The 72,089-nt window shown below is 32.2% G+C and overlaps 1 protein-coding gene and 1 long non-coding RNA gene across 3 annotated transcripts; one reads left to right on the top strand and one right to left on the bottom strand.

Annotated features, from left to right (window-relative positions):
• Positions 1–43,015: 43,015 nt before the first annotated feature.
• On the top strand, positions 43,016–48,213 carry LOC107921039 (AT-hook motif nuclear-localized protein 1). The gene is made up of 5 exons (XM_016850891.2): positions 43,016–43,598; positions 44,834–44,901; positions 45,462–45,593; positions 46,187–46,348; positions 47,649–48,213. Exons 1-5 carry the CDS (start codon positions 43,214–43,216, stop codon positions 48,000–48,002), a joined length of 1,101 nt encoding a protein of 366 aa, XP_016706380.1. The 5' UTR covers positions 43,016–43,213; the 3' UTR covers positions 48,003–48,213.
• Positions 48,214–49,719: 1,506 nt separating this feature from the next.
• LOC107920902 (uncharacterized) lies at positions 49,720–53,767 on the bottom strand. 2 transcript variants are annotated; one of them, XR_001690818.2, is made up of 5 exons: positions 53,529–53,767; positions 53,039–53,076; positions 51,618–51,689; positions 50,146–50,226; positions 49,720–50,044 (listed from the first exon to the last, which is right to left on the bottom strand). It is a non-coding gene; the product is annotated as an uncharacterized lncRNA (long non-coding RNA). The 2 variants fall into 2 exon arrangements; XR_001690819.2 differs by having other exon boundaries at positions 50,146–50,223.
• Positions 53,768–72,089: the final 18,322 nt, after the last annotated feature.

Raw genomic sequence — 72,089 nt, 5'->3', positions numbered from 1 at the left:
ACAAACTTGACAATGGAGAAATCTATGGTGTTTTTTGGTGTTCTTCTTGGAATTCTATGGAGATTTATGGCTTTGGGAATGATAGAAATCTAAGAAATTAAGTTTGGGAATCAAAATTGAATAAGAAGATCTAGGGAGATGCAACAGACGGCAAAAAAAAATATAAAGAAGACTAACAAGGGTTTTGTGAATATAAAGGGTGAAAATTAAAATTTGGTTTAATTGCCTTTTAAAAACTCATAATTTAGACCTTTTTACAAATCAGCCCTTATTTTAAAATTAAAGATCTTTTCAACTTTATTTTCAGAAATTGTTTTAATTTTCTAAAAGCCATAGACAAAAAAGGTACATAAGTCTACATAATGGAATATGTTAATTTTGGTGTGTTGAATTATGGTAACATGAAAGACAAAAAGGAATTGGCATATTAGCATGTGGGCAATTGGAATGTTTGGTTTGAATAGTGTCGATGACTTGTAAAGCTTTATGTGATCTTTATGTTTGTGGTGCCAATTGTGGAATATTGGTTGGATGAATATTTAGACATGTTTTGGAATGTTTTTGTATAGGTTTAAATGGCCTTAAATGCACCATTTGAGCCTTTGGTTTGTCTTGACACAAAATGGGCACTTAATGGTATATTTTGTACCACATGGCCTTATGTCTACTAGATAATAGGAAGAATTAGGAGCACACAATTCTCGTTTGTCACATGAGCTGGCTATACGCCTATGTAAGCACTGTAGATTTGGATTTTCACACAGCCTCAGTTTGTTACATGGCCCAACCACAAGATTGTGTGGATTTTAATGAAATTTTTCAATTTGATCCACACAGCTTCAAAGAGTTACAAGGCTTGGACACATAGCCTTGTGACCCTTGTTCTACATGATTATCTTTATCTTTTAAAAATGTTTCAATTTCAATCTTGTTTGTTTCCAGGTCAATTTTAGAGCTTTCATAAGCTTGACTTAAACTCCTTTTTTTGTTATGCATGATATATGTAACTATTGCATGTTAGTTGGTATTATTGAATTTCGTTTTACATGTAAATGTTTCGTTAATTACTGTAGCATCTTATAGCTTTGGACCAGTGACCGGACCGGGTAAGAGGTATTACACTACAACTAACACTATGATAGATCCTATTACTTGCCATATTTGAAGTTGGCAATATTTGTAGCAAAATATTTGGCCTTTGAATGGTGTTGATGTTGTGGAAGTATGAAAGCTTGTCTATAAAGATCAATTCATTTGAAGCAACTTATCTTAAAGATTGGATTGGATCAGATCAAACAAGCATATCATTACATTGTGGAGACTGGATTGGGATAGCATTGAAGACATATCTCCAACAGTCTACTTTACACTAGTCTTTATTATTATATTATATCTTGATATTTTAGTTGTTGTTTAATAAGGTATTTGATTGTAATTTATCACTATGTTAGCAAGTCACGAAACTCTTATATATTTGAAAAACTTGTTTTGGTTTTGTACTGAGAAATGAGAGCCATCTTTAGGGGCCACTACAGCCATCACTTTGATTCAAACACTTTGTTTTATAAGCAACTAACAACTATTAGTTTAAATAATTAGTATCAAAACCTCCAACTTAACATAATAGTGATGTTTCCTAGTGTTGATCTAAGTTGAGTGATCTCATACCTAAATTTTTTAGTGGGTACTTGAAAGGGATGTAAAAAAAGGAGAATTATCATAATTTGTCACATATCCAAACTACTGCACCTCTCAAGTTGTTACACATGTGTTTCATTAGATCTATGCAAGTCAAGAGCATTGGAGGAAAACACTATGTCTTGGTGTGTATAGATGACTTCTCAAGGTACACATAGGTGAGGTTTTTTAGAGAAAATTTTGACACATTTGAAGAACTTAAAAAACTACACAAGATACTTATGAATGAAAAGGGCAGCTCATTAGGATGATCAGAAGAATTAGAAGTGATCATGGACGTGAATTCAAGAAAAATGACTTCATCAATTTCTATATTGAAGAAAGGATCAAACATGAGTTATCTACTGCCAAAACGCCACAACATAATGGATTTTTGGAATGCAAGAACCACACTATACAAGAGATGACACGAGTGATGTTCAAAAGCAAAGAAGTTGTTAATAGGTTTTGGGAAACTACAACCTATGTGATCAACATGGTTCTTATCAAACCAAAGACTCATAAGATACCATACGAGATGTGGAAAGGGAGGAAGTCAAATGTCAAGTATTTCCATGTGTTTGAAAATACCTGCTACATCTTGAAGGATCCAAAATATCATGGCAAGTTCAGTTCAAAGACTAATGAAGTGGTATTTCTAGGATAGTCACGTAATAAAATGGCCTTTTGAGTGTACAATAGAAGAACTCAAAAGGTTAAAATTCCTTCAATGTGGTTGTGAATGATGATGGAGCAAGAGAATACAGAAAAGATGAAGATGTTAAAGAGCCACTCGTAATTGCTACTAAAATGAAAACTACTTTTGGCATTAAGAATGTTCCTAATAAACATGTTACTATAACATATGAAGCTAAAATTGTTAATCTTGTAAATGATCAAAATAGATATGTTGAACTGCCTCAACACTCTTTCAAGTTAAAAACAAATCATTCAGTTATTGACATGATTAGATATATCAATAATAAAGTTTGAACTAGAGGAAAACCATTGCAAAACTATCGAGATATGGTTAAACTTTTCTACTATACTTCTCATTGAATCTTAATGTGTTGAAGATGCCTTGAAGGATGCAAATATGACTCAAGCTATGCAAAAATAGCTTTAATAATTTGAAACAAATGAAGATTGTGAAGTTGTGCCAAGGCCTACTTATTGCAACTTAATTGGTACAAAGTGGATTTTCAAGAATAAAATTGATGAACATAGGTATATTGTTACAAACACAAGAAGACATCAAAATGAAACTTAGGGACACATTCAAGTTGAAGGGATAGATTTTGAATAGTCTTTTGCACATGTTACAAGTCTTAAAGACATCGGTATGCTACTTGTTGTGACCATTTTTCTTAACATCAAGTTGTATAATATGAAAGTTAAGAGTGTCTTTCTCAATGGTTTTCTGAATAAGGTATATATGACTCAACCAAAAGGATTTGAAGACCCCAATTATTCAAACTAAGAAAAACTTTGTATGGTATTAAACAAGCCCCTCAAGCTTGGTATAAGAGGGTTATATTTAGTTCTAATTGGTCATAGGTTTTAAAGAGGGTTTGTTGAAAAGACATTATTAATTAAAAGACACAAACGTACAACAAATCCAACTTAAATTCATGTTTATAACATAATCTTTTATGCTACTTTAGTTGGAGCAAAAGGCAGTTTTGTGAAGATGATACATAGTGAATTTGAGATGAGTATGGTGGGTGAATTGTTACATTTTCTTATATTCTAGATTAAGCAATTGGAGGATGCTACATGTCTTACAAGAAAAGTACATTAATACTTTAGAGAAGAAGTTTTGTCTGAAAAATGCTAAGTTAGCCAAAACTCCAATGTCAATAAGTAAGAAGATAGGCATAGATGTAGCAAGAGTGCCCATCGTAGATAGCACTTACAGAAGCATGATTGGAAGTCTGTTATATAACTCACTACAAGTCAACCAGGTTTTGGCTTCAATATCAGTGTAAAAGTAATCAAAAGGATCATCAGGTATGTGCATGGAATAGTTTATTTGGGAATTTAGGTTTCTAAATATAGCGTTTTGAGCTCGTAGTATCTATGATCTTGATTGGGCTAGAAACATTGATGATCATAAGAGTACATTAGTTGGATGTTTCTACTTATGATTAAATATTGTGTCATATTACAAAAAGAAACAATCATCCATTTCACTTTCAATAGCAAAGGTAGAGTACATAATTGCTAAGAGCTAATATGTTCACTTGCGTTTGATGAAGTAAATGATAGAGGATTTCAGATTGACATTACCATTGGACACTTTATACAGTAACAACATGAGTTCTATCAACATTACCAAGAATCTGGTGATGCACTCAAGAACTATACATATTGGTAGCATGTATCATTTAATTCAAGAATTGATTGAGAATGCTACAGTTGAGCTAAATTTTATGCCCACATAAAGTCAACTGAATAACTTGTTTATAAAGGCATTGGACTCAGCTAGGTTTGAAATATTGAGGAATTCAGTTGGAGTATGTCAAGCTTGAAGACTCGGTAGTTGAATGATGGCATCCAAATTCCCATGCTTAATGTCATTTTGATTAATTTCAGTATTTCAAAATTTTGAAAAAAAATATTTTTATTTTTTGAGGGTACATTTTCAAGAGTTTCTCTCTCCATATCTTAAAAGGAAATTTATTAAAAAGGTTGGTTACTCCTTGAGGTATAAATACCCATGTTCTATTAGCACTTCGTACAATAACTTCAAGTAACCCAAGTAGAAAACCCTTACAGAATAGTTTCTTTATTGATTTCTTTCTTACAAAGCTTTAGACTTCCTTAAGAACTTTTTTTTTTATTCTCACAATGGCTCATGTTAAGATCATTTCCCAAGAATAATACAAAAAATCTCAACAAGAGAAGCAAACAATGTAAGGCAAATCCTTTGGTTCTCCAACTGAAGAATAGGTGATACACATAGTGGCAGTTGTAATGGCGACTATTATGAGCACAATGGAGGAGGTTGTTTCCTACAAAGCCTCTACTACTCTTGTCCCTTACACCTCCTTAGAGAAGTCTATCCTTGTAATGGCTACTAAAGCAATGGGAGAAATTTCATCAAAGGCCATGGATATTTGGATTACAGAGGTTCAACCTTCTAAAAATATTTAGCAAATAGTTGTTGAAACTGATACTTACTAAGCAATCCACTTATGTCTAAGCACATTTATATTCTTGAGGAGAATATTGATGCCCTAGTCCAAGTCGTCACCATATAAGGCAATTTGTTTTTCAACTATTGATGAAACCTTGGTTGGTGTTGCTACCAATATATATTCTATTACATCTGAAAGTCATGTTGATACATTTTCCTTTACCACAAATATTTTTGAGCTTCAAATTATATTTAAGAAATTTGAAAATGATACAATGTAAGATATCGATGCCTCAGAAAATCCTAATCCCAATATCTCTTTGAATGATGTTAAACCTGATGCGTTTGAAGAGGTGGTTTAAGATACTGCAGTTACACTTGCAATGCCCACTACCACAAGTACTATTAGGAAGAGAGAAGAATAACATGCTCTATTATTGCTAAGGAAATTGAGGCTCCCACCTCAACCAAGAAGACTAGAAATGGGAAGGCTTCTATCAAACCCAGTGCCTTTATAAGGTTAATGATGTAAGATGTAGAAAGTTCATCTAATTTTTCTGATGAATCAAAGATTGAAACTGATCAAATTTTTTATAAAGATGTACCCTTGAAGGAGGTATTTGGAGGTAAAGCTAGAACGAAGCATTAAAATGTTCCCATGGTTGCTCAACAAAGGAACAAGAAGATGAAGCACGCTGGTACATTGGCAGTGATTGGCTTGTACAATGATTTGCTCACTCACCTCGAACAATGATACATTGGAATCTCTTTCAAACAAAAAGGGGGAGTAGTAGGAAGTTGGAGAACCTAGAAGAAAACTAGAGGTGTTGATGTTGTGATGATGGTGTTGCTTGATTCTAATTCATTTCTTTTTACTTTGCTAAAGGGAGTTTTATTTTAATTTTTACTTTGTTGTTACAGACTTTTTAGTTGTTCTCGTTTACAAGTTTTGTAATAATTGAACCTTGAGAATTTTATTGGTGATTGAAAGGTTTACTTTGTTACGCATACTTTTATCCTTATCTTACATAGATATAATTATAGTATTTTAATTGTTGATGCAATTAGTCATAAGGCATTGATAGTTAAATCTCTTGATTATGTGTTAAGATAAGTTTGGTGGATTACGGGGGTTGTGCATTAAGTTTCCTCACTTGATTGGTTGTGTTTAAAAGATTTTCAAAAGGGAAGATTGTTTTAGCAAGATTTTTGAAGTGGCTGTCAAAATGCCAACGGTAATGACCATTATGACTAATACTGCAATAGACTCAGTTAATTGTCATATTTGAGGTTGGAAATTTTTGAAACAAAATATTTAGGCTTTGAACGATATTGATATTATGGAAGTATGCAAGCCAATTGAATCCTTTGGGTTGTGGAGATTTGATCGAGGTAGCATTAAGGGTATATCTAATAGTACACTTTATATTTTTCTTTATTATTATATTATATGTTGCTAATTTAGTTACTATTTAATATGGATTGGATTGTATTGAGAACATTTATCTATTCATAGCAGAAAATATTTTGAGAGTGCATTTGTGAGAGTAAACAAGTTTTATTTACTACCTAAGTTCTTGGGGGCAATTTAGAGGTGGGTGATCTAGATCTTTTGGTACAAAAGTGAAGTTTTTATACTAGGGTGTGATAGAACTTGAATCACTTGTTGTATTAAAATTCGATAGTGGATTTACTCAATGAGTCAAGCTTCACAAATATAGGGAAATTGAACTGCATAAACAATTTTGTGTGCCTTGTTTTTGTTGTGTTCATTACAGTGCCATTTTCCGTGACCACTACAGCCACCGCTTCTAATGGAGCACGTTGTTTTAAGCAATTAATTTTTTTTTCATTTCAATAAGCACGTTACTAGGTATGTTATATTACCTATTTGGTTTATTTTGCTAGAATATAACATTTTGTTGTTTAGTTGATGAAATAAAAGATTATCTAAAACTACATTTTACTAAATTATCCTTGTTATAGAATTTCTTTTTTCTTAAATAGTTTAGTTCCTTAAACATTAATTGGAAGATATTTGTATGAAATTTCATAGAGCTCTTCCATTTGAATCCAAAACTTTGTATTCTCATTTTTGTTACAAAAACCTAATTCTTACATTTAACATAGTAGTATATAATTAATATAAAAAGTTTTACTAATAGTAGTATATAATTAATATAAAAAGTTTTACTAACCTTATCTTATTATTTGAAAACACAAATCCCAATTTATTTTATTTTATTGCTATATATTATTTCATTTTTATTAAAAATTATTTTAAATTTGGTTAATATACAATTTTATATTTAATATGATAACTAATAAACTTATATTTTTTTACTAATTTATTAATTTAAAATATTATATTACAATAATATTAAATACATACATAATATATTTACTTAATATATAAAAATGTCATAAAGTGAAGGAATAAAATTAATCAAAATGATAAAAAAGGGTAAAAATGTCATAAAATTGTGATTACCCCTAGAATCTTACATTACCTTAGAGGGCATCAGTATTGGTATTACCTCTTATATGAGTTTAAGTAGGACTCTTTATGTTTAACTTAGTTTAGGATCTTTATTATTTAAATGAATTTTATATTTAAATATTAGAAGTATAATGTTAACAAAACTTCTTAATTATAGATGGTTAGGAGAACTTATTTAACAGTTTTATTTTCATTAAGAGTTTGAAATTTGGTTTTTAATTAGTTCGTTAAGTGGTTTATGTGAGTTAGAACTAGATAGATCTTTGGCCTATAAAAACTTGGTTTGGCCAACCATTGTAAAGGATGGAAATTTGAGTTTAACGGACATGGCTATGAGCCTTTTTTTTCTAAAAGTGCGTTATTCCCCTTGTTTATTTCCCCATTATCATTGTTACCAGGTCTAAGTCAAATAGAGTTGTGATCATTCGATTATCATTGTTTCTGGTCATAAGTTTATTAGAGGTGGCATAATACAAAACTATTTTATTATAATTGTTCTTAGTCTCCAATTTTTTTTTTAGGTAAAAGTTTAATCATTCAAAAGAGGAAACATTACAAACATAAAAATGTACCTTAGAAGTTGTTCCCAAAACAGAAAAGATTGTTGACAAAAACAAATATGAAAAGATGTTCAAAGAACATAACGATAGAACCTGTGGTGTTTCAGTTAGCAATGGTAAAAAACAAGTCATCTTGGGGAGGAACTAAAGCCATAAAGGGTGCAATAGCCATAACAAAAGTTGTGTGATACTTTCATTTCCACTAAGGCCCTAAGATCACCAAGAACCAACCTTAACCACCATGTCCACAAGCTTACAAAAAGAAATAGAAAAAAATACCAATAAACTATAGGGCTTAGCTAGAGATCATGTGGAGCCACTCTTATGATCCAAGATTAACTTGTAGAAAACTTGAGTTCTAAAGGGTTTGAGCCCTCCAACTTCATTCCAAGATTTTTTAACGATTGGATTTCCTATAATGCCTTAGCTCGTGATGGTTCCCTAAGTTATAGTTATAAGATGAAACAAGGTATTCTCATAGTCGAAACCGTAATGCCTAGCAATGAAATCAACACGAATTGTTTCTCTCTTTTCCTTAAACTTTATTTTTTTTATTTGTAGAAGCGTCATTTTTCCTTGGTTTATTCCTTAAAATATTTTCCCCCACACCTAAAAAAAGGTTGAACTTAGTATTAAAGTTCATAGCTGACCGTCTTCAGATCTACTAACGTCTAAAGTTTAAATCATGCAACCAAATATAATCGTTAAGCAGTTTCTACAATTATACAGATAAGGTTACAATATAGATTTATAAAACGAAGTATCAGAGTACTTCGAGGATCATACCCAAGGGAGGCAAAACTAAACTAATTTTAACTCTTACGTTAATAGATCTAATTAGTAATTTAATTAAATTATATTACGATGAATCCTATGGTGGTGAAAAATCATATTTTATAAAAATAATTAAAATGCATGAGAACAAATAAGAGAAAACAATTTGTATAATTTATAGATTCTAAAAATGAAAGACTAACTTGTTTCAGTGGTCATAAGTAACTCCTATTTCAAGTTTTATTCAATCAATTAGTCATTAACCTAACAGGATCTCTCGATTTTCCACTAAACTAATGAGTTGACAAGAACTACTTATTTCTTGACCTTAAGTCCAAATTGGATTGAGGTAAGGTGTTCACAAATATGCAATGCAAATTTTGGGTTCATTCCCACCTAGATGACTTTTTAAGGTTGTCAGCCTAAGGCTTTAAGTTCTTCCTATCCCAACCAACTGATCCGCTAAGAAACCCTACATAAGAGTTAATTATTTCCATGTCCACTAATCCCCCATAAAGAGATTAGTTTCTCATGGATTTAATAAACATCGTAAACATGATTAAAGAAATAAACATAAATAATAGATCAAGAATAAAGTTTAAGAATAATCCTGATATATATTGATAATTGTCTGAAAAAACAATCCACTAAGAGTTGATAAATCCACAAATTGAGTTCCATGACGAATGAAAATAAAAACTATAATAGAATTACAAATGAAAATAAACCTAAGTACAAAATAGCTAAAGAGAAACTGAAAATAAAGTTAATTGAAAACCATAACCTAAAACTTGAAAAAAAGCTTTTGTTTAAAGCTATCTATTTATAGGCTTAGGGTTAGTTGACGTCCATTGGCCTAATTCAACTAACGTTTTTTCATTATGTTGTGTGGACCAAAATGCCCTTGGCTCATTAATTCCCTCATTAAGGCAGTATCGCAACACACTCTAGTCTGTGTCGGCAGTTCCTAATTTTGAGTGCTCTGCTCACTATGTTGCAACATCGACATTCTGTGTTGCAACATCGCGGTCAGTCTCTTATTCTTATGCCTTTGAATGTTGTCCTAGACACTCACCAAATACATTATCCTTCCTTTAGGCCTATTTTGGCCCTTAAGGTCATATAAATAGCACAAATTACACTTCTTATTATTTACGAACTAAAAGTGAAAACTAAGTAAAAGCATAACCAAATTGCTTTTATACACTCCTTAAGTACAAAAAATGATTTAATCTGCTACAACGAATTGAGGCAGATCAAACCCCCCACACTCAAGTCATTGCTCGTCCTCAAGCAAGAAAACATAAAAATGAAAAATATAAAAGATGGTCATTTAGCAAGTATGATACAAAGATGAGTTTTGGAACTTCGTAACTAGGAATAATCATAAATACATGTAATTTTGGCATGATATGTAAATGACTTGCCATTCTAAACTTCAAACATCAGTATATTACAAAGTATATAAGCAACAAGGTCATCAAACATAATAATCCATCGATAAATCATATAGGTAATTTGATTATCCTAACAAAATACAAACATTTATTATTACAATTACTCAGTATAATGTCCATTCACGAATAGATTTACCTTGGTCACATAGGACTTTTTGGCTTGTAATGTTTTGAGGCTTAAGGTTGTTATGAAATTTAAGAATAAGGAGCATTAAAACAATTTCAAGTACAAAACTAGTTTGGCACGTCGTATTGTCCCCTATTCGCCCCTTTAATAACCCTTTCCTCTTCACCACATTATTTTTCCTTCTCTCACCTTTCTTATTTCTCCATGTAGGAAGTCACAACATGATAAAGTAACTACGGCCAACTCATGAGTTTTTGTGCACTAATGATTGAGTTTTCTAAATTTTTTAATTTATTTTTGAGTCACTTTTAATTTTTCAATATGTCTCACTCACAATGCTTTTTTCATTATTCAAGTACTTTTTCTACTCGTTTTAACTTTTTCTGAAATTTTTTTTCTTTTGCACATTTTAGCTAGATTCATAATCAATATATCACACTACTTCTACCTATTTCACTTTGATTTTACAAAGCCATCGTTATGTCTCTACCTATCCCTCAATATGTATGGCCCGACATCTAAGTTCAAGCAATTCAAGGACCAAAGAAAAAGGGTAAGTACAAATTCGCATTTGGGTTTCTAGTTTTGTATGAAGGTTCATCAAGAAGGGTTTTCTGACTCAAATATGGGTACTAAATATTGATGAATAAGGGTGGTTTTTTGGCTCTGGGTTATACAAAACAATGCCTTAGGTCATCCTTAGGTATCTCAATATTCACAAATTTATTTAATCAAGCAATGAAAATTCTAACCATTTATTATTTATACTAGTATGCTCATTTCCCTATATTCTCTCTGACATTTGGTATATCCAATTACTTAATGCCTATTTGCAGTGTAAGATATAGAACTTAGTAATCTAATGATTGAAATTTTAAAATCATTCACTATCATGCCAAATTTACAGTAAATATAATCAACCTATATACATGTTCCTAACCAATCACTTGTATTTCTACAAGCTCAAGCACACTTTTGCCAAGAAAAATAAAAAGTCATAAAAACATAAAAGTCCTAAAAACAAAACATAATTTTCCTATGTTACCACCCACACTTTAGATAACACATTGTCCCTAATGTGTAACCCTCAAATATATAAGGAACGAAGTTACCCGATTGATCGTGACATTATTAATACCTTATGGTGGGTTCCTCCTTCTTTCTTTAGTTCAAGCTCATAAATGTAGAGCTTTCTTCGTGTTAAGGTCCTAAAATTATTATTTAAGAAGAAGTTAGGTTTCAAATCTTCTATCCCCCTCTTGTAATCATTGTTTCCTTCTCTCTTCAATTTGTTTTTTGTGGAGTATGACAAATTGTTTGTATGTCCTATCCCCTATTAATTTTTTAGGAGGTTTCATTCGTCTTTCCCTTGTTTCCATGGGGACATATGCTTCCTTACATAGCTCTATTATTAAATTTGGGAAGAATGTTCCCTATGTTTGATCCTGCACACATACAAGCATATTGTGATAAATCCAAGTGCCAATGCATATTTGTTTCTTTTGTAGTATTGCATATACCAGAGTAGCTTGCAAATGATTGATATTGGAGATGTCTGATGTAGGTAATATTCTTAAGCAAATAAATTGCATCCAAATTTTCGGTATAGGGGTGATTAAACGTCATTGGAAGATTAGTGCACGTCTAATATGTCCATTCTTATCTACCTTCGGTTAGGTATATTATTTCCTCCTCCATATCTATATTTTTGAACTGATGTTAACTACTTTTGAATAGAAAATCACAGAAGCAGTATGATGTGTCATAATATTGAAAAAATATGCCCCAAGGTCACTAAAACATCTACCCCTTTAACCGTAACATGTGTTAGAATCTCATTATATGGCCTTTTTGCCTCTCTTTCTTTTAGCGCTAAATTAAATTCCTACACAACTGGTATTATTGTCAGTTCCTCTAATGTTAAGCAGAAGGTAGTTCATGCGCCTTCTGTTACTATTTCCCATACTCCATTGCATGTTTTCATTAAGGGATCAAAACCCTGTTCTTGGAAAAACGTTTTAGGTTGCAAACGGAGTAGATATTTGTCCACCTCTTCTATCTTGAATTCAACAATGGTATTCAAGATATCAAATAGAGTTGACATTAAAGAAATTTAACCTAATTTATGTGAATATTCCATTTTCTATTGTCGGTTCACTTATGGTTTTATTCTTGAAGATGCACAACGAACTCTAATTCCAATACGTAACACCCCAAACCCAGCATAAACGTTATGGCCGAATCTGGCGATGTCAAATGGTAGTGTTTTTCGAAAAAGTGAGTTGTCGTCAAAAACCTCCTACCTATATAACCTCTTGACAGTCTCTTATGTTAATTCCAAGACGTGTCGTTCCTTTTCAAAACGTAATTAATTCTCAAAACGTCACTTATTGCGGAAGCTTTTTAAAAAAGTTGCTTGTTTGAGTAATTTTTGTTAAAACGTTTGGTTCTTTTTTAAAACTCGATTATCCCTACTACTAGTAGTTATAAATCAAAACAATAAAAATCCAAAATTAAAAATATAAATCTAAAGAGGCCATTATTACAGTAAAATACACCAAAAATAAATTCAAAATTATAATTAAGTACTAAGTCAAATTAAATAGGTCGTGTGGCCACCTTTGAGTCCTCCGTCGCACCGATCCGCCTATGTTTGGGGATTACCTATACAGTCAAATCAGAAGGGTGAGTTTACAAAAACTCAATGTGTAATCCCATATAAAGCAAACAGACAGAAAGCAATCACAGCCTGGGCCAATGCCCTTTTCAATATCAGTGACAATATCAGTTTGGGCTTTAACCCATCTCAGCACAGAAGCAATCATGTGTTTGGGCCTTGGCCCATTACAGTAACAATAATCAGTACAGTAACAGATTATATAGTATACAGGTCCTACCCAACCAGCCTCTACACTCCAAAAGTACCGAATGCGGCACTAGACAGTAGTTTGCAGCTAAGCTGCCAGAAAATTAGGCTCGAGGCTTTTTAGTACACTTCCTCCGATCAAAATAAACCCCCAACCCAATGCAATGTAGTATACAAATATGATAGACTATGACATAATATCATGCATGTAATCAGGGCATACAGTATCAACTCAATGGATCATCATCATGCTTATTCATATCAGTCATACAGTCATTTCAGTCAATTAAGGGTCTTGGTAAGCTTACCAACCCTATAGTTGGTCCACAGTCAACTCGGTCGACCCTTGCAACCTTAGCAGACAATTAGTGAAAATGGGCCTACAGACCCACGTTGCATGCCCATGTAGACCCACACACTCGTGTGGCCCACACATTCCAAAATGGCCTTGGCCATCTAAATCACACGGCCTGGCCCAATAGTCCCACACGCCCGTGTGGTTCACCTGTGTGGGGCCCACACACCCGTGTGGCCCACACGACTCAACTCAACTCGGCCCATGAATCTCACATGGCCACCCTCATTGATCACACGCCTGTGTTATATCACACAGCTCACCATACAGGCGACCACACGCCCGTGTGGCATCGACCTTTACCTATTCTGGCTCCTGTCTAATGCCGCCTTCAGCCGATCTCGAATCAACCTAACTTTATCCTCGGTATCAGAAACTAGTTTAGGGCCCAAAACACGTCGCTCGCCCAACTCAGTCCAACATGAAGGTGTGCCACACCTACAACCATATAGTGCCTCGTAGGGTGCCATCTGCATGCTAGACTGATAGCTGTTGTTATAAGCAAATTCTACTAGCAGCAGGTAATCCTCTCAACTATCCCAGAAGTCAATCACACAACTTCTCAACATATCCTCCAATAACTAAATCACTCTCTGACTGACCGTCAGTCTGAGGATGGAACGCAGTACTAAAGTCCAATCTTGTACCCAGAGCTTCATGTAGCTTCTTCCAGAACTGAGACGTGAAGCGAGGATCCCTATCAGATATTATTGAAACTGGTACCCCATGCAGTCTCACTATCTCAGATACGTACAATTTAGCCAGCTTCTGTAGAGAGTAGTCAGTATGAACCGATATGAAGTGGGTAGATTTGGTCAATCTATCCACGATGACCCATACTTAATCCTTTTTAGTGGGTGTGAAGGGTAACCCATAACGAAATCCATAGTTACACGCTCCCACTTTCAAAGCAGAATCTTGACTAGCTGCAACAATCCCGAAGGTAACTGATGTTTAGCCTTAACCTACTAGCATGTCAGACACTTAGCACCAAATTCAATAACCTCTCGCTTAATACCTGGCCACCAGTATAACTTACAAAGGTCACGGTACATCTTATTTCTGCCCGGATGCATAGCATAAGGGCTACTATGCGCCTCACTCAGTACCGACAACTCAGTATCATTCGGTACACAGATTCTCCCACGGAAATAGAGTACCCCTTCGTTATTCAGTCAAAAATCCACAGTATTCCCACTCTCAATTTGTCGGAAGCGAAGACCCAAAGACTCGTCCTCCAACTATTTACCCTTAATCTGCTCTATCCACGTCAGTTTAACTTAGACTTTGACCAACAGACTACCATCATCAAATAAACTAAGATGAGCAAACATTGCCCTCAGATCAGTCACAGGCCTACGGTTCAGTGCATCAGCCACCATATTAGCCTTACTAGGGTGGTATTCAATCATACAGTCGTAATCCTTAAGCAGCTCAATCCATCTTCGCTGCCTAAGATTTAGCTCCTTCTGAGTGAGGAGATACTTGAGGCTCTTATGATCCGTGCAGATGATACACTTTTCGCCATATAGGTAATGCCTCCAGAGTTTCAATGCGAACACCATTGCGGCCAACTCTAGGTCATGTGTCGGATAATTCGCCTCATGAGTTTTAAGCTGACGAGACACTACCACCTTACCCTCTTGCATCAACACACATCCCAAACTGACATGTGATGTATCGCTGTAGACAGTAAACTCTTTTCCAAACTCTGGCTGTATCAAAATAGGGGCCTTAATCAATACAATTTTGAGCTTCTCAAAGCTCTCTTGCTGCGCATCAGTCCAGTTAAACAGCACACCCTTATGTAGTAGCTTAGTCAAGGGTGCTGCAATTAGTGAAAAACCCTCTACAAATCATCTATAATACCCTGCCACTCCCAGAAAACTGCGAATCTCAAATACAGTATTAGGTTGTTTCCAATCCAACACCGCCTCAATCTTTCAAGGATCGACCCTAATCCCCTCAGTAGAAACCACATAGCTCAAAAATGTTACTTCTTGTAACCTGAACTCACATTTACTGAACTTGGCGTACAATTGTTTCTCTCGTAAAATCTACAGAACCACTTTGAGGTCTTCACCGTGTTCATCCTCAGTCTTCGAGTACACCAGTATGTCATTAATAAAAACCACCATGAATCGATCTAGATAGGGCTGGAACACTCGGTTTGTCAGATCCATGAAAGTTACTGGTGCATTCGTCAGTCCAAATGGCATCACTTGGAACTCGTAATGATTGTATCGAGTCCTAAATGTTGTTTCGTATGCATCAGTCTCCTTAACCCTCAACTGATAATCTCCTGATCGGAGGTCAATCTTGGAGAAAACTGAAGCCCCTTGGAACTAATCGAATAGATCATCTATCCTCGGTAAAGGATTCTTATTCTTGATTGTCAACTTGTTCAATTATCGATAGTCAATACATATACGCATGGATTCATCCTTCTTTTTCACGAATAGAACTGGTGCTCCCCATGGAGACACACTAGGGTAGATGAAATCACGATCTAGTAGCTCTTGGATTGAGCCTTAAGCTCTACAAGCTCTTTCGGTGTCATTCTATAATGAGCGAGGGACAATGGAGCTGTAGTAGGAAGGAGCTCAATCCCGAACTCTACTTCACAATTCAGAGGTAACCCAGGTAGCTCTTTAGGAAAAACATTTGAAAAGTCCTTAACAGTCCTGATATCCTTAACTGAAGAATCCCTAGAATCTGAAACACTGATGTAGGCCAGATACGCCTTATATCCCTTACGAACCAACTTTTCCGCCCTCAATACATAAATCACATTCGTCAAGTAGTTTCGACATTCCCCAATTATGACTACCTCGCTATCCTCCTCAGTTCTCAGTACAACCCTTTTTGTGGCACAATCTAAGCTCACTCGGTGTTTAACCAACCAGTCCATTCCCAATATCAGATCAAACTCTCCAAAAGGCAGTTCCATCAAATCAGTCAGAAAAATAGCCCCTTGAACCTCTAAAGGAACATATCTAAATAACTTATTTACCTTTATTGATTGTCCTAGTTGACTCAATATAGTCACCTCAAACACGCCCCAGTACTTTTCCAACACTCGCCCAAATGGTGTCTACCACAGTCAATACACAGCGATTGTCTAGTAGCAGAAATGGGAGCCCCAACTTTGATCGGCCCATCAACTCTGGCCTTTTTCTAAGGCCTCTGAATGGAACTTGAGGGCTCTGAATCCCTCTTATTCCTACCTCTCTCTGTCACAGTTCTGGCACTCAGTACACTTCACTTCCTCGGCGATCTTCACCTTATCAACCAGTGCAATAAAATCTCGCTCCTTCTGAGGAGCTATCAGAACCCTCAGATTATCCCTAGGGCAATCCTCGAAGCGAACACATTACTCGTACTTAGTCACCACCATACCACGAGCATAGCGGCTCAATCTCAAAAATTCGGCCTCATACTCGGCTACTAATCTGTCCCCCTAAATCAGATTCAAGAACTCTCTCCTACGGGCATCCACATAGCTGGCCCCCACATATTTCCCCTGGAAAGTGGTCTTAAAGAGCTCCCAGGTCAATCGATCGAGCTGAGTGCCCACTTTAACAGTGAGCCACCATTGATAAGCCTCATCACGTAGTAGCGATACAGCACCCTTCTGAAAAAGTTATGGCCGTTGATAAGCCTCATCACGTAGACGTTATGGCCGAATCTGGCGATGTCACATGGTAGTGTTTTTGAAAAAGTGAGTTGTCCTCAAGAACCTCCTACCTATATAACCTCTTGACAGTATCTTATGTAAATTCCAGGACATGTCGTTTCTTTTCAAAATGTAATTAATTCTCAAAATGTTACTTATTTCAGAAGCTTTTTAAAACAGTTGTGTATTTGAGTGAATTTTGTTACAACGTTTGGTCCTTTTTGAAAACTCGATTATCCCTACTACTAGCAATTACAAATCAAAACAATAAAAATCCAAAATTAAAATTATAAATCCAAAGAGGCCATTACTACAGAAAAATACCCCCAAAATAAATTCAAAATTATAATTAAGTACTAAGTCGAATTAAATAGGTCGTGTGGCCACTGTTGAGTCCTCCGTCGCACCGATCCGCCTATGTCTGGGGATTACCTGTACAGTCAAATCAGAAGGGTGGGTTTACAAAAACTTAGTGTGTAATCCCATATAAAGCAAACAGACAGAAAGCAGTCACAGCTGGGCCTATGCCTTTTTCAGTATCAGTGACAATATCAGTTTGGGCTTTAACACATCTCAGCACAGAAGCAATCATGTGTTTGGGCCTTAGCCCATTACAGTAACAATAATCAGTACAGTAATAGATTATATAGTATACAGGTCCTACCTAGCCAGCCTCTACACTCCATCTCCATCCAACCCTACACTTCATGTGGGGATATAATCAACCTACCCATCCCTACACTCCAAAAAGTACTGAATGTAGCACTAGATAGTAGTTTGCAGCTGAACTGTCAAAAAATTAGGCTCGAAGCCTTTCAGTACACTTCCTCCAATCAAAATCAACCCCCAACCCAATGCAATGTAGTATACAAATATGATATACTATAACATAATATCATTCATGTAATCAGGGCATACAGTATCAAATCAATGGATCATCAGCATGCTTATTCATATCAGTCATACAGTTATTTCAGTCAATTGGGGGTCTAGGTAAGCTTGTCAACCCTATAGTAGCTCCACAGTCGACTCTGGCAACTCGTGCAATCTTAGCAGTCAAACAGTAAAAATGGGCTCACAGGCCTATGTTGCATGCCCATATGGGCCCACACACTCGTGTGGCCCACACATCCCAAAATAGCCTTGGTCGTGTGGATCACACGGCCTGGCTCAATATTCCCACACGCCTGTGTCGGGCTCGCACGCCCGTGTGGCCCACACAACCGAATTCAGCTCGGCCTATGAGTTGCACATGGCCAGCCTCGTTGATCACACGCCCATGTTTGATCACACGACTCAACCCACAGGTGACCGCACGCCCGTGTGGCGTCAACCTTCACCTATTCCGGCTCTTGTCGAATTTCAATTTCGGGGTTGTGTTTACGCACCTGGTTTCTATTCACTGAGAAAACTGCCCCAAGTTTTTGAAACCTACACTTGATCGAACAATCACCATTTACCACTTAAACATTTACTCAATCGAATACAAACAAGTTGACCAAGCATGAAACTCACAACAAAATTACCTTCGATCGAGTAAAGAGAGAGGTTTCGCCAACTTAAGACGTCAATCAGAGACCTCCAACCCTTTGGTCAACTTCTAATCAACCGACAGAAAATCCCCTTAAACCACTTAACCAACAAAAAGTTAATCAAGAACTAGAAACATAACTTACTGTACCACGAAAACATATGCTTACTCACGGAACGAATGAACACAAAGAAGCAAATAGGAAAAGAAAATAGGTGAGAGGGGAAAGAACTTTTGATAGAAATATTGGCAGCAATTCGACAGCAAAGAGGATAAATTGAAAATGTCAAAAGATTAGGAGCAACCGAGATTTGGGAAAAGAAACATTTATCATTCGGCTTGGAAGGAAAAAGAAAAAGAATAAAAGATGAAAACAGAGGGAAATACCAAAAGCAGAAATGGCAAAACTATCTGAAAATTGGGGAATGAGAGAGGGTAGTCGAAATTGCCACTACTAGTTTCATTTCTATCCAAACTCCTCCACCTAAAACTCCACAAAACACTCCCTTCAATCCCCAAAACCCCTTAACAACCAAAATTCCCTCAACATCCTCCCTAAAACCGACCACAATATCCTCACACTCTTCAAATACTCATAATTTTACCACATTTCAAACTCCTTCATGGCACATGTACAAAAAAAATCCCCCTTGCACGTATAGAGATTCGAACTCAAGACCCCTAACACTCCAACATACCACTTAACCACCAAACCAGCAGGCCCATTCTAACATATTTTTCCAATATTTATTTCTAAGCCTACTGGCTAGAGATAGGGGTTTATTTAATTAAAAACAAAAACTTGTCCAAGCAAAGGCTTAAAGTTGGGACCTCACAAACACTCCCAGAACACATAACCACTAAAGCTGACAGATATTTGTGTCACAAACATACGAAAAAATATATAAGAGATTTTGGGGCGTTACACAATACCTGCAAATTTCTTGAATTTGATATAGGGTTCTTATAGTTCAAGAATTTTTGAAATAGGTGATATTAAAAGTTTGAAGTTAATAATGTTGGGAATGCTGGTACCCCTATGGCGTAGTGACAATTAATAAAAAAATTATGGCGATCCAACCCATGGATCCATGTGTGAGGAACGAATCGGGATGAAATAATGGTTACGAAATTACCGTAATTTCAATCTAAGTAGACAGCAACGCCTCGGCAATGAGAATTCTAATCTACTATCGAACCAAGACGCCACCTTTCGTGATTCTGACCTCTACGTAATCCACCCGGTTTGATAATGAACGGAAGAAATCCACAAAACTGTTTTGGAGAATTCCTTTCTTAACGGCTACTAGACTTCACAAGCAAAATTTTGGGATTTTATTTCTTAGGGTTTTTTAAAACTCTCACACACTAACCCTCTTATAATTTGTATATATATAATAAATCATAATTCATAAAATTTTTATCCGAACATAATAATCATAATTAAAAATAAATAAATATATAATGTTTTAAATCAAAAATTATAATTACATTAATTATAACAAGGATTTCGGTAAACTATATTTATTTAAATTTATATACGAACCAAAATCATATATTAATAAAACTATGTTCTCATTATGTGAACAATCTTGTACATATAATATGTTCGATATTTGATTACCTAATTAAATTAATTCTATAATTAATTTAATTCATGTGACAACCAAACACAATACCAACTATGTTTTATTCCGTTCATTTCAACCATAGGGTGTGACTCTATAGGTTTTTGTAACGTTAGCAGTAATACAAGAACGATTCTAATGTTACAAACAATGAGAGGCATCTAGCAATGCATCATTGCTACCTAAGTTACAAGAAATCATTATTCGACATAACCTTTTTGCGATTAACCTTTCATGCATTAATCCTTAAGTCCTTTATCTTTGGATTGGACACAAGTAATGGGATAGTCACACTTGCATAGTCCATCCCATGCTCCTTGATATCTTGAGAAGACTATGATATACAAATAAGTATGACATCTCATATAAACTTATTTGAGCATAGCCATGCATTTCTAGTCCCACTCAATCGAGTGGCCTAAGATATTACTCCCATTATGTAGAAGAGACTTATCCTATATTGATCAACCATATCCCTCTACATAGATTGTGGTATATCCAACATTAGTCTTTATACAACAACCAGTTACAATGTACGTTTGACTGTATCAAAATATACAACTCACGATGTTGGGATAATGATGATCTCAAGTGTGAAGATCATATACAAATTAATCACTATGAGTAATATTGTGACAATTACATAATAATCCAAGAAACATACTCATAGCGGGTCAATCCAATATATTTGTTCTCTAACACACATATTCATGCATTGATTTTGACACTCCATATCAATTACAACTCGTTATCATCAATCAACTACATGTTAGTCTTAATGCATTATTGTTGTCCTAGTCAAAAATAATACTTGACTAAGGACCTTTTAAGAATAATCATATTATTCTCAGGACATTATTATAAAACAGTTTATTTATACTCACAGAAAAGAAACTGAAATAATAATGGTAACGCCTTATATTTCCTTATATTAATAAACATGATAAATCAAGTATGTTATTACAACCATCTCATGATTGATCTTTGGCCATACTCTTACAAATAATAAGTTAAGATCTTTTTTTATAATGAAAATATACTATGTTACCTGTTTGAATCCTACTAAAATACCTCTACAGTTACGTCCTAAATTAGTCCAACTGGAATAACAGATTACGGTGAGGTGTCACCACATCCCCAGTCAATTTCGTGACGTCAAGAGAAATTTGCATATATCGGATTTGTTTCAGTTTCGTGACACATAGTGGCGAATCTAAAAGGAGCTAGCATGGGTCCTGGCCCCCTCAAAATATAAAATTGCTATTTAAGCCCCTAAAATTTTTTAAAAATTTTAAATTAGTAAAGGTAAAATTGTACTTTGCCCCCCTAAAATTATAAAAATATTATTTAATCCTTTAAAAATGATAAAGATATAGACTATAAAAAATTAAAATTTTATTCAACCCCCTAAAAGATTGTTCTGGCTTCACCCCTGGTGACACAGTGAATCGATGTTACGACATTCTGAGCAGTTATTGGTTGTTTTGGTTTTTACTAGTCTTTCAGTAGAGCATTTATTTCTTAATTTTAAATTAGTAAAGGTAAAATTGTACTTTGCCCCCCTAAAATTATAAAAATATTATTTAATCCTTTAAAAATGATAAAGATATAGACTATAAAAAATTAAAATTTTATTCAACCCCCCTAAAAGATTGTTCTGGCTTCACCCCTGGTGACACAGTGAATCGATGTTACGACATTCTGAGTAGTTATTGGTTGTTTTGGTTTTTACTAGTCTTTCAGTAGAGCATTTATTTCTTAATTCAATTCTTTCCCAATAGGGAGTAGAATCATCGTCCTTTGATAAAAATTTATTCACCACCCTATTTTCTTCCATGGTTTTCCTTTCTTTATTTTGGTTCTAGATGACTTTGCATTGCAAAGCTTTTGTTTCAATGACCTCTTTAGTTATTCCTCAAAAATAATGTTTTAGCCAATGGTATTGAGAAGAAAAGGTTGTCCCCCATTTCCAATGAGCTCTATCGCACCATAGGGTGAAACCTGATTTATGATGTACGGCCCTGTCCATCTTGATTTTAATTTTCCAAGAAATAATTTTAATCTTGAGTTGAACAAGAGTACATTCTGTCCTGGTAAGAAATTTCTTTTCTTTATCCTTACATCATGCCTGAGTTTACTCCTCTCCTTATATAGTTTCACATTTTCATAGGCCATAAACCGAAATTCTTCTAGTTCTTGTAGCAAAAATAATCTTTCTTGCTTGACTAACTCAGGGTCTATGTTCAATTCTTTTATTGCCTAGTATGCTTTCTTTTCTAATTCAATTGGAAAATGGCATTTTTTTTCCATACATAAGCTTGTAAGGGGACATACCTAAGGGGGTTTTGCATGTTATCCTATATGCCAATAATGTGTCACCTAATCTGAGTGCCCAATCTTTTCTATTTGGATTGATTATTTTCTCTAATATCTATTTGACTTCTCAATCAGGCACCTCTATTTTTCCATTTACTTGAGGATGGTATGTTATCGTTATTCGATGCCTTACACTATATTTGACCAAGGCTACATCAAATTGTTTACTACAAAAGTGAGATCCTTCATTGCTCACTAGAGCTCAGGGGGTTCCAAATCTTGAGAATATGTTTTTCCTTAAAATTTTGACTACTAACCTTGTATCATTCGTGGGAAAGGTTGTTGCCTTAACCGATTTGGAGACGTAATCTACGTCTAACAAAATGTACTGATGCCCAAATGAAGTTGGGAAAGGTCCCATGAAATCAATTCTCATAATCAAAAACTTCTACCTCGAGGATCCCTATTTGAGGTATTTCATCCATTTTTGATATACTTTCAGTTCGTTTATATCTATCGCACCTTTGTACAAATTCAAAAGCATCTTTGTTCATGGTTGGTCAATAAAATCCTGATTGTAGTATTTTTAGGACAGTCCTCTTTCCTCCAATTTGTCTACCACATGGTGAAGTATGGCACCCTTGTAGAATATCATTTATCTCCTCCTCAGCTACACATCTTCGACTAATTGATATGCGCGCCGCTTGAAAACATATAGTTCTTCCCAAATATATCTTTTTATTCGTGTATAATTCTCTTCTTTTGTTGCCAAGAAGAATTTATTGGAAAAAACCCTCTAGCGATGTAATTGACATAGTCAGCGTACCATGGCATTTTATTGTCCTTGTACCCTTTCTGATACACCTCTACCTTAAATAATTACTCATCAATGAAGGTCTCTTTTATCTCTTCAGAATTTTTCATTTATGTTTCATTCTCTATTCTAGATTATCCGTAATTTAATTTTCCGTTCCTTTCGATCTCTTATCCTTAGGTTAAATTCTTGAATTAATAAATCCACCTCATTAATCGAGCTTTTTTTCTTTCTTTTTCATAACATATTTTAAAGGAGAGTATTTTCTATTAAACAGGGGTGAAATTTTTCATATGTGAACACAATGGCAAGCATTTCTTTTTCAATAGCAGTATAGTTGCACTGTGTTGAATTTAATGTCTTACTTGCATAATGAATAGCGCAAAATGTTATGTTCTTTCTCTACCCTTCACCGCACTCCTACAGCATAATCACTAGAATGGAACATAATAACAAAATGTTCTGACCAATCAAGATTAATAATAATAGGTGCGGAGACAAGTTTTTTCTTTACTACCTCAAAAGCTTGGATGCACTCTTGATTAAATATGAACGGTGTTTCCTTTTGTAGAAGTTGATTTAATGGCTTTGAGATGTGAGTAAAGTTGTAACAGCCAATTTTTCAATGGTGTCGAAAATAGTGGTTTTGGGGCCACCGAATCTGACGAGTAAGTTCGTAAATATTATTATTTAATATTTACGAGTCAAATATGATTTTAGAAAGATTTTTGATTTGATAAATTATGTTATATAAGTGATTTATTAAGTTCAACTAGTATGACCCTAAGGTCAAGTGGTTTTAGAAAATGAGGTATCGGGACCTCGTTTCTATAAACCGAGCCGTAAATATTTTTATAAATATTTATAGAGTGTCATTAAGGTGGTATTAAAGTTTCGTTAAAAAATTTTAACGTTTCGATGGCTAATAAATTAAAAAAGACTAAATTGTAAAATATGAAAATTTTGATCGCTATTTGATTTGAGTAATTAAACGGCTTCATGAATGAAGTATATGGACTAATATGGTAAATATACCATATAATATAAGAATGGGCGGTTGGCTTTGTTTTATTATGAAAATATGTATGTTTTATTAATTAATTAAAATACATTAAAAGGTAATAAAATAAGTTAAACATATCATCTTTTACCTTTTATTTTTTAGCCGAGTTTGAGAAGGAAGAAAGCCATTAATAAACCTTCAAGCTTCAACCAAACTTCGTAGGATCCATGTAAATCTATTTTAGCCCCATTTTTTGTAATTTTTATGTCTTTGAGATCGTTGCAACTAAGTCCAACTAACTCGTACCTTCGATTTTGAAGCTGTTATAGATATTGAATGTTTCCACTGATGAATCTTGTGATTTTTTATGTTAAATGATGAATTTGGAATGTTGATTAATAATTCAAAGTATTTTGCTAAGTATTTTTTGATGAATTTATCGATTAGGGATTGAATTGTTAAATTAATAAAAGTACAAGGATTAAATGTGAAATTATTGCATAAATGGGTTGTTTTGCATGCCATGAACATTTGGCTAAGCTAAATTTTGGGTAAAAATGATTAATTTGCATGTTTTGGGCTCAGGGACTAAATTGAATAAAATTAAAATTTTAGGGTTAATTTTGTAAAAATTTCAAAAATGACTAAATTACATCAAACAAATTTTTTTATTGTCTAAATTAATATATTAAATTAAATTATTAATTTAGATCAAGATCGGGTGAAAAATTGAGGACAATGGAAAATTACCAAGATGCCCCTAAAATTTGGTATTTCTGCAATTTAGCCGGGAAGTTCATATGAACTGTATTCTGTATAATTTTGATTAAATTGAATGTTAATATACAATTTATCGTATTATGAAACGATGTAAATCCAACGACGTACGAAGATTACAGAGCCCCGTTTGAACCATAAGAATTCGTAGGATTCAAATGACATGTCATTAGGGTTTACATGACTCAGGTGCTAGTCTTAGACGTCCTACCGATGGCTAAGGGTCCAACATGTGTTGCGGATACTCCACAGCTCGTGTGAGCAGCATCGTGTAGCTACGTTCTGACCTACAACTCGTGTGAGTTAGCCCATTTTCACAGCTCGTGTGAGCATACATGTATAGGAATTGACAGATTACAGTTATATGAGTTAGCACACTATGTGTGAGCTATCCCGGGTATCCAACGGTATTCTAAATGGTTCAATGGGCACTATTCAGATTCGAAACGGTAAGAGAATGATATGAATTATAACATGTTCATGTGTGAACATCCTTGATATGATGATACATGAAAATTATATAGGTTTAGATGAGTTATAAACTCATGAGATACATGTTATGCCTAAATGGATATTTATGTTAATGTGCCTATGAATTATATCTTGTATGCTAACATGTTTGGTGTAAATGCTTAGGCTTTGGCCAAGTTGTGGTTGGATTATGCCATGTTAAAATTATAAGTTATGCAGTGAAATGGTAAGTGTTTAAATGGAAATATGCTTGTGTTCATGAAAGAGTGGTAAGGTTTAAATTATGTAATTCCTTATGAAATGGTTTATCATGTGGTTAGTTCTCAAAAGAGCTATATTTAAATACACTAGCTTGTGGATATAGTTGATGATATGCTTATTTCTTATGTGTTATGCACATGAAACGAGTGTGAAAAGTTAATGAAATAGTAAGTTTATACTTAAAGTGTAAAATGATGAAAAAGGGAATGATGAGTTGAATTGATGTTGTTATTTAAGTTAAAAAAGTAAATACAACGGAAAGTAATGAAATGCAAATAAAAAAAAGAAAATTTGAAAGGGTTTAAAGTTTTATAAAATCCTACTATGCTAGGGATGAAATGTATATGTGATGTTACGGATTTATTCACTTTGTGAGTTGTTGAATATTTTTCATGAATCTTGCGGTATTGGTATACGATTATTCTTGATATGTATAAATTTCATATTTGAAATGGATTAATATGACTAAATTTTATACGACCTTACTAAACATTAATTGATTATGTAGTTGTTTTTCCTTTACTTTTCAGATTATCGAAAGCTCGATCGGGTTGGAAGCTCGTCGGAGATCTATCACACTATTATATCGGTAGATTTTGATGTCTTGGTTAAGGTTATAATCGCATGTATAAGTGAACTTATGTTTGATGATTAGTTGAATGTTAGTTGATGTGTTTGGCATGTATATGTCATTTTAAGTGATGTAGCTTTGGTACATTTGGTGTCTTGTTGATATGTGTTAATTTGATAATGTGTTAAAGCACGTTTGAATAGCCAAAGTGATATATGATGAATTGACCTCAACATGGTCAAGATATGGTATACTTTGGAAAGGTTTTGAACTAGATATGGCATGAATCTAATATGGTGTGGTGATTATATAGCAATTATGTTATGTTTTGGCATGGAAACAAGATAATTGATAATTGGATAAATATGCACATGTATAGGTATTTTTGGTTAATGTTTTATTCATTATGTTTTGGCTTGTAAATTTGGTATTTTGAATGATTGAAAAGTTTGATATGTGGATATATGTATGCAGCCTTTTGATGGATGACTTTATAGTCTTTATGATGTTTATATGATGGAAGTTGAACATGGTCATTTTGGTATTAAAAATGTAGTTGGTATTTATGGCTTTTGATGCTAAATGTTAAATGGTAAATTAGGTACATATGAGTTTGGATTTGATATGTGTACAAAATGGTAAGTTTTGTCTAAACTAAGCATTTAGTTATACACGTTTAATTGTTGTGATTGAGGTGCCTTTTGGGCATATTGGTTGTATGAATATGTACCTATTTAGATAGCTTGTTGTTGTAAGGTTTGGTGTACTTTGAGATGCTTGATTACATGTGGTAAATTGATTATAGGTGTGTGCATGAATCGGTGAGAAAAATGGCTTGGAAATGACCTATTTTTTGTCCACACGGTCAGAGACAGGCGTGCGTCTCAGCTGTGTGTGACACACGGCCAGGCAACACGGTCGTGTGTCCCCTGTAGGTTTTTAAAGGTTGTATTTCGAGAGTTACACGGCCTGGCACACGGGCGTGTGGCTTGGCTGTGTTACCCAAGTTAGAGAGTTACACGGGCACGAACATGGGCTGGGACACAGCCATGAATCCCTACTTCGAATGTTATACGGCCTGAGACACGGGCGTTTCTCTCAGCCGTGTGAGTCACATGGCCAAGTCACACAGCCATGTGACCCTTACAATTTTGAAAATTTTCACATTTTCCTGAAAAGTTCTATATGATTCTGATTTAGTCCCGACTTGTTTCTAATGTGTTTTTAGGGCCTCAAGGCCTTATAAAAGGGACAATATTATGTCACTATTTGACTTTTCATTGATTGATGTTGTGAATTAAATGTTTTAAATTTTGATAGTTTCTAAACATAAACTCTGATAATGCTTCGTAACCCTATTCTGGCGACAGATACAGGTTAGGGGTGTTACAGAAGTCTTTAATAAATTGCCTATAGATTGTTAGCTCAAAAAGCACATTGCTAAAAAGTATTAATTTTTTCATGTTGATTTTCAAAGCCTTTTTATAAATGAATTTTTGTCAAAATAATGTCTTCAGAAAGTACTTTAAAAAGGGGAGTTTAACTTGAAAATAACATTTAATATAAGGGGAGTTTTGCAAAGCAATTTTTCAAAAAGTTTTGTTATATCAAAAGGGGAAGATTGTTAGCTTTGATTTTCAATTGTTTTTATATAACAAACTTAATTAATCCTTTAATCAAATTTTCATAAATTATTTCTATCTTATTCAAATAATTTTTCAAGTATTACAAACTCAAAAAACAAAGTTTCTAAATGACTCAAACTTTCTACAAAGTTTTTAAGAACCTCCAACATCCTTTAAAATGTTACAAAGTTTTTAAGAACCCCCAACATCAGGAGAAAAGCCTCAAATTCTTCATTTTCTCATTTTCTCTTGTGCATAACTCTTAGGTGCTTATTGTTAGATCTCTTAATCATTCCCATTCCAATTCTTAGAGAGAGACCTTAACACTTGTAAACACACATCTTCGGGAGGTTTTCATTTTTCTTTGTATTGAAGAGCTAATTAAGGTTTTTGAGGTATAAAAACTTAAGTAATTTTTGAAGGGTTATAGTTGAGCCTTGTAAAAACTAGAGTTCTAGTTAAGCCATAAAAACTAAAGGGAAGGTTCTATCTTAGCCTTATGAAAAAGATAGAGGTTATACCTTCTCCTTTAAAGGTATTAGTTCAAGTATAGTGAATTGGAAACTCCTTGTTTGAGGTATACCAAGGTAGTGAAGGTAGGCAGTGGGGCCGACTCACTGTAAATCGTATTGTCCAAACTTTTCATTCATTTCCTCATCCTTTAGAAAAGTTTGCAAAGAGCTTTAAAATATTAATTCACTCCCCTCTTGGTTTTTTTGGGCCTAACAAAATTGTCCGACTATCATTGTTGCTAATCACAAATTTATTAGAGGTGGCATAGAATAAATTATATTTTTATCTTTTCATCAAAAACATGTTCCCTTGCCAATTTTTTAAACTTTGAGATTTGAGGTTTTCTCAAGTCTTGGGTTTCTCATCACTTCCTATATTACAAAATGTTGTCACAATTGAGAATGTAAGATTATCAACTTAAGGTAATCTTTGTGAACCAAATATGACAATGTTATGTTTAAATGCAAGGTTACTCCTAAGAATGTAACATGACTTGGACCAATCGCCCGCAAGGGTAATCTAAATTCTGGAATCGCATTCTCATATTTGTATGAAGAAGGTTACCTTAAGGTGAGAAACAATATAACTAATAATGTCAAGATTTGGTAATGTAAGTGGTAATTTCAATACTACCTCTTCCTGGTAATGTAACATTCCTTAGCAATGTAAAATTTTTGGCAATTTTACTCTTATATTTAATGACCTTGATTCATTTTGCTTCAATCAAAAGTGAAGAACAATACAAACTAATGAATCAAATTATTCAATCATTTGATATATTCTTAGGTAACCTGTCAACTATTTTTATTTAAAAGATAAGCCTTAGTCACTTATTATTTCTCTCATTTTAAATATATTTATTTAAAAATTGAGATACGGAATTTATTTATAAAAATAAGAGTTAATTGCATCAAACTCCTTAAACTATGACTCTTATCTAAATTAGTCCCTAAACTATCAATGTTATATCAGTTAGGTCCTTCCATTATTGAAACTGTTAATTTGATCATTAAATGACATATAAAATCTTATGTGACATAATTTAAAATAAAATTTTAAAGAAAACTAAAATGTTGATGCATAACTTCTAGAATTAAAAACTAAAAACAAAGAGAGTGGACGGTTGTTTTTGTAAAAGCTTCGAAAACCTCAAACCAAGATTTTTACAACATATATTTTTTTTGAACATCCATTTTTCTTTAAATTTTTCATTTTTAATTATTTCACATAAGATCTGACATCCCATTTAACGGTTAAATTAACGATTTTAGTAATAGAAGAACCTTATTGATATAAGATCGATAGATTGAGCATGTAATTAGAAGGTTTGACAGTTTAAGGACCAATTTAGAATGAGTATAATAGGGAAGTTTGGTGCAATTAACTCATTAAAGAAATATATTGATTTAGTCCATGAGCTATATCATTTTTCTCCACTTCGGTACTTAAACTTTTTCTATCTTATTTTGGTACTTGAATTGTATTTTTCATCTTATTTTACCCTAAAATTATTGATGTCCAATAAGAATGTGCTACATGCCACTTTCTTATTGATAACTTATTTTATTTTATGGTAAAAATGATAGTTTTAATTTCAAAGTGGGACAAAAAAGTACATGTGCCAAAGTAATAAAATTTGTATAATTTAATAGTAAAACATGGGTTAAGCCTAAATAAAATATTATTAGCTTTGTGTCTAGTAAAAAAAAGATAAAAACACCTCTTTGGTCATTCTCAAATTCGATATTGAGTAATGTAATCGCTTTTCAAAGATTTTGAGATATTTAATCTCTATAAATTTTTAGAATGAGCAACTAAGGATAATTAATGACATCATTAATGTTTTCTTTCAATTGTACATGAGTTTGATTGGAATAAATAATAATAAATTTAGTTGTTAGAATTAAGTAACTCGAATTCTTATTTAAATAAAATATAGTGGTAAAATAAAATAAAAGTAAAATCTATATAGTACTACACTTCTTTTATTTTATTTTAGAATAAGGTTTTTTAAACCTTATTAAACTCTATCTATTTGATATTGATTAGAATAAGGTGTCTCAATCTTACTACACTCCTATTAGAATATCGTTTTACAAGCCTATAAATAGACATAGTCTACTCCTCTTGTATTCATTCGAATTCGACATAGCGAATTTTTTTCTCCTCTACCTGTGATTTTTTTCCAAAAGGGTTTCCACGTAAAAATCTGTGTATTCTTTATTTTTATTTCTCTTTTATTTGCGATATATTGTCATTACTCACATTCTATTTTTTACAAATTTTTATCAGAGCTTCTGGGTTGTTCATCTCTGTCATGGTAATGGCATCTTTGAAGTATGAAATTCCGTTGTTGGATAGAACACCAGATTTGCATTGTGGCAGATTAGGATGCAAGCAGCTCTTGTGCAGATAGATCTGGAGGATGCCCTGCGAGGGATAGATAAGATTCCTTCGACATTAACAGATGAAGAGAATAAGCGCAAGGATAGAAAGGTGTTAACACAATTACATCTGCATTTTTCTAACAAATTTTTACAGTATGTGATGAAGGAGAAGACCGCTGCTGCATTATGAAAGAGACTGGAACAAATATGTTTGTCAAAAACTCTAACCAGCAAGTTGCATATGAAGCAGCATCTTTATGCTCATCATTTGGAGGAAGGTGCGTCTGTGCACGAACACTTAACAGTGTTTAAAGAAATTCTCTTAAACTTGGAGGCCATAGAGGTTGAGTATGATAAGAAAGATCTATGGTTGATTCTACTTTTTTCGTTACCCCCGTCTTATTCAACCTTTAGAGACACGATTTTATATAGCCGCGAGTCTCTCACAATTGATGAAGTTTATAATTCTTTGACCTCGTATGATAAGATGAAACATCTTGTGGTTAAACCCGACTCTCAAGGAGAGGGTCTCATTATTCGTGGAAGACAAGATCGAAATACTAATGATGATCGTGGAAGGACATAGGAACGAAATCCTCACGATAAATCTAAAGATAGATCAAAGTCTTCAAACAGAGGTAAAACTTGTAACTTCTACATGAAAAAATGGAACATTAAATCTGAGTGTTATAAGCTGCAGAACAAGATCAAAAGAAAGGTTCCAAATCAAAAGAGAGGTTGTAGAAGACTACAGCGATGGTGAAATTCTAGTCATTTCTATCAACAATTCTAAAGTGAGCGATGAGTGGATCCTTGATTTGGGCTGCACCTTCCACATGAGTCCCAATCGGGATTGGTTTACAACTTACAAAATAGTGTCTGAAGGTGTTGTTTGGATGGGAAATAATGCTTCGTGTAAAATTGTAGGTGTTGGAACGATTAAAGTTAAGATGTTTGACGGAGTTGTGAGAACACTTAGTGACGTGCAACATGTTCCAGAATTGAAGAGAAATTTAATTTCGTTGAGTACTTTTGATTCAAAAGGGTACAGATACATAGTTGAAAGTGGGGTTTTGAAGATTTCCAAAGGTTCCCTCGTTGTGGTGAAAGGGCAAAGAAAGACTGCCAAGTTATATGTTTTGCAGGGTTCTACTATTACTGGTGATGCAGGTGTCACTTCCTCTTCCTTGTCAGATGATGATATTACTAAACTTTGGCATATGCGAATAGGTCATATAAGTGAGAATGGCATGGCAGAATTGAGGAAAAAAGGACTTCTTGATGGGCAAAGAATTTGCAAACTAAAGATCTATGAGCACTGCGATTTTGGGAAGCAAAAGAAAGTTCGATTCACTAGAGGAATCCATAACACGAAGGGAAAATTAGAGTATATTCATTCTGATCTGTGGGGGCCATCCAGAGTGCCTTCGAGAGGTGGAGCTAATTATATGCTAACTTTTATTGATGATTTTTCCAAAAAATTTTGGCCGTTCTTCCTAAAGGAGAAAAGCGATATGTTTTTTGCATTTAAGTCTTGGAAACCTATGATTGAAAAACAAAAAGGAAAACAAATAAAACACTTTCGCATAGATAATGGCTTAGAATTTTGTTCTAATGAGTTTAATGAATTATGCAAGTCAGAAGGGATCGTGAAACATTTGACAGTTCGCCATGCTCCAGAACAAAATGGTGTTGCAGAACGAATGAACAGAACGATCATGGAGAAATTTTGATGTATGTTGTCGAATGCTAACTTACCAAATTCGTTTTTGGCCGAAGCAGCCTCTACTGCATGTTTTTTATCAACTAATCTCCATTCGTTGCCATTAAGAAAAAGACTCTACAAGAGGTATGGTCTGGTAGTCCTGCTGACTATTTTGATTTAAAGATCTTTGGGTGTCCTGCGTATGCTCATGTTGATAATGGAAAATTAGAACCGAGACTCATTAAATGTGTTTTTCTTGGTTATAAAACTGGTGTAAAAGGGTATAAGTTATGGTGTCTTAAAAATAGAAAAGTTGTGATTAGCAGAAATGTTGTTTTTAATGAAACTGCTATGCTACCTAACTTATCTCTTAAAGACTCTTCCAATAAAAAAAATCAAAAGCAAGTGGAGCATCAGATTAATCCAGAATCTACAACAAAGTCGACTCCTCAAGCCAGTACAAAAATTCAAAATAGAGTTGTTTCTTCACCACAATACTCTATCGCCAAAAATAGAATTAGAAGAGAAATTAAACCTCCTAAAGGGTTATTGTGAAACTTCCTAAAGGTAAAAAAGTTGTTCGTTATAAATGAGTGTTTAAAAAGAAAGAATAGAGTCTAGGAGTTGAATAACCCAGATATAAAGTAAGACTTGTTGCAAAGGGTTACAATCAAATTCTAGGAGTGGACTTCATAAATGTATTCTCCCCAGTTGTGAAGCATGGTTTGATTCGAGCTTTTCTTGGTATTGTGGTCATGCATGATTTGGAGCTTGAGCAATTAGATGTAAAAATTGAATTTTTACATGGAGAACTTGAGGAGGATATTTACATGCAATAATCAAAGGGTTTTACAGTCTCAAAAAAAGAGGACTATGTTTGCTTGCTGAAAAAGTCCCTTTACGGTTTGAAACAGTCACCAAGACAGTGATACAAAAGGTTTGACTCCTTTATGACTTCTCATGATTTCAAAAGAAGTAGCTTTGACAGTTGTGTTTACTTTAAGAAAAATAGTGATAGTTCTTTTGTGTATCTACTCCTTTATGTTGATGACATGTTGATAGCAGTGAAAGATAAAGGAGGGATAACAAAGGTCAAAGCCCAACTAAGTGAAGAATTTGAGATAAAAGATTTGGGGCCAGAAAAAAAGATACTTGGTATTGAGATTCTCAGAGATAAAAAAAGCAAGTAAATTGTACCTAAGTCAGAAGGGGTACATTGAGAAAGTTCTTTGCAGGTTCAATATGCAGAGTTCTAAGCCTATTAGTACTCCTTTAGTAGCCCATTTCAGACTTTCATCGATTTTGTCTCCACAATCAGATGATGAGATTGAGTACATGTCACATGTTCCATACTCTAGTGCAATGGGATCTCTCATGTATGCTATGGTTTGTTCACAGCTAGATTTATCATATGCAGTTAGTAGATACATGGTGAATCCCGGTAAAGAACATTGGAAAGCAGTTCAGTGGATTTTAAGATACTTATGAGGTGCTACTGATGTTTGCTTACAGTTTGGAAGAACTAGAGATGGAGTCATTGGGTATGTTGATACTGGTTTTACTGGAGACCTTGATTGAATAAGATCTCTCATAGGCTATGTCTTTACAATCGGAGGTTGTTCAATCAGTTGGAAAGCCACTTTGCAAACTACAGTCACTTTGTCTACCACTGAACCTGAGTATATGGCGATTACTGAGGCTAGTAAAGAAGCTATTTAGTTGAAATGACTCTTTAGTGAACTCAATGAAGACCTTCAAATCAGTACATTATTTTGTGACAGTCAAAGTGCCATCTTCCTTACAAAAGATAAAATGTTTCATGAGAGAACAAAACACATTGATGTTCAGTATCATTTTATTCGTGATATTAGTACTCGTGGTGATATTATTGTGAGCAAAATTAGTACTAATGAAAATCCTGCAAATACGATGACTAAGTCACTTCCTATAACCAAGTTTGAGTATTACTTAGACTTGGTAGGCGTTCATTGTTGAAGTTAAACCCTTAAGGGGTTTTATGGAAGAGGTGGAGAACTTGTTCGTTGAGAGTTAGCAATAAGAACTTGTTCATTGAGAATTCGTGTCAAGGTAGAGATTGTTAGAATTAAGTGACCCAAATCCTTATTTAAATAAAATAAATGGTAAAATAAAATAAAAGTAAAATCCATATAGAACTACACTTCTTTTATTTTATTTTAGAATAAGGTTTTTTAAACCTTATTAAACTTTATCTACTTGATATTGATTAGAATAAGGTGTTTCAATTTTACTATACTCCTATTAGAATATGGTTTTACAAGCCTATAAATAGACATAGTCTATTTCTCTTGTATTCATTCGAATTCGACATAATGAATTTTCTTCTCCTCTACTCGTGGTTTTTTTCTCGAAAGGGTTTCCACGTAAAAATTTGTGTGTTCTTTATTTTTATTTCTCTTTTCTTTGCGATATATTGTCGTTACCAACATTCTATTTTTTACATTAGCTCTTAATGTTTATATATTTTGTGTAAATGTTAATAAAATGTGTAAATGTTTTAGGATCAAATTGGTTGAATGTGTAAATGTTTCAGACTAAATTTGTTAAATCAAGAACAAGCTGACAGAATGTGTGAACTTTGAAGACTAAATTTATTATTATCCAATAAAAAATTTAAAAGTTATAAAAACATTAACATTGTGATAACTATCCTTAGTTACTCCTAATAAAAATTAAATTATTAAATAAATCAATTTACTTAATATCAAAATTAAAAAAAACTACACAAATATTTTTACTTCTAAAAGATTTGAGTAGAATTTAATAAAATTATGAGTTTTACTTAAAGACTATTACTGCACAAAATAATTTAATATATTTCAAAATGTGAAGCAAGGCATATTATAAAAATATTAATATAAATTTTATTACTTAGTATTTAGTAGTTTAATAACGGTGCAAAGAATGGCGAGTTTGGTCCGGGCCGTCAACGGTCTTACCGACTGCTGTTATAGCACTGTTCGCTTGTTGTAGTGTTGGAATTGGATTTTTCAGCTTTATTTATTAATTTTTTGTTTCTTTGTTTATTTTACAGGTTAAGACGAACGAGCGACATGATAGGAGCACACACTTTTTTAGGAAAAAAAAAGATGTATATATTGTTTTTATTTTGCCTATGGATTATTTCCTTAAGACATCTACACTATGAGTTAAATTTAAATTATTCCTTAAATATTAAAACATTTTAATTGAATCTTCACACTAAAGATCTTTCTACCTAGTAACCAGCTTTGACATTAAATGTTATCTTGGATCTTTCATGCTTAAAAATATTTGTTAACCCTAGCTAACATTTAACTACAAATTGACAACCAAAGAATCTAATTAAAATGATACTTTAATTTGAGGATTTAATTTAAATATTTTAAAGTCTAAAAATCATTTTAAAATTTAATCATAATTTTGGGATGTCTAGTAAAGTTAAACTTTATTTTATTTTAAGTTTCAATCCTTAAATATTTTCTATGATTTTATTTAATTTATGTTAGTAAAATGCAATATATAAAAGAACAATGTGGTGTACTTTTAAAGGGTTTTACTAAAGACGACTTTTAATGCATATATATTGGTAAATAGAAAGCTTAGAAACAAATCTAAGAAAACATCAAAAGCTAGTGTAATCTATCAGTGATCAGTAAAGAAAGTCCAATATCCTCCTCCAGAAGGTCTCGTACATACCTCGAGGAGTTCTCAAAAATAATCAATTGGTCCATCACGCCACCATTTGCCTTAGCAATGCAGTCCGCAACTTTGTTGGCATCTCTCTGAATATGTCTGGACTTAACTTTCTAAAGTTTCAAACACCATTCATGAATGCATCTAATTTCACCAACATTACTCACTGATGCCCAACCATTCCGAATGAATTCAATCAACATTGCATTATCATATTCTAATTCAACTTGCCTAAAACCCCGATCCCAAACCAGTTTCAAACCTTCTAGAATAGCTCTGGCTTCTACCTACAAGATATCAATCAAATCAATTGTCATTTTGAAACCCACCAACCAGCCACCACTAGGACTTCTTATCGCCCCTCCAATAGCTACCTTTGGGATTTACCTTGCCACCGTACCATCAACATTAAATTTAACCCATCCTACCTTAGGTAATTGACGACTTATTATCATAAAAGTGAAGGCACATTGTTCAATGAATTCTTTAGCCCATATAGATTTTATCCATGTCTTTGCAAAATTGATTAGTTCAAAAGTACTCCTACCAAAATGATTGAAAATAAAACTAATCTTGTTCTTCCAAATAAACCAGTAGATAATGGAAAAGAGAGTAGGCCAGTCACCTTCAAAAGACAACAAATTACTCTCATTCTTGATATTGCATAGTATCCACCTCTCTCTTGGCAATCTAAAAAAAGTGTCCCATGCCCTTTTTGGTACGACAGATTTCCACACCCCAATAGCAAAAACACAATCTCTAAATTGAATCAAACGTCATCATATCCAAATTTTAAATTATTCCTTAAATTTTAAAATATTCTAATGAAATTCATGTCTTTCCATTAACTTAATCATTAGTTTTGCCTTAAATACCCACTTCAATCTAATGTGGAGCATACGTAAAATATATGAACCAAATTGTAAACACGTATGTACCTATCGTATAAACAAGTCGAATATGACATATTATAAAATAAATAGCTTGCTAAATTTTATTAACATCACATGTTTTTTAATATTTCATATGCAAGCTATCCATAAGATTGGTAGACAAGCATTTACAATTTTATTTGCATGTTTTAAATATTCTTCATGTCAAATCTAAATAGCATTTAACGTTTAAATTAATGGCTATGCTAACATAATGACATTGTTGATATAATACTAATACTTTGAGGATTCAGTAGAAAATTTTAAATTTTAGGGATCATTTTAAAATCTAGGTGATAGTTAATTTGAGAATGTTTAGTGAAATTTAGTAATTTTATATTTATTTGTAATACTATTTTATTACAATAGTATTTTGATAATTCTTAGGCCCAAAAATATCATCAGGTGGTGAAATGGGATTTTGAAAAAAATTTGTAAAATAGAAGACAACGGAAGAAAAGCTTGCAAATTTGATTTATAGTGATTCAACCCTAATAGCCAATCTCTACTACCTTAGTATACCTCAACTAAGGATTTCCTCGATTCACTATAAAAATTGTTATCTTTCACGGAAAATGTATAACCTTACAATCTCTATTTTTTTTCTCAAGGCTTAGATAGAACATTCCCCCTAGTTTTCCAAGGCTAAACTAGAATCTCTCTAGCTTTTTAAGGCTTAATTAGAATCTTCCCTAATTTTTGTGGCTAAACCAGTAACCTTCCAAGTTACAATTGGTATAAAGATTGAGTAAACAATAAGAACCTCTAAGAAGATAGATGTTTACAATTTGACTCATTAAAAGATAAAAAAAAGGGACTTATAAGATTTAACAATAAACTCAAGAGACTATGTACAATAGAATGAATAAGATGAAAAAGTGAAGTTAATTCTCTTGATTTAATGCTTGAATATCTCTCTTTTGTGTTTTGCAGATTTGTTGAAGAGTATTTATATCAATGAATTATTTTCTAACCATTTGAATCAATTGGTGATGAATTATAGTTGTTTTTGTTGAAAATATCTCGGTTTGAAAACAGTTTTCTAGCGCAGCGAAAAATTAAAATTTTAAAAATCAACCCAGTTTGTGATATTTATAGCAATAAACATTAACTGAATTTGTACTTGTGTTTTCAGCTTAGCGGACGTTCGTTGTTCCTGACTTTCAACCAAACGATCTTCTCTTCTATTCTCGTACCACAAACTACTTCGAGTGTGGGCTCGAACCAATTGAATCGAAACATACAACTATAAAAAAAGTTTCTCCTTTTGGGGTGAAAATGAAAATTCTCTCTTCTTAATAGAAACCAGTAGAATTGTTATTCAAGAAAAATATATGTAATAATTGAAAATAAATTCTCTTTATTTTTAGGTAGAATAACAATCTCTCAAAGTTTTCTTAATAGCTCTACTGGTGCCATCTATTTATAGGAAAAGAATGTAGAACCCTTGTTGAGTTGTAGTGGTTTATTTCAAATAGAAAATCATCCTACTTAGAATAGGAAAAAGGTTGACGGCACACCCTTTTCTTCCTACTAGGGTTGTCGCCCCCTTCATGTCCATGAGAGGTTTTTGGGCCTCTCTCACGTCAAGTCCAATTACAAGTACTTCCTGGGCCTTTTTTGACCCAGTACTCTGTAATGTGATCCAACTCGATTCAGCTTTTCTACTTCCCAAAATAAACTTTAATATTTATATATAAAATATTTTTTTTTCTCATTCCTATTTTACTCCAGGAAAATTTTGACAATTTTACTCCTGGTAAAATTTTAACGATTTTGCCCCTGGTAAAATTTTAAGAAAATATGTTCAATATTTCACAACCCAACATGTTCAGTATGACCAAATGGTTTGTTCTCATTTTCGGGCTTCAAAACAGTCCAAAAACATAAATTCATTCTTTCGATTATTTTTTAAGTAATCCATATATAATTGCAAATGGATCATTTTCATTTTTGTTTCCATTTTCATTTTCATTTTCATTTTCATTTCCATTTCCATTTCCATTTCCATTTCTATTTTTAGAAACCTACATTCATTTCCAAATGATTTCATTTCTCTATTTCGAAAAAAACCATAATCATTTCTGAATGTTTCTCATTTATATTTTTCTATTCATTTCGTTCATTTCTATTCATTTTGTTCATTTCTATTCAAACACGTAATTCATTTCTAGTTTCAACAAGCTAGCGGAGATTGATTGGACATATGTAGTTGAGGCTCAAATGATTTATCGTTTCAGCTTTTCGCATATTCAATATAAACTCATTTAGTCACAAAGTCATTCCACTATAGTATCGTGACTGAGCTCTTCCCAACGACATACCATTACAAAAACAACTACTCAATACTCCTCCAATGACCTTGTCATAAGTGTGTTGCCCTCATAGGATATCCTTGATCTCTTTGGGATAATATCCATTCTCCCAATATGATCCTATTTTATCTCATGGTAACCATTACATCTTCCTTCATGAAAAGCTAATTATCAAATAATGATCAAGTCATCTCTCACAAAAATGGACGACCCGTGGTCATGTTTACTTTTCATCAACCATGTAATGCCAATGAGAGGATATCATTTACCCATGTTTTGGGACATGAATTTCACTATTGTGAATGACGCTACATACTACAGAAGTCGTACACCCAATGCACTAGCTTTCAGTTTCTTAACCATTTGAACTCATGTTTTTACTTACATCAAAGTGTACGAGTCACGCATACATAGTTTGTCATCCATTCAGGATTTAGGTATGTCACAGTATGAACATCACAAGTGAATAAATCCATAAACAGATTCAAGATCTATTCTGCTTGGGTCATGTTTGATGTACTATCAATCCAATCAGTCACATCTATGTCTCTATCTTTTGAGAGTCATCTACTCCGATGCCTAAGAAAGGGAATCTCCCTAATTGGACTTAATAGACGACATATTAGTCTTTTAATTGATTTGCTCATTGCCGATTAGACTAAGGACATGTTTAGGTTTATCTACTAATACAAGTTGTCTTTCCGTACCACGATCCAACCAGTAATACCGCTTAGTATTAGTTAAACATTTAGACAACCAATGAGCAACATCTGCTTCCATTTTTCTTTGCGTGCAAAAACTATGTGAGGAAAATTATACAATGTATATTAATCTAATCAATGAATTTGTTTTAGTAACCAATCTGTTCAAAAAAAATTATAAGTTTACAAACGAATATACTACACTCAGGGCACCAGATCCAACAATTGCAATGTAAAAGATCGAGTTAAAATAGTGCCCCTAGAACTTAGGTATCGATACCTACAAAAAGGATATCGATACCTTAGCTAAAATCTAAATGTTATAAAAGTCATGCGTTGATACCACTAACAAGAGAGAAGACAAATAAGCACAAGCAATGGCCTTGCCTCCGTCGTGGTAAATTTTGATTTAGACTAGTTAAAATTTAGAAAACTATAAATTAGTATAATGGTCAAACTGCAATTTGCCCCCTAAAAAAATTATGATTCATCTTTAGCCCCCCTAAAGTAATTTTCTGGCTTTGCCTATGGCAACTAAGGCATGTATCTATACCTCTAGAGCAAGTACCAATACCTCAAGAATAAGTATTGATACCAAGCCTCTCTAGTTTATTTTGTGGCTATTGACTTGTAATACCTAAATCTCTATTGATACTTAGCCACCAAATTGCTTCAAAACTATAAAACACTTTAAAATAAACTTAATATTTATCTTTAAAAATTATTTTTTATAAAATAAAACATATATAAAACATGTTTTTGAGTATTTGTAATTACAGCATCCCAATTTCACTCCCTAATTCTTAAGGAAGAGGCTAGAATTGGAGGAATAATGCTGGCAATTAATTTGATGAGTTTCAAAAATAATAATCAAAAAACAAATGTTTACCAAACCTGGATATGAAATTAAGATTACCCGTTAGTAACCAAACACATTTAGTGAATTAAAATTCCCTACAATTACAAGAAGATATAATTACTATTATGGTAATTACATTTTCTTGCAATTACTACGCGGCACACCCTTACAATAGGAATGATACATACTAATAGATTTAAAAGGAGAGAAAATGTGAAAAATAGGTGAAAATGTTTTGGAATAAATATCAAAACTATACATAAACATTGATAAAAATGTATAATATGATATATTAACTTTGATTTTTTGCAAAGATCTACATGAAATTTTAACTTTAATTTAATTTCACTTTTGTGTAATTATTTATTTTTTTTAATTTCGATTGAATAAAATTAAAATTTTATGAGTTCAATTGAATCAAAATCATGTATATAATTATACTAAATTAAAACTCATAAATCTTAATGTGTGTTTAAGCAAAATTCATAGATTTATATCAAACCTTCTTTTTTGCAAAAGAAGTTAGAAACAAAGGATACAAGAAAAAATGATAAAAGAAGTGGGGGCTTAATTGCCATTATAACCATTATTGTGGTTTAAAATATCAATTTGAGGTGCCCAAATCACAGAACTCCTTAGAAATGAGAACAAATTGAAAATTCAGATTCCAAGGTTTTGTAATTTTTTTTAGAAAAAAAACATTATTTTGTGTCGCGATTTATTGCTTTAAGGACGGTTTGACTGAATTTTTAATCTATTCTTTCCAAGGTTTTAGAACTTTTTAAATCTATCTTCTAAATTACCCCTTTCCTTTAGAAAAAAAAAAACCCTTTAGGCAGGCCAGAAAAGGAACTGGCATCTTAATTACTGAACTACCCTCCATACTTTTTCAACAGGTGATTTAATAAATAAATGAAATTAAAGCAAAATTCTAAATTACTAATTGTGTTTAACTTTATAATCATTTTATACAAATATTGTTTGTGGATTCTTTGCCCAATTATTCTAAATTTCATTATCTGTAATTTCTATTTAAATTGATTTTCTTTTCTAAAAGAATAACTCCAGATTTGTTAATTAAAATCTAAATAAAAATAATAAGGATGCCTTCTTACATTAATTAAAAAAAACTATTACTACCATTATTAATTCAATGACTTTTTTTTCATCTCATTATACTTTAATATACTTTTTGTAAATTGTCAAACAAGGAAACAAGAACATTGAGCCCACTTTCTTTTTTCCCCATTTTTTAGTATAAGCAAAACCCTAAACACCCACATTTCTATTTCTATTATTTTATACTTATATCTTCATTTTTTAAGTTTAGATTATATTTTACTTTTTTTACTTAAAAAATAGTAAATTAATCCCTGCACTTTTGATTAAAAAATAAATTGATTTTTTCTATTAGAAGTTTTATTTATTTCTATTATTAAAAATTGGCACCACTAACAAAATAACTAGATAGTTAAAGGTGGAGTGCCACGTGTACTTTATTCTAACATATAGAGACTAGTTTTTAATAGTAGAAATGAATACAAGTTTTAAAAGGATTCGTTTCCTCTCTAATCTAATGTATAATGATTAATCTATCTATTTTTTAAAATAGTAAAACCAAAATACATCCCAACTCTTAATATAAGAATCTTCATAGTTCTTTTACCGGTGGAATGCCTACTAAAATAGATTTATAGAAAAAAAAAACATGAATCATTTTCTAAATTGTAAGGGGCAATTTGGGAATAAAATATGAATAAAAGCATTCTAGCAATTGACCCTGTTTTTAAGCCTGTAGAGAGTGCATACAATACAAAGAAAAAGACCTTAGTTTCCCACAATCTCTTTTCCCTCCTCCATTAATGGAGGGAAGTTTATAAAATTTCTATATTATCTTTCTCTATTTTGAAGGAAACCCAGTTCTTTTTTTTCTCAATTTTTGGTTTGCCATTTCCGAGAATGGAAGAAAAGGAGAGCACCATATCTGGGTCACTAGGCAACTCGGAGACTGACTCACCACCTGCACCAGTGAGTAGCCTTCAAGTGTTGCCTCTGGTGATGAACATCAACAACATGAGCTCGGAAACAGCGACGACAATGACTTCAACAGTGATTCCAGGACCAGGTGGAAGAACACTAAGTGATTCTTTAGGGAAGAAAAAGAGAGGGAGGCCGAGAAAATATGATGCAGATGGGAACCTTAGGGTACCATATCAGATAGTGACAACGACGACGAATTCACCTCCTGGTTTCACTTTATCTCCTTCATCTCCTACTGAGTTCTCATCACACAAGAGAGGTAAAGGAAGGTCCCCAAGGAACTGGCAGCTTCTTGCTTCTCTAGGTAAAGTTCAAGAAAGTTTAAGAGTTTTTTTTCTTTTTCATATAAAACTCTGTTTGGTTGCCGAGAAAGTACTGCAGAAATAGTTCTCAGCTTCTTGCTTTCTCTAGGTGAAGTTAAAGAAAGTTAAAGAGTTGCCTTTTCTTTCTTTCTTTTTTCTTTTTGGTTAATAGGTTAAAGAGTTCTTTTATTTTGTTAAGTTTCATAGAAAACTCTGTTTGGTTCCCGAGAAAGTGCTGAAATTAAAAAAAAAGAAAGAAAAAAAAAAGGGCTTGTGATTGGTTGCATTGCATGTTCACTCCTTTCTTTGTTTAATGGGGTAAATAATTCTCAGCTTACTTACCAAGAATAATTAAAAAAAGAAGAAGAAGAAGAAAAAGATAAAAAAGCAAAACAAAACAAAAATGTAATCTCTAATGGGACGTAGATATATATAGCCTTAAAAGACTTACCTCTTTTTTAGTATTTTTGGCTTCTCTATTTCTCACCCAACACATTAGGGTAGTTGATTCATGCTTTCTTTGGGAAGTGGAAGATTTAATTAAGGTTTTATACTTTCAATTAATAGATTTATATATTCATTAAAAAATTGAAGTAACTTTTAAAAAGTTTAATTAGTAGTATTTATGTCATCAAATACTGAGAATTGAACTTAGAATATTTCTGGAGAAATCATATATTAAATAATAATTTTGTAATTTTGTTAACATATAAATTTCTTGATTAATAATAAAAAATATATATTCAATATTAATTAAATAAGAATACATCATTCAAAATTAAATTATTTGATGCATGAATTTAATAAACCAAACTGATATTAAGCAAAAGATTATTGTATTTATAAGTAATGTGACATCAAGTTTGGTGCATAGATAGAAAGTTAGAAAACATTGTTCATTAAATCAAATATAAACAGTTAATAATAAATGATAGGTTTCCACATTAATTTCAACTATGAGAATTGGCATTTTGCTTCTGGTTTGATAGAAATTAATTACTTTTAACTCTCTCTAAAAAAGGATATACATTTAAGTTTAAAAATAATTTAAAAATAATCTGATATATATAAAACTTCAAAAAGATATCTATCTTTTTTGTTTTTCAAGTTACGGAAAAAAGATATCTATGTTGGTGAATTTTGGGTTCACTTTTTTTTTTTACTTTTATTTTAGTGAATAATTCTTTTATTAATTTCTTTTCTAAATTAATTACAATGTTAACATATATTTGGACAGGTGAGTTGTTTGCTTACACGGCCGGCGGAGACTTCACGGCACATGTGGTCAAAGTTAATACCGGGGAGGTAATTTTCAAGATCAGAAGAAAAGAAAATTCAAATTTTCTTATAAGTGTTGAGATTATATTAAAAAATTATTTGCTAAATTAAGAAATATAAGTAGTGAATATAATTATATTATTTGATAAAAATAAATATCAATTTTAAAATATTATTTATTTTTAATTTAAATTTCATTAATATAATATTTTATATTATTTTATATAGTTTGGATGAAAGATAAATATGGTAATTTGAATATCTTAATATATTTTTTATTTTATAATTTTATATTATTTTTATTCTTTAATTTAATATTATTTGGTTATATATTTTTATAATTTTATTAATTAATCAAAATTATTAACACAGTTAATTATTCTCTTAACCCCAAATATCTTTTAGACATCTTTTAAGTATAAGTTTTCAAAAATATATTTACACATTTAACTATTGTGTTTTGAAAATTCCATTTTAATAAGAAGAAATGTTTAATATAGGGAAAAAGAGAGAGAGAGAGAGAGAGAGGGAGAATTGAGGGTAAATTTTGATATGAATTGAGATCTGGGTTTTGATTGAAAAAGCAGGATGTAGCAGGAAAAGTTGTGTCATTATCACAAAAGGGTCCTCGTGGGATTTGTATTCTATCAGCAAATGGAGCTGTTTCTAATGTTACCCTTCGACAACCTGGTTCCTCTGGTGGGATTTTAACATTCGAGGCATGATTTTCTACCTTTTCCTCTCCTTTACTCTTTCATTTTTCATTTTTGTTTCCAAATACAATTATTTTGGTTTAAGGTTTTTAAAATTCAAAATTCAAAAAATAATGCCAAAAACATCTATTTTTGTACTTAAAAATAAGTTTTGAGATTAAAATTTTAAATGTTTCCACATTTAAAAATTATATTATAATATGACATCCAAATATATGAAAACTTTTAAAATATATACTCTACTACATTAGACATACATATTCATCTAAATACTCTCAAACATATTCGGTATTTGTACAAGATAACTTCCATATCTATTTTAAGATTACATCTTCTAAAACCTAACAACGTCATCTTAAGTTTCATATTTGAATTCTACCATTAAAAATAGATATGTGTTATTATTTCAATGACTCTTTTTATTTCTTTTTTAAGTAACATATGATGCTTACGATAAATGCCATGGTTTATATGTTGCATTGATTGTATGTTTTATGTTGTAACAGTTTCTAACAATTTATTTGTTTGCTTTTTTTTTTTTTTGAAAGATGATTTTTTAGCATATTGAAGTTGAAAATTGGAATTAATTTACTTTGCAGGGGCGTTTTGAGATATTGTCTCTAACCGGTTCATTTACATTCAGTGAGAATGGGGGTGTAAAAAGCAGAACCGGTGGTTTGAGTGTTTCATTGGCTGGATCGGATGGTCGTGTAATAGGTGGTGGGCTTGCCGGTGTACTGTTGGCCGCTAGCCCTATACAGGTAAGTCCTTTGCTTTCTTTTTAGACATAGGTATGGGATATCATTATTAAATTATAGTTTTCGTTCTTGTACTTATTCAGTTTTTATATCAGACATAATTTCATCATCCTATTATTATTATTCGCACCACCAAAAAAAATCCGTTAATCAATTTTTTTGAAAATTTTTCTCATAAAAGAGAAAAACAGTACAAATTGAAATAATTTCTTTTTAAACGGTAAATCAGTGTAAAATAGCTTTTTACATGGAATAGAAGCTGTTGCCTTTTTAGGGTTTTTTTTTAATTTTTATTTCACCACTAATGAAATTTTTTAATAATGTTAGTGATTCCGAGTAAGAAAAAATATTAAAATAATAAAAAATATATAATGTCAAATTAAAGGATAAAGAATAAATCTTAAAATTGAGTAGATTATCTAAAATATTAAGAAGGTTTTAGTATTAGTCGTATTACATTTTATCTCTATTAAAAAATTAGATAAATTAGTTTTTATTAGTTAGATTAAAGAATAAATTAGTCATTTTATTAAAAAATTTCATCAATTTGTATCGTTAAAAATTGATATGGTTGCAAAATAATTAAACAATGACACATGGTGTGCCACATGTACTTAATGCTGATGTATAGGGATCAATTTTAAATAGTGGAAATAGATGAAATTTTTAACAAAATAACTAGTTTGCTCTTTGACCCTAATGTATAAGGACTAATTTGCCCATTTTTTAATTAGGGAGGGCAAAGTGCAATTTGACTTCTAGTACAGAGACCTCCATGATACTTTTACCATTTGGATGATGATATATTCTAGTCAAATTATGGTTGGTAACAATACCATGGAGGCCTTTGTATTAGGAGTCGGATTGCATTTTATCCATTCTACTCAATAAATGGGTAAAGTAGTCCTTGTACATTAGGTCAAAGAGGAGACTAATCCTTTTGTTAATAATTCTATCTATTTTTGCTATTAAAAATTGGACCCTATACGTTAACATAAGGTACACATGGCACACCAAGTCTCACTATCAAGTTATTCCGTCAGTCCCGTTAGTTTTTAATAGTACAAATTGATGAAAATTTTAATAGAAATGATCAATTTGCTCTTTAATCTAATGTATAGGGACTAATTTGCCTATTTTTTAAATAAAGGGAGTAAAATACAATCTTACTCTTAATATAGGTTCATACTTTAACCTCATCCAAATCTATGAAAAGAAAACATGTTGAACCAATAGATATTTGTATCCTATACTTATACATGGAGTGGTATATATACATATACTTCCATTTCTTTTGATGTAGATTGTGGTTGGAAGCTTCATGCTAAATGGCTACAAAGTGCATAAAAGGAAGCCTTACCGTGAGCAGCACACAGTTGCAGCTTCTGCAGTCGCCACCGCTCCTTCGGCCATGGCGATGGCAGAAGAAGGAAGGCCAATCATCTCACAAGCAAAACTAGATTGTGAAAACAACGTGAAACCAACATCTCCTTTCCAAGTGGGGAGCCTTGAGGAAGCAAGTAAAAACATAACTGATCATAAAAACATAGCAAATATTGCAGCAGCCTCCATTGTTTCTGGTTGGAACAATGGCTCAGAACCGGCCTCTATCCATCGGCCATCCCCTGATATTAACGTGTCTGTGCCTAGTGAATAGGGTATCATCCAAGGTAACCCCTTGAAAAAATTTTCATTTGAGGTTAACTTTTTAGTATCTTGCAGAATACTGACATGATAAATTTAAAATTTTATTTAGATTATCATTTGTATTGAAACAGATGTAGCAATTAGATGCAAAATTTTATGAGGTCCGAAAGGAACTTCACTAAATTTAGACAGATTTATGAACTCTTATTTTGTGTCGTTAACATGTTTTTCTTGTTGTTTACTTGTTATGATTTTATTTGCAAAATGCGTGAAGGTGGTCTAGCTTTGCATTCTAGTGAAGGTTTTTTTTTGGCTTTATTTTAAATTGGCCCTTGAACTATATCGCAATTTTCAGATTGGTCTTTAAACCTTTTTGTTAGAACTTGTACTTAAATTATCAAATTTTGTCCTATTTACCACCAAAATACCATCCAATAAGATTTGACATGTGGCATATTCTTATAGGATGTCATATACTATTTAGGTAAAATGGAATAAATTTTATAATTTAAGCACCACTTTTGACAAAAAAAAAATAATTTAAAGACCAATATGAGAATTGAGATACAATTCAAGCACCAATTTATTAATAAAACCTTTTTTTAACATAATGAAGTGTTATAAAATGGGAATGATAAAAGTTAGAACAGTAAATTTTAAATCGAAATAAAAAAAATATCTAACACGATAAATTTAAATTCGAAGCTAATTCAACTCAAATTTGTCAATCATATACCTAAAAATAATTTGCACTATGAATTACCTAAATAAAAAGAATATTCAAACTTCAACTAGAATTAAACTAACTTAAAATAATCCAAAATTGAAATAATTAAACCTAAGTGTAGAATCTATACACCAAAGTTTGAAATGATCCAATCCAAAACCTCATCTTATTAAACTTGATTCACCCCAAGTCGAAATGCTTTAAAACTTGAATAATTCAAAACATATAAAAATTAAGTTAATACAAAATCAATTTAATTTGTTCATTTGAATGATGTAATTAAAGTGATAATAAAAAAAAGCTAATGAATTGTTTTGTTGGAGTAAAAATGTTGACTAATTAACAATTTATGTTTTGTGTGCATAACTGATATTTAGGGATTCGATTTATTTAATTTGATTTAATTAGCTACTATTTAGGGATTTAATTTCCATTTTATTTTCCTATTTTGTATATAAATATCTATTTTTGGTTTTTCCAACAATTATCAATAAAGAGAGAAAATTTTTCATACCATATTGAATTTTTTTTATTTTAACATGGTATAAAAGCTAAATTTCCAAATTTGAGAGAAAATTTCCCCAAAATTCTAACACCACATTTGGTTGTGGGGAATGGAATAAATATTGTAGTAATATAAGGAAATGGCTTAAATGACCAGAATATCCTTAGTAGAACTTTTTTTTTAAATAGACGATTGTTGTTATTGTTATTAAATTTTAATAGCACTATTAAATATAATTTAATAATAATAAAAATAAATAATTTAATCATATTTTAATATAATTATTATTAAATATAATTTAATAATATATAATTTAATAACATTCTTAATATAATTTGGCTCATATTTGGTTCATCTATAAGGAAGGATGTACTTTTGAGATTTTGTAAGGAGAATCTATACAGATCAGTCACTGGCAAATGCTACCCTCTCATCCTACACACACTTAACTTTTGTCATATAAGTGATTCCAGCCATCAAATTTGACACAATTCCTTTTACCAAATCTACTGCCTCATCTCACTACATGCCTAATATGAAGGACAAAACATAATCTCATGGGATCATAGTTGCCAAAATTACAAATATTGATCCAAAAACAATAATTATTCTCATTTATATATATAAAATATCAGACATCTAAACACGAAACAAACCCCAGCAAGCAGACCTTGTTTTAACTTCTCTATATTTTTTCCCCAACCCATTAACATCAACTCCAAAAATATCAGAAAAGAAAAAGGGCTCTGCTGCTGCCATTGATGTATCTTCAATCTGAATCACTTTCCATACTCCCTATGGCCTTCAATCCCCTTAGTCTCTGCATCATGCCAAAACCTTACATCAGAAACATGGATAATAGCTAAAAAAATTATTGCATTGTAGGAAATGTAAAAGAAAAGAAACCAAATCATATGTTACCTTCTTAGAACTCTTCTTTTCCCTAACTTCATATCTTTCTTGGTACATATCAGTCAACCATGTTCCAAGGCTCACCAGCTACTAGGGGTGAGTATTTGATCAAGTTGAGTCGAATTGAGTCAAAAAATTTTAAGTTAGTCGAGTTGAAGAATCCTATTTTAGCAACCAAACTCAATTTGAATTTTTTTTCGAATCAAATCGAATCGAGTCAAAAAATTTTAAGTCAAGCCGAATCGAATTAACGAATCCTATTATTTATACTTAGTGGTGCGTTTACATGGACCGATTATTTAACTAGTAGACGAAGTACAAGATTATTTAACTACATAAACAATATAATGGTTTTGTCTTTTAACTTAATGGGTAAACATTTATCAAAACGACGTAGTTTTGCCTTTTAACTTAATGGTTTTGACTTTTAACTCTTAAAAAAGTAAACATTTATCAAAACGACTTAATTTTGCCTTTTCTTATTTGGATTTTTAGATAACTCGAATTGTGTAATTCATATTCGAGTTAAACCAAAAAACTTAATTTTTTATTCGAGTTTATCCGAATAACTTGATTAACTCAAATAATTCGAACTATTTAATTCAAAATTTGAATTTTTTGTCTAATTTTTCGATTCGAATCGGATTTTGCTCACCCCTACCAACTACCACCACAACCTACCAGTACATGTCAAATTTACACCAACAATTTATATGAAGCCTACATTATGCTTCAAATACATCAATGTTTACTTACAAAACTAAACTAAACTATGCTTCAACAAAACGAACCAAGTTGCTATTTTCAAGTCTTAGTTTGACAATAGTTGAAAAAGAGTAGATAAGAGTTGTATGATTAGTTATGATGCTCATGAACTTATATGTACACCAAGTTAAAAAAAGTTAAACTAAAAACTACAACAATCTAACTAGCATTGAGCAATGTGTAACCCTATATACATGTTTGTAATGATGTCACGATCAACAAAAAGACAAAAACAAAAAATTAAACTTACCAAAAAAAAAAGAAAAGCCCAAATCAAAAGAAAAATCCAAAGGGAAATCACTTATGCACTACAAATGAATAAAATAAAACATTACAACCTAACAGAGAGAACTGATTATTCTAACAAGATTTCATAAACTCATCCAGCACTTCATAAAATGACAGTTTCCAATTCACTAAATTCAGGGTACTGAATATTTTATAATGCCAATGATTTGAGATATGAAACCCATAAATTTACAAAGACATCATACTATATAAAGCAACAAGAATCAGCAAATAGTGTTACTAGGATCAACTTTGGGGAAGATTCAAGGATCAACTCTATTCATAAAATAAATTTTCTAACTATGGCAATTGCAGAGAGATAACACCTCTTATGAAACAAAAGAAACAATAATAATACACTGAGATTTATACCAATTAGTACAAAATTTATAAAGCAATCGTGAAAGGAAAAGTAACACGATACTCACAATTGTACTCAGTCCATCCAATGGTCTGATTTTCCAAATCATACAAAACCAGCTTGTTGGAAAGCACTAAATCTATAGGAAACAAAACAAAGTTCCATGAAAAATTCAAATTACTTTAATTTCAGCAAATACTATTGCAACTTACGGTCTAATAAAATCAATGCTACACGGTACACACTCAAGAATTCCATTTAGTATTCACTTGGATTTGATGAGTAAAATCTTTTTAATCCAAGTTATAAAAATAACCAATCATTTAGGATAACCTAAAAAAACATGTCTAAAAAAGGACAATAGGACATGATAAAAAGGTATTTTTAATGATAATTTAAAAGAATAATCAACAATACGAGAAGACATAAATATACCATTATTTTTCAATAAAACATCAGTATAAACCTTGCAGAGTAGCTAGGACAATATTGCAGGCAATTATTAAAGTATATATTAGGTATCCAAATTAAAGTTATGAGTATCACGACCAAAACAATATAGATCCTATAGAAATTACATCAATATACAAACTACAACAAGAACAAAAACATATGTGGAAAGAAGTGCAACAATGCAGTAATTTTGAAATCATATTTTTCACCTTCCAATTGAGCCTATAAAGTGTGAATTTCATGAAAAAAATTCTACATTAGAATATAAAAAATAGAAAAAAGTAGAGAATTCAATTAACTAAAGAAAGTCCTCTCTCATTCTATATTCTCTTGCAACTGTTAGAAACCACAATATGTATATATTGTTGATAAATAAGTCCATCACTTTTAACATTGATTTTTACAGATTTTTTGGAGCCATTATTGATAAATAAGTCTATCACTTTTAATCTGTTATTTCCTTATAAGCCAATACTTATTTTGGGGAGTCCATTTCATTTGCAGCTTCTATATCTAGTTTTAATGAACTATCAAAAGCAATTGGAACAATAGCATAGTCCATGAAGAAGACCTATAAAAAGAGAAGAATTATCCATTGGTGTTGTAATTGTGCCAATGATAACCATTCAAGGCAGGCTATTGTATTGCAAACCAAAATATTTGCTTAAGGATCACAAAAGCAAACTGATTTTCAATTGTAGTGGAAATCATACCAAAGAACCCAAATTAATCAAATTCAGTATGACAGTTCAAAAACCAAAAGAAATATGAAAACCCCTAACAAGAATCAAACATATCTTTTTTTTGTTCAACAAAAATTAAACATATTGGCAACATTAGTCACCAAATTCCTAAAGTCAATCAAGTTGTGTGATCCAATTAAAGAGTTGAAAGAATGATAGATTAACCGAGCAAGAATCAAAGAAATTTCAATTAAAGAATCAAAGTCAATCAACATTTCTTCAATCGATGAAGATGAAACCCAAAAAATCAAAATCAAAATCGGAAAACAAAAAGCTATTAAGACAGACATACCTCGTTAATTCGACAATCGGAGGTTAACTGATCATTCACTACAAAACAAAAAAAAAACACAGTTCACCATTTTTTATCAAATCTAACTATAAAATGAATGGGAAACTAATGAAACCATTTGCAGTTTTATACCAATGGGTCTTGATTCTTGAAGTGAAAATTACATTTAAAAAATGGCACCTAGAAAAAGGAAAAGAAACCCAGGAATGAGCTGAGAAAATTTGAAGAATATGAGAGAAAAAGGGTAAAAAAAAAAAGAAGCTTAAACCAACATGGGCTGGTTGACAAGAATCTGAAAAGAAAAGAATAATCCCCATTTATTTTTTGTGTTGATGAATAAAAAAGAAGAAATTAAAGAAGGAAATTTGGAGATTTACCCAGTGAATAAAATGGGTATCGAATGATGGAAACAAACATCGGCGACGGAAGCAAGGTGGTCTAAGATTCAAACAAAAAATAAAAAATACAAAGAAAATGAACAACAAATTACCCGATAATGGCAGTAGATTTGGCCTCCAACTTTGTTACTCACTGTAACAGGAGCATCTAGAGAAAATGAAGAAGGCAGATGAAAAGAGATTTTTGTCTTCAAAAGTAGAAGGCTATTACGGACGACAAAGAATAGCCAATTCAGAGCCCTATCTACTGAATGGGTATTCAGTGCTCACCCGTAATAGAGGCCTGCATGGAATGAGAATTCGACAGTAAAAAATGAACCAAACGAATAAAACACTGTTTAAAATTGAATAAGCACTGAACTGAATCATTATTCACGCCAACCAAATGTGACGTAAAATTAAAACATTTGGTACTTACCCCATTAGGCCTACCATTTTTGTTGGAAAAATTGGTTTGAAAATAAATTTTGTCATCATAAGTTTAAAAAATTTTCTTTAAAAATCGACGGATTGTGATATTTATGACAATAAAACTCTTTTACCCAAAATATTAAACATAAAGGAGCATAAATTTAGAATGAAAATAACATACAAACCATCAAGCCAAATACGTTATTTCACATAATCATGTACTCAGAACCATCTCATTTCTCTTATATCATCATAAGTCTATCACAATTTTCAACTTAATAATCATACAACTCATGTAAGATACATTTCATCTCAAAATTCAATTTCATGATTTCATGGAACATAACATATTAATGTTCCCAATTCAATCCACAATTTATATTTCATTTTTCATTTCCAATTTCATTTCATGCTCTTTTTGCCATATCAAAATCATAAACCATCGTTCTTTATATCTCTATTAATATGACTCAGACTCAGATGGATACACAGATCTAACCAACACACTAGTTTGGCACCCACTGCCTTATCGAATAAATCTGAAGCAAATAATTACGACCAACGCTATCAAATACATTGACACCCAGTGTCTCATCAGAGAAACAGAAGTAAATTGGCACCCAGTGCCTCATCGACTCATAGTAGAAGAAATCCCTGAACTCTTCCTATCTTATGGCATGCCAATTATATCTTACTTTAACCGAGCAATTAATAGGGTTTTCATTTCATAATCCAGTACCAACCAATGTCATAATTTCACAATTATTTCAATTAAGTACACATTTATTCAACATATATAGTAGCCATAATTATCCCAATTCATACTCAATTTTCATAATTACTAAAAATACACACATTTATCAAACATATTCATTTCAATCCTCATAATCGTTATTCGATTCAAATCATCCATTATCTTACACATCTTCTAGAAATAGAACCACTACAACTACTTCCACGACCCCTACCCGTATGTGCAGACTTTTGAGTAGAGACAGGAGTAACATTATCACCTTTCGGGCACTCTCAAGCAAAATGCTCCAATGATCCACAACGAAAATAGGCTCATGCTAATTTACAACATTCACCTCGATGCTTCTTCCAATAATGCTCACAATTAAGTATTTCAACATATTGAGATAGACCTCACACACTAACCACAGACACAATCGGTTGTCGATATGAATTTTTTCAGATCTATCAGACTTAAAATTCGATCTCCAATTACCATGAGAATCCCTAGTTCGCTTTGGTTGCAGATGCAAACTAACAATTCCTATTCGTTTTCTAGCAACTCGTGTAAATTCAATCTTCTTATCAAGACCCAAAGCTTGCTCCACCATTTTTGCTCATTCTACTAAACCAGCAAACTCTAAAATTCAATGCAATACAAGCTATACTTTGAGTTCGTCGCGTAAACCACACAAGAACCGTTTGCAACTTTCAGGTTCAGATGGCACAAATTCTTTAGCATATTTACTAAGTCGCAAAAACTCACGTTTGTAATCAGCCATTGACATTTCCATCTATTTCAACAATAAAAAATCATGTTTCCTTTCTTCAAGATACAACTCTCCAACATATTTCCTCTAAAATCCCATTTGAAAGAACTCTAAGTCGATTCATTCAGCCTGTATGTAGTGTTTTACCATCTGCCACCATGTATACTCTTCTTCTTGTAGTAGAAAAATGGTACAAATCACACATTTACGTGGGGTACACTCAAGTTGTTGCAAAATATGTTTGGTCGATTCCAACCAGACTTCAGCAGCTAAGGGATCAGCCCTTTCAAACCTAAAAACTCAGTTGCACCATATCTCCATAATTCTTTAATCGGAGCCCATCGAACAACATGCATAGGTAACTCCAACCACTCTCTAATGAGTTTCAGCTTTACCTCAAAGTAAATTCAAATCATCTTGACCCTCGTTATTACCTTTATCAATATTAGGTTGTTCTACACTAGCTGAATGAATGCTCAGTGCCACCGACTCAACTCTATTTAAATTTTCAATGGAATGATCGCTAAGATGAATCTTCTAATCAACTTCATTATTTGATTTACACGACATCTTTTAACTATAAAATAGAAACAATTATAAACAACATCAAAATCCTGACTCAGACTCGACTCAACTTTGGCATGTACCTTTAGTCTGAGAATTGACTAAACCTATAGCTTTAATACCAATAAATGCAACACCCCTCACCCGGTCCGGTTGTAGGACCCGGGCAATAAGAATCTACAACTAAATATCGGGCATTAACAAATAAATTATAATTTTAAAATCTCAATTAAATATCAAAAAATCATAATTAAATAAATTAACATATGTTTCAATCAGTTACGGGTTAATATCGTGCTTACCAAAGGTTAAAACAAAGTAAGTAATCATTTAGTATCAATTTGAAACAAATTTAAAAATATGAGAAAAATATGAAAACAGAGGACACATGGTCGAGTCCTGATGTCATGTGGACGGGTTGAGGTCGTGTGGATGGGCCACACGACCGTGTTAGTAACCATGTAACAACTTGATGCCATGTGAAATTGGGGTCACATGGCCATTTCGCTAGGTCATGTGATAGAGCTTAACCCATGTGGCTCAAGAACATGGATGTATGGCTAGACCGAGTACAATTCGAATATAGGGTCACACGACCGTGTCGCCAAACCGTGTAACTCCTTAAGACCGTGTGGACAAAGCTGCACCAAAACTAAATAGGTCACATGGCTGTGTGGGGTGACTGTGTGGGAAACATGGTCGTGTGATAGACTGTGTCCTAAGTCGTGTGCACCTAAAATAACTTCAAAATCAAGCCATTTCACCCACCATTGCTTGGTTACCAAGCCATACCATTTGCACCTATAATTACCCAATTCAAAACACACCAAATTATGTCACAACATGTCATATACATTGGAACATAACATATTAATGTTCCCAATTCAATCCACAATTCACATTTCATTTTCCATTTCAAAATTTATTTCATGTTCTTTTTGCCATATCAAAATCATATAAACCATTTCATTCTTTACATCCTTATTAACATGACTCAGACTAAAACTGATACACGGATCCAACCAACACACCAAGTTTGGCATCCAGTGCCTCACCAGATAAATCCGAAACAAATAATTGCTCCTAGGGCTATCAAATATATTGACACTCAGCGTCTCATCTGTTTAACCGAAGCAAATTGTCACCGAGTTCCTTATCAACTCATAGTTAAAGAAATCCCTAAACTCTTCCTATCCTATGGCATGCCAACTATATCCGACTCTGCCCAAACAATTAATAGGTTTTTCATTTCATAATCCAGTACCAACCAATGTCTTAATTTCACAATTATTTCAATTAAGTAAACATTTATTCAACATATATAATAGCCATAATTATCCCAATTCATATTCAATTTTCATAGTTAATAAAAATGCATAAATTTATCAACCATATTTATTTCAATCCTCATAATCATTATTCGATTCAAATCATCCCAAGTGAACAAGAATTCTCACCTCATATTCTTTCATTGAATGATCAAATCAATATGTAGCAATTTATAATTAGTTTGGATTATAAAAACACAAACAGTAAACTCTAAGTTATTCGTCGTCGACCTTGTCTTTTCCTTTCATTTTTGAAGAATTTGGGTCGACGTTAGCTATGAATTAAACAAACAACACATTTCATCAATACACAAACAATTTCACATTCAATTTCTAAACAAATTGACTTTTGTATTTTATTCAATTTAGTTCCTAAAATTTGGACTAACATAACTTCCACATTTAACCTCAAATTTGTATACCAATTTCACTTTAAGCCAAATTTAACTCCTTATTTCTCATTTCTACCCCAAAATTTTAAAATTTTCACAATTTGGTCCCTATTGTACAAAATCAACCATTGACATTACAATGTAGTCCTTTTTCACTCTAACCTAAAAATCTATCAAATTGGTCCCTAAAAATTTAACTATTCAACTTAAATAACATCTTACAATTTTAAAAATAATAAAAAATACAACATAGGTTAGCTACATTGAACTACGAGGATTCCGTAAACATAAAAATTACAAGAAAATGGACTAAATTGACTAACCAATTAAAGCTTGAAACTTAAAAAGCCCTCGGTCATTTCGTCTTCTCCCTTCTTATTTGTTTCAAAATTTTGGGAAATGAAATGGGAAAATATGTTTTGTTTTATTTTCATTACTTTAGTTTTATTATATTATGATCTTATAACATATAATATTATTATTTAACCTTTATAACTTATATGTATAATTGTCTCATGACCATCCACCACTTATTAAACAAGTGGTTTAATTACCTTATAAGTCCCTTAGCTTAATTCTACATTGTAAATTAATAATAATTCACACTTTTATCACTTATGCGATTTCATCCCTGTACGCTAAATAGCCCTAATTTGACACATTTACCCGATTGAAATTTAATTCACTTCTAACTTAACTCCATAAATATTTAATAAAAATATTTACGAGTTCGATATAAGGAATCAGGGTTTCAAAACTACACTTTCTAACACTACTGACTTTTGGGTCGTTAAAGCCCTTAAAGATATTTTGTGGATATGCATATCTTTCAGGTTGCAACAAGCACTTATGTAAACCAATAGAAAAAAATAAGAAACAAGAAAGAGCGAAGCAATTAAACACTCAATTGAGATTGTTGGAGGAAAGCTTTTCTAAAAAGAATATAGAGAAAATTTGGAAGAGAACGTGAAAGCTAGTAAGTAACTTATAAGGCTGCCATTCATGCCAAAAAATAGAAAATATTTGATACATTTGAAAAAAAATGATTCTATTAACAAAATCTTGACTTAGGAAATCAAGTAATATTTTTATTAAAATAATAAAAATAAAATAAAAATGTAAAAGGCAAAATCAAATCAAGTCTTGTATCACATGTAAGGGAGAGGGAAATCAACTCATTTGAATTAAATTGAGCTATCAAGCTCAAGCCTCATGCACACATATGATAAACTAACATTATATAAACATCCTTTAATAGGTGTATCTAAAGAATGTGGAAAATGTGTAATTCTTTGAAATATATGTAAACTTCCAACATGGTCTCTAATTATATTACTCTGACTTAGTTGCGAGTGATAAAATTCTATTTTATTTCTAAGTTGTTACATTTAGTTGGAGATTCATATTTATTATACCCAATATCCAATACACTGAATTTTGTGTCTGAATTTATTTTATAATAAGTTATTCATGTTCATATCATTTGAATCTAATAAACCTACCTATTCGTTGTAGCGCATTGTTAACCATGTTCGTAACAAGAAGTTGGTTCTGCCAGTCCCTACTTTTAATGTCATCAACGGTGGTTCACATGCAGGAAATACACATGCTATGTAGGTATGTATCTCAATATTCCATTTGATTTTTTTAGTCATTTCTTGATATTGAGTTCTCGGACATTTATGTTTGCAGAAGTTCATGATTCTCCCTGCAGGAGCATCATCATTTATGGAGGCTGTGAAGATAGCATTAAAATTGTAAAATAAATCTGAAATAAAACTTATTCAATCAAGATCTATCATGTCAAATCATCAAAAATAAATCAATAACAAAACTAGATGCGGAAGCGTACCTGAATTCATCGATTTCTTGATATCTACAGATCTTGGGGTTTTGATCTTCCAAATTAGCACACAAGTAATCTAGAGAACGTGGCTCTCTCTTTTCTAAAGATGGGATATTAGAAAAGTTAGTTTGTTGTGTAATTTTGGGACCATAACCCTAATATATATAACTTTGGCAAATTAGCCCTAATTCCTAATTAGCCCATCGTTAATTAGAAATTAATTACTAGAGTATCTACACATAGTTGACCCATACTTTGTTTAATAATTAAAGCCCAATAAAAATTTAACCAAATTAGATCACTTTTTATTTGGGCTAACCTATCCTGATAGTAAATAATAACATGTAATTACCCTTATTATATACATGATGTCCATATTTTCCAATAATCTCCCACTTGGACCACATATATATACACTAATTATTCTATAATTACATGACATTATATAACCTTATGAGCTCAAAATTTTACTATCATATCCAAAAGGTATTCCAAACAATCTCGTCAATTATGTTAACATAGAACCAAGGCGAATTTCGTTACATATATCATAACTAAATCCATCCCTAATCACGTATATTAACACAAACAAATTGTAACATCCCAAACCCGACCTAGTCGTTATAGCCGAATCAGGGAGTGTAACAAATGAGGTTTTAAAAATTGTGTTACTTCGATAAAACTTTCTATAGTTGCTCAATAGATAATCCAAGTTTTAAAACCCATATTCATTTTTATAACTATAACTAGAATCGTTATTTAATTATTTCATTTGCCAAAACACAATTTTACAGCAGAAGTCTAATAAAGTCGTTATATTTTGGAAATCCAGTTTGTATTTTTAGAAAAACCTTTGCTTGTGTAAAACCGTCGTTTTCATAAAACGTTTTATCAAAACATGCAGGATAGTGAGCAAACGAAACCAAAACCAACAATTAAAAATAATACAATTTAGAGAGTCCCAAAAATTACAAACTCTCAATTAAATTCAGAATTTCAAATAGAAACCATAAGTTACTTAGTATAAACAGTTCTCAGTCGAGTGGTCACCGTTGAGTCTCCGTCGCACCGATCTGCCTAAGCCTATGGATTACCTAAACACAATAGAAAATATATGTGAGTTTCGTAAACTCAGTGTGTAACCCAGCAGAAAAAGACATGTAACATACACAGATTTTCATGATCAGTCAGATACAGATTCGGACCTAAGTCCATAGCAGATACAGTTATCAGAATCAGATAAACAGAATAGAAATAGTGAATCCTACCCCTATCTTCTACACACCATCTCCGACCATCTCATCACACCATGTGGGCTTAAAAACACCCACCCATCCTTATACACCATATAGTGTCGATGCGACACATTATAGATATTATGTAGTTAAGTAACCAGAATATAGGCGAAATGTCGTCATACTGATCACTTCCTCCACATATATAAATCCCACCCTAAATACAGATACAGAATACAGAAATAACATATTTAACATGCTTAACATGCTGGTGTATAGATAACAAGCATACTTAAACAATATAGTCAGACATACATTTAGTATCCTACTCAGGATATCATAGCATACAAAATAGGGTCTGGTTAGCCCTTATCAACCCTACGGTAGGCCCACAGTTGATCGAAATGACCCGTGCAACCCTAGGGAAAATTTTAGAATTATGGGTCCACATGCCTGTGTGGGCCCACACTCCTATATTGGCCTTGCCCGTGTGTCCCATATGGCTTTGCCCAAAACCCACATGCCCGTGTGGCATGCCTGTGTGGGCCCAAATGCCTAACTTGGCCTAGATCGTGTGGCCCACACACCTACACTCACACCACCACACAGCCGTGTCTTGCGCACGGCCACATCTCGCACACGGCCAAGCACACGCCCATGTAGCGTCAATAGTGTGGTTTTTTGGCTTTCGCTAAAGCTTAGTTTTTCGTGTCTCGGGTACACACCTGGTTTGATTTTGATATGAAAACTCTCCTGAGACCACCATAACCTAAAATCAACATAATCATTCCCAAAAACAATATCAATCCTCAATTAAATTGACCCAATTGTAAAACCCTAAAATTCCAAGTAATTATTTTTTTTGTATGTTTGTTACACAATTGTATGTTTGCTTTAGTGGTTAAGTGCCTTGGGTGTGTCTGAGAAGTCTTGGGTTCCAGCCTTGGTTTGGGCAGAATTTTTGTTTTTAATTGAATAAACCCCTATCCCTAGTCTGTAGACTTAAAAGTAAATGCTGATAAAATATGTCAGAATGGGTCTACTGGTCTGGAGGTTAAGTGGAGTGTTGGTTATGTTTGAGGTCCTGAGTTCGAATCTTGGTGCAACAAGGTATTTATTTTGCTGCTTATGTTGTGTGAGAGGTTGAGTTCGACTAAAATTCTTAGTGGGAAGGTTGGAGTGATTTTAGGAGAAGATTATGGGATTGGGGAGGTTATCCCGATGGGATGTAGAATTCGGCTCCCTCCCCTCATTTTTTTCTCAATTTCGCTTTTGATAGAGTCTTTTCTTTCTTTCTTTTTTCAATTTTCTACTTTCCATCTCTATCGATTCATTCTTATTTTGCTAATTTACTCTTCTCAGTTTCTTTTTTTTCAAAATCATTTACCGGATATTGCTAGGTGTGTGATTGCTATATCTTTTGTTTCTTTCGGCTTTGCCTCTCCTTACGATGGATTTCTTCCCTCCTCCTTTACGATTCTTTTTCTTATTCTGCTTCCCTCTTTGTACGTCTCTTCCTTTCCTCATTGCTTTTGTTCTTTGCATTCCTACTCTCTGCCGAATTGTGGTCACCTTGGTCTCTTTCTTTTTGGTTTTATTTTTTTTAAATTGACCATCCCTTTTCGTGCGGTTCTATGTTTTTAGTAAGTTGGTTATTCGATTTGGTTCAGACTATTCATGTGAATAAATGTTGATAGGGGTTTTGACTGGAATGCAGGTATTAACCAAGGAGATAGTGATCTTTCTTTTCCAATGGTTTGAGGGTGTAGGGCCTCGGTTGCTTAAACAAGGTAAGCGGTTGTCGACCAAGTGGATAACTGATTTGGATAGGGTTTGTTTTAATTTCGTTTGGCATACGATTAATCAAGCGTTTGTGGTTGAATATAGGTTTTGGAGTGCTTGTAGATGGTGTGCGCGTTTTTTGTAACAAGGTGTGTAAACACTACCCAAATCGTAAACAGTAAAAGTAAAAAAATATGACAATTGACGCTACACGAGCGTGCGCTCGCTCGTGTGGTAATCTGAATGCATAAAACATGGGCGTTAGACTGTTGAGGCCACCATGAGCGAATCGTGGTATTTGGCTATTTTGGGCCATGTTGGGCCAAAATAGGTCGTGTAGGCCCAATAGGCTTGTGGGCCCTACATGGGTAAACCACACGAACGTGAGGATATTATTGGTCCAAACTATGTGATTTTCATAATCGAGACCAATTCTGGGCTATGTGGACCACACGAGTGTGTGGGCCCACATGGGCCCGCATTATAGGTCCAATGCCCAATTTCACTGTTTGACTGTTAAGGTTACACGGGTCGCCCGAGATGACCATGGACCTACTGATGGGTCGGTAAGTATACCTAGACCTTCAAACTGATATAAAATGACTGTTATGCGCCCATGTGGTAAAATGACTGTTATGCCCCTAAATTATAAAATGATTGTATGCTTTCTGTTATGTATGACTGTATATAAGCATGCCACGATATATATATGTTGCATACATGTATGATGTGTTACATGGGAATGGGATGATTATGATTGGAGGAAGTGCATTGTACTGGCAGCTCTGCTGCAAATACTGTTTAGTGTCGCAATCGGTGCTAATTTTAGAGTGTAGAGATGGGTGGGTGATATTATCCCCACATGGAGTGTTGGGCTGGACGGAGTGGAGTGTAGAGGCTGGTTGGGTAGGATTTCTCATTGCATGTCTAAACTGTTACTGTCACTGTAATGGGCTAAGGCCTACACTAATACTGATACTGTAATGGGTAAAGGCCCAACTGAACTGTTATTGAATTGGGCTTAATTCCTGACTGTAAATGCATTGGCTATTTGCTTATATAGGGTTACACATTGAGTTTTCATAAACTCACCCTTCTGTTTATCTTACAGGTAATCCCCAATCTTAGGGACCGGTGTTGTGAGGGACTCGGAGGTGGCCACACAACTGCACCTGCTTTTATTTTTTACTTTATTTATTTATTTATAAGAAATTTATTTTAGGTATTTGTTCTGTAAGAAGGCCTCTTTAAAATTTTCTTTAAAACTTTTTAATTTGGGGATTTTACTTATTTTAATTCATATCTGATAGAAATAGGAAGCAGATTTTCAAAATATGTATGTTTTTTTCAAAACACCACGTTTTCGTACCATAAAATAAAAGCTTCCGCATCAAACAATGTTTTAAATACAGTAACAAACTAATATGATCAACAAATTGCTAAAGACAACTTGAGTTTCAATGAAAAAGAATTAATATAGAGCGGGGTTTTTTTTCATTGAAACCATGTTTTTGAAAAACACTTCAATGTGATATCGCCAGATTCGGCCATAACGTCTAGGCCGGGTTTGGGGTGTACACCAACGATAAGCAATCATGAAGAAATCAAGTGATCGGTACTTACCCAACTTCTCGAACTAAGTAGACTACGATTCTACAAGCGAAGAAATCTGTTCCTCACAATTCACTGCCAACAGCCCAAACCACATTACCAAAACAAAAAGAATTGAAGCGATTCAGAATAATTAAAAAGAGGAGAAACGACTCCATAACCCACATGAAACGGAAGAACTACACCTTACACTTACCAAGCCACACCACAACACTAAAAGAAAGCCAAAACACCAAGATTGAGTGACAAAATTGTGACAGGATACAGAAGGCAAGGGAAAAAGGAGGCTATGCCAGTTGACAGGAAAAAAGATGTCAAATTTTCTTGTTTTGGGAATTTCTTTGGAGGTGAGAGAAAAAGAAGATAACAAACAAAATAAAAATAAAATAAAGAAAATTCCCACATATCCCTTAATTCACTCTCCCCACTAAGCACTCAGAATTTTTGCTCAATCGAAACTCTAACAGGCAACTGAGTAAAAATAAAATCCCTCGCTCACGCAGGGATTCGAACACAGGACCTCCAACATAACAACCCCCTTACTACTCAAACCAACAAGCTTATTCTGATATGAATTAACAGATAATTTTATGTAAGCCCACTCCACAAGGGTAAGGCTTGGATCAGAAATAAAAAAATTTGCTAAAACTAGGACTTGAACCCAAGACCTCAAACACACACCCAGAACACTTAACCACTGAAGCAGATACAAATTTATGTCAGAATTCACAGATACAGAAATAAATTTATCAGGACGTTACACAAATGACATAGATCAAGTATGGATGTGTAGCATGGAAATTATATGCAATATGATCTAAACATGTCTATTTCCATCTAGTCCTCCTTAAACCTTAGTGAGATCAAACCTTACCAAAACCTTAGTGTGAATAAACCAAATAAACTTTATTTCTGCAGAAAATAAACGTAATATCCATAAACTAAAATAACTGAAAATGTGTCTATAACATAAAAGCATTTAAAAGTATAAACTCTTACTAAAACCAAATATCCTTAAATGACATTACACATATATAAGTAGTGTGCTCTTATAAAACCTTAGGTGTAGTCCATTAGTAAGCGGATCCGCAATCATGGAGTTTGTCCTAATATGCTTTATAGGCACCTAACCACTTTGAACTTTTACTTTAACAACCAGAAAATTAAAGTCTTTGACTTTGATGTGCTCTTGTTGCTATTGGAATAAAAGACTGCAATTTGTTTTCACAATTTGCACCTTAGTTACAAAATCCTGTATCCATCTTCCATCAAAATCAGAGTCTGTATACCTGATGATCTCTAACTGATTAGACCTCTGATATGTGAGCATGTAATCTTTTGTTCTCTGAAAATACCTTATAACCTTCTTGGATGCTAACCAATGGTCCAAACCAGGGTTGTTTAAAGTATCTGCCTAACATCTAACAGTGTACACAATATTCTAATGTATACAAACCTGAACATACATTAGACTTCCCACTGCTAAAATGTAAAAAATCTTATGCATTTTTGTAATCTCAAAATCATTCTTAGGACATTAATTGAGACTATACTTATTATTGGCAAGCAGTATGTCATTAACATAAAAAACCAAATATAGAACCTTACTCCCACTAAACTTATAGTATATACAATTATAGACAATATTCATATCTAAACCGAATGAGATAATCATTTGGTAAAATTTATAATACTATTGACTAGAAGTATGCTTAAACCTATAGATGAAGTTTTTTTTTTAATTTGCAAATCATTAACTTTGCATCATCAGACACAAAGTTTTCTAGTTGCACTATATAAATGTATAATCAATGTTACCATTGAGAAACCATTAAATTAATATTCATCTGGTGCAGCTTAAGATCAAAATATTCCACTAAAACCATTATAACCCTTTCTCTAGTGGACCTTTTTAATGACATTCGTTCTTAAGATTGTTGAGTTTGTACTTTTAGAACAATTACCTCATCTTGAATATAGAGTTGTTCAATATTGTCTTATTGAGGTTCTGGATTCACTTCTTAACCAATGGTAGGTATGAGAACCCAAACATCATCAAAAATGATAGTAGGAACTGAGTTAGAATTCAATTCCTCCTTAAAAGCAATGTCTCTAACCTTATTTCTTCCTCCAAACTCAATATCCTCAAAATGTTGCAATTCTCGTCTCAAAAATATTCCTAATTGTGGGATCATAAAACTCATAGCCCCTAGATTACTTAGAATTTCCTTGACTTTTATACTTTATAGACATCAAAGAAGTCAGAAGTGATGTCATCTCAACCTTATTGTTTTTAACTAAACGTTTCTTAATTTCATCAAGGAAACCTTGGCCTGAGTAATCTCTTCAAATCATGTGCCCCTAAAGGCTTTTGGAATGTTGTGCCTCATGATAATTAGACTCATGCAATTTGAACGATCCCACCTCTCAAAATCCCTTTTAACATAAAGGGTGCTTTACGGTGCGGGTTGTTCTTCCATTAGTGTAAGGTCTATGTCCATATAGCCAAGCATTATAAATGTCTTTTCAATTCCTTAAAATTAGTCTCATTAAAAATGGGTATAGAATTTATATTAGCAAATATTGTGGCAGTAGAAGTTGAACTAGCTGAATATAGAACAAAAAATAAATAAAAGCAAGCTCACATCAATATTCATAAGTAAATAATAAATTCATGATAATGGGTAATCTCATCTCAAGATACCAAACACAACATTAATATCAAGTCTTTGGACAGTAATATTAACAGTAAACGGTACTCTTGTTGTAATCAAACATTGACAATAAATTATGTCAAACAATGAATTAATCTTTGGACTAACTTATTGCTCACATAAATTACCTTATAATTGTCACACATTTATCACTACAAATGTTGTTGAAATTCTACCAAATATTAACTTACCTTTGGGTCAATTAATAAACGTATAAATCTCAAAAACATAAAAACATCTTGATATTTTAAATAAACTAATCTATACAAAAGAGGTCACTTTGGCGGCATTTTGTTACAACTAATCTATTTAAAATATTAGACATCCTTAATTAAATCCCAAAGCCAAAATCTGAATTTATTTGTTTCAAAATATTTCTCTTAATTTCATCTTTCAATCAAATTAAAAGATAATAGTATATATATATGTATATATATTTATCCCAAAACAACATATAATGATGTTGGAAAATAAAATAATAGTTGAATAAATCATAAATAACCTTACATAAGACTTCAAATTTAAACTAAAATAATTTGAATAAAGGTAAACCTCATCTTAAATATCAGACACTCCATTAATATTTCATATTTGGACAAAATATTAACTTTTAAGTGATATATTGGTGTAATAGTCAAACATTGACAATAAGAACATTTCAAAGCACAAATCTTCCTTTGGGCAAATTTATTGCTCACATGTAAAATCGAATAATTGTCACATGTTTATTACCATAGTTGTACATGTAATATTATTAACCTTCATTTGGGTTGATCAATATTAACATAACTTAAGTTACATGCACACAACCTTTTATATTTTAAAACAAAATCATTTATACAAAAATATCACTTTGGCGACTTATTACTTCAATTAAATTATTTTAAAATATATATAATTATACCAATATTAAAATTTAAAATTTATCCAATAGTCAAAGGTCAAAACTAAAATTTCTTATTGCACTACAGTTTCTGAAATAACCCAAAATAAGGTTGTCCAAATAGCGCAACAAAAAAAATGAAAACCTTAATCTTTAACATATTTTTTTTTACTTTAAAAAGACATATATGTCAAAATCAAACAGAAATAATGTAGTGGTTTAAGGTCAAATAATTAACAACCATATATATTCATAATTTACGCAATTCACGCATATACATGTATTCAAAATCAAATAGAAAAACTTACCCTGCATATACCATGTAAATCCAAAATTGTATTAATGATTAAATAGAGATTTGCATGAATACTTGAAAAATACATTCAAGCTAATAAATCTAAAAAAAATCATAATAGTTGATATATTTCATAGTTCATATTGTAGACCATATCAACATAATTTAACTAAATATTTGGAACCATAAGATGCCAAAACCTATATAATAGAACCAAATTTAAAACCAAATTCTTTAAACATTTATATAGTTGACACGAATTTGAACCAAAGCACCCATAAAATTGAATATATAACCATAACAAAAAATAATTAACAACTTCAACGATATCCATCAAAACTTAATTTCACCAATTAAACTATAAAAGATATCTTATTGAATAATGGTTATAAACACCTCTTCACACAAACTATAATCATGCATTAATCCTTAGATTTATACGCATGGCTAAAGACATTATCATAAAACTTCTTTAAATGCACAAATACTTAAAAAATTCATAACCACCAAATATAAAAATAATCCCAAATTGTATAAAAGCCTTAATATGCGCAACTACTTATGAAAATTCATAGCCACCATATTAAAAAAATCTCAAATATTTTAATTTTAGTCGGGTTCCATAAGGACTAAAACTTATATGAAATAATTATAACAGAAACCAAAAGTAATCATTCGTATATATGAATTGAATTCAATGGTGAATATAATTCATCATGAATAAAGACAAAAGATGATAATTCCATATACATTAAACCACAAACAGAAAATTTAAAACAAATAGTGCAAAAAAAATCGTAACAGCATTCATTTTGTAACAGCCTGATTTAGACCCTAGTCAGATAGTGGTTTCGGGACCACAAATCTGAGTCAGAAAATATTTTAATATTATTTTCTGTGGTTATAGTATGTGAATTAACATGTGTGAAATTTTCATAATTTAATTTATCTGTTTGAGTGCTTAATTTGGAAAAAGGGCTAAATCGCATAAAAGTAAAAGAGGCATTCTATATGTTAAAGGTGTTTATTTTCTATGGTTTGTTAAATAGGAGGTCCTTATAATGTTATTACACCATTAGTATCTTGAGTGGACCATTATGGACATATATTAGTTTATTATTATGTTTTATAATTAAGGTTAAAATAGTAAATAATAAAATAACATATAATAAAAGTATATGAAAAACAAAATAAGCCATGCATAGTTCATCCATAACCAAAACATCAAAAAGAAAAGAAGAAAGAAAAGAAACTTAGGTTCGGCACTTTGGAAGTTCAAATTAGGTATGTGTTTTACTCGGTTTTTGATAATTTTTACGTTTTTGAGATCGTTGCTTAGTATATTATCTAGCCCATGTGTTTATTTCTAGAGTTGTTTATGAATTTGAAAATTTCCATTGTTGATAATGCGATGAAATTGTTGTTTGATGATGAAAAATAAATCTTTGGTGTTTGATTTTCATGTTTAATTAAGTGATTTTTTATAAAAATCCAAATTAGGGATTTATTTGTGAAATCTGAAAATTTAGGGGCTTAAATGTGAAATAAATGAAAAATATGGGTTGCTATGACTATAGGAAGATTCGGCTAAGGCATAGTTTTGATGAATTTTGTGTATTTTGTGATTTTTGGAAATAGGGACTAAGTTGAAAAGAATGTGAAATGTTAGGGGCTAAAATGCAATTTTCCCATTTATAAGATTTTAAGTAAACTTGAATGAATATATGGTTAAATAAGTTAAATTTGTATTGAATTAGATCAAGAAAAGCATAAATCGGATTTGGAACGAGGGAAATCAAAAGTGGTCGAGTAGTCGTTCCGTTTCATTCGTCTTTGTCCGAGGTAAGTTCGTAAGTAAATAATTGAGTTTTAATTAATATACTTATTTGGTACATATTCGAGTTGAAATATGAGTATGTATACTACATTGTCGATTTGTATTTTACATAGAAAGATTATTTACGAATTTAATTTGATTGAATTACATTATTCAAAAGTCATATGAATAACAGGAATGTGGAAATGTGAATTCGTGTAAGACCAGGTCTGGGACGTTGGCATCAATTTAAGGTTTACATGTAAGACCAAGACTGGGACTTTGGCATCGTATATGATTACGTGTAAGACCCTATCTAGGACAGTGGCATTGTTATTTGATTACATGTAACACCACGTCTGGGACGTTGGCTTTGTATGAACTTTTTGAGTTGTCTGAGCATCTTTCTTGAAACTGAATGGTATAAGAAGTATTTGTATAACAAAAAAATCGAATGTGGGCTTGAATTAAGAAAATTCAAGTATGTTTGAGTTATACCAAATTTGTTAGTAAAGGTAAGCTTTATATATATAACATGAAAGATGAATGGACCGTTTAAATATGAGTATATATGTACATGTACAATATTAGTAGGATTCGGTTTATTCGTATAATTTATATATGTATTTTGAAAGGTATTTTCTTATGACTTACTAAGTTATTTTAACTTACGGTGTGTTTGTTCATTCACTGTTTTATAGATTTTGAAAATTAATTACAAGCTCGGGGACGTCAAGAATCATTATCACACTATCAACTGATATTCGGTACTTTTAAAATTTTAAAATTTGAACTTATGGCATGTATAAGCTTGTTATGTTAGGTTTGATTTTGACTTGCATATATAAATTAAGCCATGCGAAAATGGCTAGAGATGATGTTTAAGTTAATGCATTTTCAACCATGGTATATATGCTTCATATGTATGGATATATATAATTTGAAAATGGGTATGTTTTGATCAATTGTGGTTTGGCTAATATCAGTTTTGTGGTAACAAGCATATACTTATACTATGCTTGAATATTTAGTCATATAAGTGTAGTTGTTAAATGGTAAGAAATGAACAGGCATTATAATCGTTTGATTGATTGTTTTGGTAATAAATGAACATGCATTATAAATGTTTAGTTGATTGTTTGGTAAGCAATGGACATGTAATATAATTGTCTTGGTTGATTGTTTAGGTAAGAATTTCAATGGTAAAAGAGAATTATGATTAAACATGTTGGATAGCTTTTGATAAATAGTTAAAAATATCAAGTTGATGTTAGTACTATTATATGTGAGCGTATATGGGTGCTTGTAGATTCGGTTTTGGTATGTGGCTATTTTAGTCAATTTTTTATTTTATATTGGTGTGAATGATTCAAAGATTAGTTAATAGAATGAAATATGAGATTAGGTATATATATGCAATTTAGGTGTGCAAAGGAATGTTATTTGTATTCAATTGACTAATGTGATTCCCTTGTTATTTTTTTTAAACAAAAATGCGCATATTACATATATATACATCATTAGTATATTCGACCATACCTTAATATTACTAAAGTGCATATGAGATTATACCATATTATTGCATTATGCTGCAATTGGTTTTGTTTAGGTGCTTGAACAGAAGTATAAAATGTTATGAATTTCAATTTATGTAATAATTATAGTAATATATTTTCAATGTATGAAATGTAACTATAAATGCTTGGATATGTATTAACTATACAAATTCCATTAATATTAGGGTTATGTGGTTTGAACATTAATTTATATGAAGTACATGAAAATTAGCTTCGTGGTACATTAGTTTACTTGAGCATGTGGTTTATAATTTTTTTTGGGTTGATATTTAATAATGGAGTTTTTTTTAAAAAAATTAGAGAGAGAGAGAGACTGTTCTGAATTGTGGTTTTGTCTGGTAATGCCTCGTAATCCTAATTCGGCGACGAATACGGGTTAGGGGTGTTACACATTTATTCGATTATCAAGTGAATTAACATTCAAAACCAATTATACAACCCAATTGAAATTCTTCAATAGCAAAAAGTTATAAGTCTGCAATTTTAATCTAATAATGACTTTAACCAAAATTTATTAAATATTTGTGTGAAAAGAAGAGAAAGAAATCTCACAAATCGATTTTTATCAATTGATTATAAATAAATAAATAAACCTTCATCTTTTGAATAGCATATGCAAATATTAAACTAGATTATATTTATAAAAACCTAAAACTTTATTTAAAGAATCAAAACCCAAAAATTTTATCAAGAATCT

The sequence above is a fragment of the Gossypium hirsutum genome, chromosome D01 (assembly GCF_007990345.1).
Source record: "Gossypium hirsutum isolate 1008001.06 chromosome D01, Gossypium_hirsutum_v2.1, whole genome shotgun sequence".
In the NCBI taxonomy this organism is placed as follows: Eukaryota; Viridiplantae; Streptophyta; class Magnoliopsida; order Malvales; family Malvaceae; genus Gossypium; species Gossypium hirsutum.
Note: the sequence above shows the minus strand (reverse complement) of the source record. Positions and strands in the feature narration are given on the sequence as shown.

Coding starts and splice junctions, on each gene's coding strand:
- LOC107921039 (XM_016850891.2), top strand. CDS start 43,214: ATGGAAGAAAAGGAGAGCACCATATCTGGGTCACTAGGCAACTCGGAG. Junction 43,599..44,833: donor GCAGCTTCTTGCTTCTCTAG/GTAAAGTTCAAG, acceptor ATATTTGGACAG/GTGAGTTGTTTGCTTACACG. Junction 45,594..46,186: donor GTGGGATTTTAACATTCGAG/GCATGATTTTCT, acceptor TTTACTTTGCAG/GGGCGTTTTGAGATATTGTC.